A 70,381-nucleotide genomic window follows, 5' to 3' on the forward strand; every position below is an offset into this window, starting at 1 on the left:
GCAGGACCTGGGTTTTGTCCTCTTTTGTCCCCTAGTCTGAGATCCCCAAAGGCAGAGTCTGACTCCCTTTTTTAGCCCTTCAAACTAAGGAACCCTGAAGCCAGACCAGGATCCTGTCTCCCTGAGACTGGGCACCCCTTCTGGCAGGGCCTGAATCCCTTCCTCAGCTCCTCTCTCTCACAGATTAGCCACCCCCCAGGGCTGTGCCCACTCCTCTTTCTCCTCTGTCCTAAGCCTGGGGCAATGCATGGCCCTGGAAACCAGAGAAACTGGGCGGAGATTATTCTGGCCCCTAGCCTTGTGTGGTCTTGTGGGGAGGGGGTCTCAAAACCTCACAGTCAAGTCTCCCCTTCCCCTGGAAGCCCCAAATTCCTCTTGGTCACTTCCCCTTAGGACAACTGAGGTCACAGATGAGAGTCGGACCAAAACTGGAGTGAGGAAGTGAATGGATCTTCTCCTTTTCATATCCAGAGAGGACCCCAGACCTCCCTGGGGTTACCCAGCTCTACTGGCAGGGACCTTTGGTAGGAGAAGGGGCTTTCAGTCATTTTGCCCCAAATGCTCAGGCTGGGTTCAGTTTAAGCAGCATTTCCCGGCCTCTGTAGATCTGTCCAGAACCCTGGCCCAGTGAGCTCCTTCCCCGGCCTGCAGCAACTCCCCCAAAATAAGACCAGCAGGGAGGCTGGTGTGTGAACTGGGGTGGGGGTTTCCTTCAAGGGATAGGGCAGGCAGGCCCCGCGCAGGGAGAGAGGGGGTTGGGGCAGTACTGCCCTGCTTGGAAGCCTCCAGAGGCCATGTGTCGCCCAGGCCAGTCTTTGGCTTTCGAACCTCAGGGACGTCGGGGATCTGGGTCTTGGATGGTCCGCGAGGACAGGGTCTCAGATCGAAGACCTCCCCGCCGCCCCGTGGCCGCCGGACTCACCCGCGAGATGGTGAGGGGTGCGCTGAAGTCCCGGCCGCCTACTAGGCGGAAGCCCCAAGGCGAAGGGCCGCGCAGGGTCACGGAATGGGGCATCACGGGCCGGAGCCGCAGCCGGAGCCTGAGCCGGACACTGAGGAGCCGCCGCCACCGCCACCGCCGCCGCCGCCTGGACGCCGCGCCCCGCCCCCGGCCCGCCCGCCACCGAACCCCGCTCCACCCGGCCCCCGCCCCCGCTCCCCTCGCGCCCGGATTGGCCCCGCGGCCGGCCGGACCCGCCCACTTCGGGGGGCTCTGAGGACCCGCCCCTTGGCTCCAGCGCCTAGAGCCCCGCACCCCCGGCGCAGTCGTGGAGACCCCGGGACTAGCACAGCCCCGACGACGGGGATCCTGCCCTGGCCTCCCTCTGAGGGCCACGGACCCGACATCGGCCGCGGAAGCTCAGGCACAGGCCCTTTGAAGTCGCATCTACCGGGCGGCGCCCCAGCCTGATGAGGGACTGGGGGGGCAGGTGGGGGGGGGCGGCCCAGATGGGGGATGGGGCCGTGCCTTGCTCCGAAAACTCCTTAAGGTCCTGGCAGACAAACACGCCTCTCTACCCCACTGTGTGGTGCGAGTTCTATGAACAGCAAGCCCTGAGGAGGAGCCTCCTGCCTGAGGAAGCCTGGGCCTGGGACACGGCCCCAGGATGACAGCAGGCAGTGCCAAGTATAGGGTGAGAACAGAAAGGTCCCCAGCCTCATTCTGGGATGTCAGGAGGTCTTTCTGGAAGCAGTGGCCCCCAACTTGAGTCTAGAAGCAAGGTGGTGTCTTGTCCTTCCAGGTGTCACTCACTCCTTCCCCTCTGGGGCCATGTCCCTGGCTGCACTGCCTCTTCCCGTCCTCCTTTGAAAGGTTTTTTGTTTTCCCCAGGCTTCCAAGAAAAGGAGCTGCTTAGGTGGTTTGGGGGTAGTAACTGCATCACTGGAGGGGAGTGATGTGTTTGAGGGGCATGGAATTGTGGGCAGGCTTTCTCTTGAGGCCCTTCCTGGTGCTGTCTTCGCTCTCAGCCATTGTCCTCCAGGGACATCCTTGAACGGCCCTTGTAGGCGCCATGACTGGGCTCCCCTAAACACTCTGTGTCTGGCTATGTCAGGGAGCACTGTTTGTTTCGGGTCCCCCCCCAGGTTCTGAGGAGGCCCCTAATTTAGCCATTTTTGACAACCCTGTGTGCTGTCTTGGCCAACTTTAGGTAAGGGCTCTGCCCTTGGGAGGCTAACGGGCGATGGGGTGAGATATGTCCATGGGGTCTCTAGCAGCCCCAAGAAGGAAAGCTGCTTAAGAGGCACAAAGTTGGGCGCCTGGGTGGCTCAGTTGGTTAAGCATTTGCCTTCGGTTCAGGTCATGATCCCAGGGTCCTCGGGTTGAGCCCCACATCTTCTGCTTGCTCAGAGGGGAGCCTGTTTCTCCCTCTCCGTCTAACTGCGGGAGCTGCAGTTAAACGCAGAGGGAGAAACAGGCTCCCCTCTGAGCAAGCTGAACAAGCTCTCTGCTCGTGCTCTCTCTGTCAAATAAATAAATAAAATCTTAAAAAAAAAGAGAGAGAGAGAGAGAGAGAGAGAAACTTACAGTAGTCCAAAGAAGGGGGGGTGCCTTCACCGTAGAACATGGATTCCTCTCTGGGAGGTGAGGTGCTGCTGTCTATTCAGCTGGCAGAGAGAGGTGAGTGGTATGCATGGCGGGGAAGTGTGTCAGCCACATATTGGGCTCTCAGCCCTGTGAGGTGGAGGTTTCTGCTCAGCCCCATACAGACCTGGAGAGGAGTGGACTTGGACAGAGTGGAGGGGCCAGCAGGAAAGCTGGTCTCTGGATGGTCTCTCAGAGGTCCTTAGGCCAGAGACTCTGCGGACCTTGGATCCCACTAAAGGACAGGGACATGGGGGCAACCATCACCTATCACAGACTGTCCAAGGGTTAGATGCACAGAAAGGCTGGGTAGCCAGAGACACTGTATCTGGATTCCAAGAACTATAGTGAATGTAAGTGGCACAAGTCATGCTGGTACAAAGGGTCCTTAAGAGTCTGTGGAAGCTCCTACCTGAGACATCCTATAGTCTTGAAACTTGAAACATATTCTTTTTTTTTTTTTAAGATTTTATTTATTTATTTGACAGAGAGAGAAATCACAAGTAGGCAGAGAGGCAGGCAGAGAGAGAAGGGGAAGCAGGCTCGCCGCTGAGCAGAGAGCCGGATGCAGGGCTCGATCCCAGGACACCGGGATCATGACCTGAGCCGAAGGCAGAGGTTTTAACCCACTGAGCCACCCAGGCACCCCTTGAAACGTATTCTTGAAACTCCTCCTTAATCCTGCTTCCATCACCCAACTTACACACCTCCAGAGACTGTCAACTGCCCCCATCCCCCCCAGCCCATCCTGAAATCACTTCACTGTCTTCCTGTTTACGTCCTTTTTGGGGGAAGCATATCACTCCCTCCCAGAAGTCCTCCTGAATATGACTTTCCTAGCCCTTTATCATCTCATCAGTGTAATCCGTCTGTGGGGGCTTCTATCACAGGGTTGAAGATGGGGCGGGGGTAGGGCTCTTCTCGAATCTGTACATAAACTTATCCTTTTCAGTGTGCAGCTTCTGGGTCTGTTTCAGGGTCCATGTCAGTTATCCTGCACAGTGGGTCATTGAAGACATTCTTGAGAGGACATCAGAGGCCCATTTCTGACAGTGCCCTTCCATAGGACACAGCCTGGGCAGCTGTGCTCCCGAGACTGGGAACAGACCTTAGGAGCCACACTATGGGCTTGCTTCTGAGGTAACCTGTGTCTTGAATAACAGGCCAGGGGAGTGCTTCCAAACCATCCCTGATACTTCCTCCAGGAAGCCTTCAGGATTTCCTTTCACTCTTAACAGCTTTATTCGTCAGGGTTGCTATGTTGTTGGATCTCTGTCATGCCAGGGCACCACAATACAGGGTAATTACAGGGTCTGGGAGTCCTCTCCAAGGTGGGGGATGCGTGGCAGCTGGGTCATGCCTCACCTCTGTCCTAGTAGACTTCATTTGTTCACTGCACACCGCTAGACATCTGTGCTGTTGGGTATAGCCAATGCATTTCATGCGTTCTCTATTCATTCAACAAAGATGTACAGAGTGGTTTTCCCATGCCATGGCCTGTGGCTGCCCAGGGCTGGGGTCAAGGCATCTATGGGGGCAGGGGCTGCATCTATCTTATTTATTTCTGTTTTCCTGGTACCCAACAGAGAGTCTGGCACACAGAGGGTGTTAAAAAACGTTGGCTTTAAATAGCATTATCACTATTATGGGAAATATCATCTCTGTGCACTCCTTGGCCATCACCCAGACAGAGGCAAGGAGGGCACGAGGGGCCAGGAAGGGGGAAGACTTCTGCTCCTGCTGCCTTGGAGGTCACTCTCAAGGGCCCCAAGTGGCTCAGGGCACTATGTCCAGGCTCTCTGTGAGCAGCCAAGGTCAGGAGAAACCACAGTGCTTTTTCCTCAATGGGTTGGCAAGCTCCAGCAGGAGCAGAAGTGTTTGGAAGATGCCCTTGGGGCTGAGGGTACAGTGAAGGAGAGGGAAACACTAGGGCAAGAAGAACCTCAGGCCAACCTGAGGCCAACCTGAGCCAGCCAAGGGGCCTGCCCAGCACAGGAAGCAGACCTGGGTTTGGGGGTGGGGGTGGGATGAAGCTAATGGAGCTGACCATGAGGATACCCTTCTGTGAGGTGCTGGAGGTTAGCTGGAGAGCTCAGACCTGGACCTGCCCCATCCTGGCCCAGTGGCCACAGGTCTCTGGGTGGATCCTGCCCCATTCAGGCTCAACTCCTCAGGCCAATACCTCCCTTTCTGCAGGCCCAGCTTCCTTCCCCAGTCAATAGCCTGGATTCCAAGGGGATTTAAATCCTTGATGGGGCATCCCTTCTTCTTCATGAGAAGTCAGTCCACAGTACTGACTACTGCAGGGCCCCAGAGGACAGCCAAAGAAGAACTTGAGAAGCTCCCATTTTAGGATGGCCTGTTTGGCCTGGCTCCCAGTTCTGTAGCTTCTGGTCCCCCAGGGGTCTGCTCTCCACAAGGCTTGCAGGTGAAGGTTAGGAGTCTCGGAGTCTGCAGGATGGAAAGAACAGCAATCTGTGGCAAGCCTGGAGGTGGAGGGGCTGTGAGGGCCTTCTGTAGAGCTAGGACTTGGCCCCCCAGTAATAGGGAGCCAAGGTGGGTCCTAGGCAGGGTTTGAGGGGATCTGAAAGGAACAGAGGCATCCAGGAGCATGGGCACCAGGCAATATCTAAAAGGAAACCTGGAGTCTTGTGGCCTATGGGGCCCATGGAGACTGATGCACCACACATCCTGGGTGGACAGGACTTTGTCAGAGAGGTAACAAAGCTGGCCTTTGAGCTGTGTTTGGTGCCACAGAACACACAGGGGAGGGCGTGCCTGCAACCAAGGGAGTTTCCCAGCTCCAGTTTTGTGCCATTCGATCCCTCAACAAACACAGAGTACCTGCTGTGTGTGTGTAGTCTAGACCTGATTAACAGGACTTGGAGGTGTGGTGGGGACTTCCCACCCTGCCGCATCTCCCCCGGGGCCCGAGAGGCTAGGGGCTCCCAGGGTGGGGCGGGTCGGGGGGGCAGTCTCTGTGGGCCCAAGGGAGACAAAGCTGATTTTGACAATTGAAGCCTAGTTCCTGGCTCTGAGCCAGGTTCCAGGACAGGCGCAAAAGCAGAACCAGTTCCTGTCAGGAGGGCGTGTGACCGACCCAAGCTCATCTATCTTCTAAGCAGTTGATGTGGGGCTTTGACCCTACCCTGGTGGCTTTAGGCCATGCCCCTTGCAGCAGGGACAGGACATGTCTTTGTCAGACCTGCAACCCCCAGCAGCACCCCTGTCAGATTTGCTCTGTGTCCACTTTCACGGAGAAAACCTGTCTGCTCTGGGTCCCAACAAAGGGGCTGCCAGGCAGCAGGGCGGGGGCCGGTTTACCCAGCTGGGCCCAGGGAGGCCTGGGCCCTAAGGCTTGGGAGCGAGTGTTGGGAGGAGTGCCCTCGCACACAAGGGGGAGGCAGCAGACAATGGGAGAACCAGAGGTAGCTCCACTAGCTTAGGCAGGGAAGTGACAGAAGAGGCTGGCAGCAACGGTGGTGGTGAGATTGAGTAGGACTGAGTGTTGTGCCCCTGGGGCCTCACGAAGACAGCTTCTAAAGGCACCATGGTCTTGCCCAGACACAAGGATTCCCCCGTCCTTACCTTCCATCCTACTTCTTATTCAGGCCAGGGGGTGCAGGCAGACTGCCTAGATCACCCAGCCTTCCGTGGCACCAGATGTCTCAATTCTACTTGTATCCTCCAAATAGAAGCCCAACCCAGGGGTTTTCAGGTTTCCAGCTTCTCCTGACACATGGGGGCTGCTATCAGCCAGCCAGGCTGGGCCTTGTGCGGGAAGGTACCTCCTTGTATAAATCAGCTCGTCCGGAGCAGCAGAAGAATCGGGGAGCAACTGGACTCTGTGCTCATTCTGCCCCTTGGACACTCTTGCCCTTGGCCTGATCATCACCATGCTTTGGCACAAGCAGGGGTGCAGGCCCTTCCCCTCCTCAGCCCAGGGAGGGAGACATGGCTCTCAGATTGGGGTAAGCTTCCACCAAAAGCAAAGGAACAACAAAGAGGAAACAAGCATGGGCCTCATGGAATCCAGTTACCGGGGCTCCTCAGACACACACTGCTTAACCATCAGCGTGGGACTCACTGCCTGGGCCTGGACTGCAGCCCTGTCCTGGTCTGCCCATCCACAGACACATTCAGCAGGGCTAGGCTGGGGCACTCTGTTCTCTTGGATGAGGACCGTCCTCCCCTTCCTTACCTCTAGAGCTGAGATCCAGGGCCCCTCAGAGAGCTAGAGAGGTGCAGGCCACTTCCATAGTTCTAGGCTACCAGAAAAATAAAAATGGAAATAATGTAAAAATAGTGTTTTTTATTTGTTTTGTTTTGTTTTTTTTTTTAGATTTTATTTATTTATTTGTTAGAGAGAGAGAAAACAAGCAGGGGGAGAGGCAGGACTCCCCACTGAGTCCTGAGCAGGGAGCTCAGTGTGGGACTCAATCCCAGGACCCTGGGATCATGACCTGAGCCGAAGGCAGATGCTTAACTGACTGAGCCACCCAGGCAGCCCATAAAAATTGTGTTTTAAGAATTATGTTGTTTATGCTTTGCTCATTTATTCCACAAAGTATTATATTCAGTTTTACTCCATAAAATATTCAAATAGCTTTGAGAGTCTTTTGTGTGTCAGGCACTGTTTTACTGTCTCAACAATTCAGTGTCTGTAACCCACATATATAATGTAGAACATCATTTGGAGATAATTTCAAAGATTTAAATTCTAGGTTTCCTGGCTCTTCCTTTCTCAGGCTGGACCTCCACAGTCCCCACCCCCTCACGATTTTCTTTTTTTCTTTCTTTACTTAAGGAATCTCTACACCCAACATAGGGCTTGAACTCATGATCCCAAGATCAAGAGTCACAGGCTCTACCAACTAAGGCAGGCAGACACTCCCCATGATTTTTTCATTGGTATGGGTTAGGCTCTGTCCCCTGCTCCAAGGAGTCCTGTGGCCCACAGGGAGATTTGTGGAGGCAGCAGAGGCTTCACTGGGAGTCCAGCCACCCTAGACCTGTCTCTAGCCTGTCCTCCCAGCCCTGTCCTTTCTATACTTTCTGCCTTCTCCTATGCAGCACCAGCTCCTTTAGTCACTGATTGGTCTTGGTGAAGGGTCCTGCCCAGTGGTGCACAGCACTGCCAAGTGGTGCCCATGGTTCCCCTTGTGGCTGAGTCACAGGCTGGAATGTTCGGACTGACCTCACCTCCGGGCCTGGCTTTGGGACACCCCAGCTGTGGCCACCTGGTATGAGCCTGGCTGCCTGTGTTGCTGGGAGAGTGGGGCAGAGCTGTGCCACCAGCGTGCAGCAGCTGCTGGCTGGCCCTGGAGTCTGGGAATCCAGGTGCAGGGAGCCACGGGGATTAGAGCAGGAAGAGCCAGATCCGGGCCAGCAAGGGTGAAACTGGGCTGAGGCTGCTTTAGGCCCATGGTGAGAATGGACTGGAGTAGGACCCATGAGGCAGTCTCATGTCCTGGGTGGCTGTTTTCTTGGCTCCCAAGAATCTTCAAAATCCTTTTCCACTTATTTTCCCTTCCAAGTTTAGGTGGATAGCTGTGCAGAGCCAGGCTCAGCAGTGGGGAATGAGCGGCGGAGCCTACAGGGCTGGGGGCCACACTCACGCCCCACATCTCTCATACCAACCCACAAGGGTAGGAGCAAACATCTGACTTGAGCCCCCACTGAGAGGACTCCTGATCAGGTTGTTTGCTGCCTGTGAGATCAGCAAATCTGTGGGAATGCAGACTTGCCTAAGCATCAGGGAGGGGACATGCCTCTCCCAAGTGAGAAGCCAGAAGTTTCAAAAGAATGTGTAATGACAACTTCTATGGGCTGAGAATTAAACAAGAGCTGTCTCATCTCAGGGAAGAGAGAGAGAAAATGGCAGGTCTGGACTAGAGATGCACTGAGTGTTGGAATGGGTGCTGCCCAAAACCCTGGGACCAGTAGGCCCTGAGAAGTAGCTGTGTCCAGGATTAAGACCAGCTGGCCACAAAGAGCTGTGACATTGGGCATTCAAGCATGAAGCATTGTTGGCCCAGAGAAGGAGCACAAACATTCTCCCTCACAGAACTGCGATGTTCTAGAGCCAGGGACAGATGAAGAGCTTCCATAATCCTTGTGAGATCTATTTATTATTCTAACACCAAGATCGCCCCTGCAAGAAAATGACAGATCCATCAAGTTTGTGAATATAACAAATTCGCTTCCATAGTATGTTAAAATAGTTACCAACTTGGAGATTTTCTTGGATTAAAAGGTTAATTTAATATTAGAAAATCCACTGACTAATAGAAAATGAAAAAAAGAAACCCTGTGATCATCTCGAAAGGCATTTGATAAAATTTACCAGTCATTCACAGTAAAAAGTTGGAAGACCATGAAGAGAAAGAAATGTTCTTCGCAGTTTATTTTATTATTTTTTAAAAGAATTTTTTCTCCTATTTATTTGAGAGAGTGCATGGGCAGGGAGGGGGGCAGGGGTGGGGCAAAGGGAGAAGTAGACTCCTGGCTGAGCAGCCAGAGATCCTGACTTGAACTACAGAACACTCATGAAAGAAATTGAAGAAGACAAAAAGATGGAAGACCATTCCGTGCTCTTGGATCGGAAGAATAAACATTGTTAAAATGTCTATACTGCCTAGAGCAATCTATACTTTTAATGCCATTCCGATCAAAATTCCACCGGTATTTTTCAAAGAGCTGGAGCAAATAATCCTAAAATTTGTATGGAATCAGAAGAGACCCCGAATTGCTAAGGAAATGTTGAAAAACAAAAGTAAAACTGGCGGCATCACGTTACCTGATTTCAAGCTTTACTACAAAGCTGTGATCACCAAGACAGCATGGTACTGGCATAAAAACAGACACATAGACCAGTGGAACAGAGTAGAGAGCCCAGATATGGACCCTCAACTCTATGGTCAAATAATCTTCGACAAAGCAGGAAAAAATATACAGTGGAAAAAAGACAGTCTCTTCAATAAATGGTGCTGGGAAAACTGGACAGCTATATGTAGAAGAATGAAACTCGAAATGGAAAAAAGACCTCAACATGAGACAGGAATCTATCAGAATTCTAGAGAAGAACATAGGCAGTAACCTCTTCGATATCAGCCACAGCAACTTCTTTCAAGATATGTCTCCAAAGGCAAAGGAAACAAAAAGCAAAAATGAACTTTTGGGACTTCACCAAAATCAAAAGCTTCTGCACAGCAAAGGAAACAGTCAACAAAACAAAGAGGCAACCCACGGAATGGAAGAAGATATTTGCAAATAACAGTACAGACAAAAGGTTGATATCCAGGATCTATAAAGAACTCCTCAAACTCAACACACACAAAACAGATAATCATATCAAAAAATGGGCAGAAGATATGAACAGACACTTCTCCAATGAAGACATACAAATGGCTATCAGACACATGAAAAAATGTTCATCATCACTAGCCATCAGGGAGATTCAAATTAAAACCACATTGAGATACCATCTTACACCAGTTAGAATGGCCAAAATTAACAAGACAGGAAACAACATGTGTTGGAGAAGATGTGGAGAAAGGGGAACCCTCGTACACTGTTGGTGGGAATGCAAGTTGGTGCAGCCACTTTGGAGAACAGTATGGAGATTCCTCAAGAAACTAAAAATAGAGCTTCTCTATGACCCTGCAATTGCACTACTGGGTATTTACCCCAAAGATACAGATGTAGCGAAAAGAAGGGCCACCTGTACCCCAATGTTTATAGCAGCAATGGCCACGGTCGCCAAACTGTGGAAAGAACCAAGATGCCATTCAACGGACGAATGGATAAGGAAGATGTGGTCCATATACACTATGGAGTATTATGCCTCCATCAGAAAGGATGAATACCCAACTTTTGTAGCAACGTGGACAGGACTGGAAGAGATTATGCTGAGTGAAATAAGTCAAGCAGAGAGAGTCAAGTATCATATGGTTTCACTTATTTGTGGAGCATAACAAATAACATGGAGGACATGGGGAGATGGAGAGGAGAAGGGAGTTGAGGGAAATTGGAAGGGGAGGTGAACCATGAGAGACTATGGACTCTGAAAAACAACCTGAAGGTCTTTAAGGGGCAGGGGGTGGGAGGTTGGGGGAACCAGGTGGTGGGTATTGGAGAGGGCGCGTATTGCATGGAGCACTGGGTGTGGTGCAAAAACAATAAATACTGTTAGACTGAAAAGAAAAAAAAAAAACCCTTGAAATGTCCTGTGATAAAGGCAGTAAGTGTGTCTTTTGTTATGTTAATGAAGGTGACTTTTGATCTTTGCCCAAGGATTGAGGGGGGGCAGGCTGCCTGGGCAACCAGCCAGGTGATTAGAAAATTGGAACCTTCTATCCCACCCCCTCTCCTCCAACTTTGGTAGCAGGGAATGACAGGTTTAAGTTGCCAATATTCAATAACTTATTTAATCATGACTATGCAATGAAGCCTCCATATAAAGCCAAAAGGATGGGGCTGCCTGGGTGGCTCAGTGGGTTAAGCCTCTGCCTTCAGCTCAGGTCATGATCTCAGGGTCCTGGGATCGAGTCCCGCATCGGGCTCTCTGCTAGGCAGGGAGCCTGCTTCCTCTTCCCTCTCTCTCTCTCTCTGCTTGCCTCTCTGCCTACTTGTGATCTCTCTCTGTCAAATAAATAAAATAAAATAAAAAAAAGCCAAAAGGATGTGTGGTTCTGAGAGCTTCTGGGCTGGTAGGGAACACAGGGAGGTGGGTGACAGTTGAGTGCCTGCAGAGGGCCCAAAGGCTCTGAGCGCTTTCCCATACCTTGCCCTATTTATCTCTGCATCTGGCTGCCAATTCATATCATTTATCATATCCTTTAATAAACTGATAAATGTTAAGTAAGTGTTTCCCTGAGTTCTATGAACTACTCTAGGAAATTAAAAGTACTGAAGGAGGAGGTTGATAGAACTGCCACAATCTATAGCCAGTAGGTCAGAAACACAGGTAACAGTCTGGGCTTACCACTCGGTATCTGAAGTATGGGGTGGAGTGCCTGAAGTAGGACGGAGCCCTTAACCTGTGGAATCTCGTGCAATCTCTGGGTAGGTAATGTCAGAATCAAGTTAAATTCTTGGACACCCTGCTGGTGTCTGAGAATCACTTGGTGTTGTGTTGGGGGATCCTTCCACGTTGGAATTGGGTTTGGCAACACAAAAGATGAAAAACCGGAAATTGGGTGAAAAGACTGATAAGGTAGGATTTGCCCTTATAGGCATCCAGCGTGTGATAAAGCTAAAGTAAATAATTGAAGAATGTGGTGGCTCCACAGCAGGGGAAAAAATATATCAGTGGAACAAAAGAGAGTTCACAGTAAGTGATATAGGAAGCATCTTAATTTAGAGGATAAAGAGTAGTTTATTAAATCAGGTTGAGGCCATTTATTATCCACACACACATAAAACAGTTAAAATCCTACATGCTATGTACTTCTCCACACTATAAAATGAATCACAAATTGGTTCACTGTGGGTGTCTGGGTGGCTCAGTTGGTTAAGTGTCTGCCTTTGACTCAGGTCATGATCCCAGAATCTTGGATGGAGACCCACATTGGGCTCCCTACTCAGCAGGGAGTCTGCTTCTCTGCCCCTCCCCTGGCTGTCCTTTCTCTCTCTCTCTTTTGCTTGCTCACTCTGGGTCTCTCTCAAATAAACAAATAACATCTTAAAAAAATTTCTGATTCGCCATCTTTCCAACATGTATATTTTCACAAACTATTTATATACTTAAACACAAGGGCTGGTAGAAAATACAGATAAATATTTTTATAATGAACATCTTTTTCATCAAGGTAAACATTTTTCTTTTTTGTTTTTAAAAAAGATTTTCTTTATTCATTTGAAATAGAGAGAACAAGTCGGGGTGGGGTGGGGAAAGGGAGAAGCAGACTCCCCACTGAGCAGGGAGCCCAATCCCACAACCTCAGGATCATGACCTGAGCTGAAGGCAGATGCTTAACCAACTGAGCCACCCAGGAACCCCAAGGTAAACATTTTAAATGTTTTTCTATTACATAGAGATAAAAAGTATCAGAAATACAGTGTACACTACTGATAGTTGTTATTGTTGACAATAGCACTTTGGGACATTTACATTTTCTAGGTTATATATTAGTCTAGTTTTAATTTTACATAAATTTGTTATAGTTTTAACTAGAAAAACAATAATGACATGGAAAATAAAGGCAAAGAATAAAGGATAAATACTGCTTCTTATATAATGTAAGAATCTTGCCTTAACATACTTGCCATTACTCCCTCTATGTTAGCATCCTTGTACATTTACTTCTACAAATGTCATCAACTATTACATAGTACATAGTTACTGTTTTTGCTTTCAACAGTCAGTTGTCTTAAATAATTTAAGAAACAAGAAAACATTTTGTATTTACTTATTATATTTACTGACAGTCTTTGTTCTTTTTCTAGAGCCCAATTTCTATCAGATATCGCTTCTTTTCAGCCTTAAAATTTTCCTTTCACGTTTCTGGTAGTGCAGGTACAGTGGGGATGAATTCTCTTAACTTTTATTTTTTTTTTAATTAATCCCAAAATATCTTTATTTCTCATCCCCCTTTTAAAGATAATTCCTCTGGATATAGAATTCTATGTTGTTTTTCTTTTCTTCATAGTATAATATATCATTCTATGTTTCCATGTTTTTCGGCTTGCTTAACTTCTGACAAGAGGTAAATAGTAATTCTTATCATTGTTCCTCTTAATGTCATCGGTTTGTGTTTTTTCATTGTTTTTAAGGTGTTATCTTTGGTTTTAAGATATTTGACTATGATGCAGCTAGGTGTGGTTTCCTCTGCTTTTATCCCATTTTATCCTACACTTCTGACGGTGGTAAGTTAATAATTTTAACAACCATATTTAGGAATTTAGTCACTTCTTTTTTCTTTTAGTTTTTGCTTCAATCTCTTTCTCCTCTCTTTTTCTGGGACTCCAATTTTATGTACATTAGATGGCTTGATACTGTCATTTCACTGAGGTTCTGTTCTTTTTTGTTTTTGTTTCATTTCTTTTTCTTTCTTTTTTTTTTTCTTTTTTTCTTTTTCTTTCTATTGTACATGTTTCTATGTTTCCACTTAGATCATTTCTATTGGCTTGATGTCAGTTTCACTGTACTTGTTTTCTTCAGTGTCCCCTCATCTCTTAAGCCTACCTAGTAAAATTTAATTTTGATGTTATATTTTCCAATTCTAGAATTTCCATTTAGTTCCTTTTTAGTTTCCTTTTTTCTGCTGAGATGACTCATCTGTTTATTATATCCATCTTACCATTTAAAATTCTTGGATATATTACAATAGCTGTTTTAAAGTCTTTATCTGCTAATTCCAATATCTCTATTATCTCTGGATCTATTTCTATGCATTATTTTTTTCCCTGGTTATGGAATTATATTGCTCTACTTCTTCACGTGCCTGGTAATATTTGATCCCATGCTGGGAACTGTAGATGGTACATTGTTGAGAGTCTGGATTATGCTGTCTTCTTTACAGAGTGCTAAGTTTGTTATGGTAGGCAGTAAATTTACCTGAGGCTCGATACGATCCTGTCAAGGCTTGATTTTAGGCTTGATTGTTCAGCTGAGTCTAAAGCAGTGCATATAAAATAACTAGAGTAGTTCCTATTCCTAAGGCATGGACTTTCTGTGATTTTAATTAAATGCTCAGCATGTCCAGCAAGGTCTTTCCACTCTGGTTGGCCTTAACAGGTCTCAGCACTGTGTGACCTCTGGAATCCCCATTTAGTTCACAGACCCAGAAGTTGTGGTTTTGTTTTGATTTGTTTTGTTTAAGTAGTCTCCATACCCAACATCAGGCTGGAACTCAGGACGCCGAGATCAAGAGTAGCATGGTCCACTGACAGCCAGGCACCCCACAGAGCCAGAGTTTTTAAACCACCAGTCCTCAAAGGTCCTTTCTGTGCTCACATGCAACTTAGACGAAATCTCAAGACAACCTCTGTGCATAGTTCTAGAGCTCCTTGTACACGTGGTTCCCTCTTCTTTGATGCCCTGCTCCTCAAATTCAGCCAACTCTTCATCTTTTATCTCTGATATCTGTACCTTCACCTAATGAGACCATTGCACTATTTGGGTTCCCCTTCCCTCTGCCATGGTTTGGAAAATGCCCCAGGCAAAACTTTGGTGAATGTGGAATTCACCTTTTGTTTCCCTTCTCGAGGATGAAAGCTGTTTGATGTCCAATGCCTGTAATCAGTTGCTATAAATGTTTTATCTAGTTTTATAGTTGTTTACAGTAGGGAAGTAAGTTTATTACCAATTACTCAGTCATGTTTGGAATCCAATAAAAGTTTAAAAGAAGAAAGGAAAGGAAAGGAAAATAGGGAGCCCTAATTCAGGATGTGGATGTGATGTCACACATGTCTAGGAATCTAATTTAGCTGAAAGCAGCTGGGCTAGTAGGGGCTACTCATCTCCAGTTCTTTCTAATCTGGCATCAGAATGGTGCTGAATAACACCTTATTTCTGGCGATGATGGTAAGTTGTATCAGACTAATCCCCCTGCCAAAAAAAAAAAACTATAAAAATTGAATAAAATATATATATAAAGAACAATTTGAGGACATTGGAGAACAACCAATACAGGTAAGAACTGAAGGATTGTGGTCCTTGAGAAAATGAAATAATATGTGCTGAGTTCCACATTTACCCTGGCTTTTCCCCTGGGGGCATTTCCTACATTGTTGCATGGGAGAGAGGAGGGAGAGACCTAGCAGAAAGCATTAGTCTTACCAGACAGGAGATGGGGTGGTGGATGGGTTTGGAGTTCAGGAACGCCAAAGAGGCTAGAACTTAGGGGCAGAAGACTGTGGAAAGGAGGAATTATCAGAGAAGGAGCCCAGTGAACAAATTTCTCCGAATTTATGGGTGAGTGAGGGTGTAGTGTGCTTCTGAGGCCTCAGGCTGAGTGACCTAGTGTGGAAGCCCTTCTAGAACAGATGGGTCTGGCTGTTCCTTAGTATGGCCAGGGCATCTCAAAGACAATCCTGAGGCTACACAGGTCACTGAGCCAGGCCCACAAGTGTAGGTTGCAGGCAACCTCCCCCAAATCCATTTCCTCCCTCTGACTGATGTTTCTTTGTTATTCCCTATTGGTTGGACGTAATTAGACGTCGCAGAGCGGGAGAACTGGTTGATGTCATCCACACAGGTCAGCAGCCAGGGTCACAGAGCCGGGGCAAAGGTGGGAGAGGAGGACAGATCTAAAGAGACTAGCAGAGATTGTCCAAGTCCGTCAAGTGTTAGCTACATCTGGTACAGGGAAGTGCTCCATATGTTAACTGCCTAATCACAGAAACAGCTTAGAGTATTGGAAGAACCCACATAAGGACTGCCTGTTCCTGCTCCTCTGGCCCCTCTCTTCCAGGGGCTCATTTCAACAGGAGCCAGAATATTCTAGATATGTCCAGAATCCTGTCAGTTGCCTCCCGTATCTCCTTTCCTAACTTCAGTGTGCTACTGTTTTTTTCCTTAGGCCTACTGGCTCCTATGCCCTGAGCCTCCTGTAAAGCTGTAATGTAAGTTAGCTTAACTGGCTGTGAAAGACCCTGGTCACCCATGGCTGAGTAAGGGCTTTGGGATCCTCCCCATATCTTTCCTGCCTTCCCCACCACTAGAGGTCGCAGCATTGATCATTGTCTATGAAAACATCTCCATCGTCCCCAGTTGCTCAAGCTTAGGTAGCTCTGAGCAAGGGTTCTGGCTAAACATTGTCAGGTGGGAAAGATAGGGCATTGGATCAGGCCCTGGGGGGCTTTTTGAAAGAGACAGGGACTGCTTCTTTAACTGGGTGTCCCATGGTGGGCTCCAGGCACCCTCTGCTGGTGGTCCTCATTTTTGCAGATGCAGCTCTCTAGGCAGGACCAGAATTCCCCCAAGGGTTCTCAGGCCCCTGTGTCTTTGCCTGGGGACACAGATAACTGCTGGTGTCCCAGGATAGAACAAGAGAAAATCCCAGGTCTTGCTGAGGGTAGGGGAACATCCTGGCCTGGAGCTTTTGGGGTGGGAGAGCATGGCTTGCCTCTAGGACTACTGAAACCCCGGAGTGTCTCATGGCCCAGCCGTTGTGGGAAAGCCGTCTCTCCACCTTCACCGGCTGGATTACTTACTCTTCAGCCAGGGAGAATCCTTGTCCTAGGCATTCCTACTCGCCTTTGGGCTCTGATTCTTGTAGATGATGGAGGTGGACATCTTCCTGATCCCAAGTCTTATCTGGCTGGCTCAGGATCAGGGATCAGGTCAGATTCTGGTTCAAAGTCAACATCAAGCTCTGAATACGAGTCAAGTTTAAGGGCAGAGCCAGAGTACAGAGCAGAGGGCTTCTTCCTCCTCACAGGGGAGGCCAAGTTCCACAAGCGTGTGCATGCTTGGACCTTCCTATGTGCATGTGTTTGCGTGTGTCTATATGTCTAGTGGTAAAGGACCCTTCCACCAAAAGCTGGGGCCAAGTTGTTGTATCTTTCAGGCGCCAGAGGCACAGGGATCATCAGGCATCTCATAGGTTCACACAGGTGCTGGGGATAGGAAAAAATGTGCAAAACTATGAAAAGAAAGTATAAATACTAAATGCTAGCAAATGTAGCATTATGTCATGGAGACTAGTCCCTCCTGGCTCAGCCATGTTCTTGTTGGACAAGAATAAAATGTACTTCTATGGGATATCGGTACATTAGAATATGTTTGATGTGGTGTCAGGTGGTCAGGGCCTCTAGAGGAGTGAGCACTCTGGCCTTCCTGTGGTGGATATGTTGGAGTCCCAGGCAGTGTCCCACAGGGGCAGAGGACAGGGCTCACCAGGTTTGGATGACAGTGTCTACACCAGGGACTGGGGGAGGGTCCAAGCCACAACCAGACCAGATACAGGCCAGAGAGTGGAGTGCAGTAGAGAGCCCACAGGAGAGATTGGAGTCTTTGAGGCAGGTGTAAGCGGGCCTCAGTCACATGGGTGACACAGGCTCCTTGGACGTGGATCTACATAAGCATATGGTGATTTTGTACCAATTAGTAGAGGATACCCACTTTTCAACTCACTTTCTTTTTGATCTGCTGGAAAGCTGTTGTAATGAATATGTAAATCTATAATATCTGTGATAGGAATGGAGCTTCCCCACTTACACAGTACAGAATTTGCACAAATGAGACTGGGCTAGGGATACTCACAGATGGCCTGACACCCATCTCACTCCAAAAGGGATATGAGGTAACTTACAAACATGTATCACTATAGCAAGATGACATGTATTCATTGAAAAATAGGAGGGGATATGAGCACAGGGAGAGGAAGGGTAACATTAGTGAGTTAGTGTTGAAACCATCATTAAATGGGTGGTTACCTCCTGGAGGAAGGAGTCTGGTGATTAAGGAGATCAGACATTGCGATTAAGATTCCTTGTCAGTCTGAAACCTCGAAGGCTGCTGGTGTGTTCTCTGTGGGTAGTCAACTAGCCCCTCATTCTTGTGCTGTCTGGGGGCTGCCACTGATTGCTTTCAGCAGGACCTGCTCTGGGAGCAGAGCAGAAGGAGCCAAGGGTGAAAAACCCTCATTGTGGATGAGAAGTAGGTTCTCATCCCCGAAAATGAGCTCAGAATAGGGTGAAGGAACATTTAATAAATGTGTGTGGGTTTTTTTGGTAAGATTTTATTTATTCACTTATTTGAGAGAGAGAGACAGAATGAGAGGGAGAGGGAGACAGAATCTGAAGTAGACTGCACTAAGCGTAGAGCCTGGTGTGGGGCTCAGTCCCATGAAATCCAGAGTCGGGCGTTCAACTGACTGAGTCATCCAGGCGCCCCTACATGTTTGTTGAATAAACCAATGAGTGAATGAACACAGCCCTTCCTATTTTAATTCTTTGTAATTGTCAAGTCTACCCACTTTTCCCTCTATGCATTGCCATTTCTCAGTTCGGGTTACCATCACCTGTCATGTAGACTCTGTTCCCTCCCTATCACCTCCAGGCTCTGCTCCTCCTCCTCCTCCTCTCTCCTTGGGGTGCTTTTCCTAAACTCCTCCCATGTCATCTGCCCCTGGGACCTCTGCAGCCTTACCTCTCATTTCTCCCCTACCTTCTTCTCTGTTGGCTGCCTGACATTTTGACAAGGCCTTAAAAAAACCAAAATATAGTAAAGCCACTGCACTTTCAGCCTTTTAGAAAGTAGCTAAGTCAGATGTCCAATAGCTATCCCAACTCTCCCTTCATCCTTGCTCATACGTAATCCCTACCCAATCTTAATTTGGGCACAAGGATCTGGGAGGATGAATGAAGGGCTTCTGTGTTACGATAATAATGACTTTTTAAATTGTGATTTATCTGTATATATCAAAATATCAGGATTTGTAAGCATCATACCCAGCTAACTTCAGGTCCTCTGGGCATTTGCACCAGCTGATGCTTCTTGCCAAGGATGGAAGGAAGTCGTGAGCAGTGAGGAGGGAAGCTAAAATCTAAGCCTACTATCTTTATCACGAGGGCTTGCCCTGGACCTGCTGGGTAATTACAGCTCCAAAGGCCCTGGGACTCCTCTCTCCACCCTTTAATGACAGCCCAGCTTGTGGTGATTCCGCTGTTTTGGGCTGCAGAGGTCCAGCGGGGAGGCAGCTGGGAAGGGACATTCCATGGGGCCTGTCTTATTTTTTGTATGAACCACATGGGCTCGGGATTTGGGGAGCACTTTCTGGGGACCTACTTGTCTCTGTCCAGGGCTGGCCCCACAGAGACCTGGAAATTCTGCCAGATTCTCTTTCCTTTCTCTGGGGTCACGCACCAAGCTGGTCCTGGATCAGAGTACCTGGGAGGCCCTCTTTTGCCAGACTGGAGTCAAAGTACTGGTCAACTGGGACACGCAGTCTTTTTCCTCAATGCCTCAAGTGAAGAAACTAGAGTGGTGGGGTGGTGGTCCCAGAGTCCAGTGGACAGCTGTATGTTGAATGTGCTGCAAATGTACAGATGTGTGTCAGCGTATACAAGGTCTTCTGTGCAGCACTGATTGACCCTGGGGACCTGGCTCTAGGGAATTTCATGGTGGGACCAGGTGCTCATAAATTCTGGCCAGGCCACCACTGCTGCTGTGTGGTTGCCCAGGTCTGCAAGAGTCATTAGCAGCCAGGGAGGCCTCAGGGCCAAGCAGTGCAGCCTGCCCCCCTCCCCTTCCCCAGAGATCACAGGTAAGCCGGGGGAATCAGGGGCAGCCTGAGGAGGCCTCTGTTTGGAGGGAAGTACTGCACCCACACATCTCATCCCATTACCTATCTACCAAGTAGGAGGTATCCAAGTATTTTTGCCATATTTTCTGGAGAGACACCAGGTCCTTCCCTTGGGATAGTGGTGGTGGGCAGACAAGTCTAGTCCACTAGGTAACATCTATAATGGGCGAATGCAGTGGGGAAGAAAACAGAAATGACTGGGAGATGTTCATTTCATTTCCTGAGACACAGAAAATGCTGGAGCAGAAACAGTCCCGGGGTGTGGATAGGGTTTGGGGAAATAATTAATTCACTGACCAAGCAGCTGTAAATAAAAAGCTATGTGGGTCTGGAATGGGCCTGGGCTAGAGCTTCAGACTTGAGTGTCATGGATTTACCCAGGCCCAGTAGTCCCTGGAGGGCATGACAGAATGTCAGGGGTAGTGGGGTGAATGGTGGCCTCTAAAAAGATACGACCATGTCCTAATACCTGGGCCCTGTTTGCGTGAACTTATTTGGAAAGAGACTTTACAGATGTAATTAATTTTCGGATAATCTGATGAGATCATCTTGATTATGGAGGTGGCCCTCAATTCAATGGCAAGTATCCTTATGAGACAGAAGATTCAGGCACTAAGGAATGACTGCAGTACAGGACTCTGAGGGCCTGTGGAAGACTTAGCCAGGCCTTTGAATACTGGTGTGTGGTGGAGTAAGGGATTAAAGAGACACCCATCTCTTCATGTAGTCAGCAAGTATTTATTGAGCCCAGTTCTGTGATCAGAGCAGCGGATATGATCATGGGCAAAAATATACAGTTAATGTACTCTTGGAGGTCCCAGGCAGGTGGAGGAGGCAGACATTAATCAAATAATCATTCAACTGTATCAACTATGGCAAGTGTTACAAAGCACATAGGCTCTGAGAGGTTGTTAAAGAAGGTTTTGACCCGGCCGGGGACATAAGAAAAATCCCTCTAAGGGGACATGAAGGATTTAATTGGGGAGGAGGGAAGATTTTCTAGGCAAAAACAGAAGCATGTGCAAGGGCCTGGGAGTGTGATGGGGAGGGAGAATCGTCCGTTAGAGGGATGGGAAGAAGGTCAAGCGTGACCAAAGAAGTGAGCAGGGCCCAAATCATGTAGGGCCTTACAGGTCACCTTTAGGATTTTTCCTAAGAACAGTGCTGTTTACTAAGCTTGGAGTGTTGGGTTCAGACTTGAACTTTGAGAAGAGGACTGAACTTTACTGCATAAGGAGGAGAAGGAGAGGGGAGGATGTACTGGGAGGGAAGAAGCTGGGGCAAGTGGTGAGAGGGCGATGGAAACCAAGGAAAATGAGAGTTCCAGGGTGTAAAATGCTGTTTGGGGCCTTTAGCAGAGGAGAACTGAAGAGAGGCTATTGGGTTTTTGAGGCTCCGAAGTTATAGAGAGTTAATAGAGCTGGTTTCGTGTTGTGAGCACACCAGAAAGCCCACTGTAGGAGCCTGAGGGGTGGGAGAAGTGAGGACAAGGATTGACAGACTGTTCTGTCTTGGGCTTTTGCTGGGGTGGAAAAGGAGAGAGACATTGCAGTAGTTGGTGGAGTCGAATGAGGGTTTTGTTTCCACACTAGAGGCTTAAATATATTTCTAGATCAAGGGAAGGATCCATTTGAGAACGGCAGGTTGAAACTTCAGGAGAGAGAAGGTTTGATCCACAGGGCAAGCTCCTGAGAAGGGGGAGAGGACAGGGAAATCTGGGCAGACAGAGGGAGGCTTCTGTGTCCTAACAGGATATAGCAGATGCAGGAAGGTTTGTTTGGTTTTAGTGGAGCTCTGGCTGGTGGCTGACGCAGGTCAGAACAGTGGCTTGTTCCTTATTTTATGTGTGCAGTGTGTAGTTCTTTCTATGTGTGTGCTCCTGCCTTCCCGACGGCTGGGCCGCCAGCCTGGACAGAGTGCCACAGGGAATATCCCCACAGAGCCCGGGCAGAGGCGGGGCACCTCCCACTCTGGGCTAGCTCCCTGATGAGATTCTCAGACCGTGTTTCCCCTCATTCATGACCAGGAAGGTTCACAGAGCAGGCGTGGGAAACTGCTTGGCCGCCAGGGCCTCCTTCAAATCGGGCTGAGATTTTTGCTACCTCCCAGCCTTCACTCCCTCACACACCGGCCTAGGCAAATGAGGTGTCCACTGCTTTTGGCCCCTGTTGAATGAAAAGGTTTGGGCAAACCAAGAGTTGGTCCCAATATGCCACCTTCCTGCTCAGTCTTTGATTGGTCCCCTTCTCATCAACCCATCACCCACACATTCGTCACCAGGACGAGTGCCTGATACAGGAGCTGGGGACAGGCAGAATCCCTTCGGGATCTTGGTCCTGTGGGTGGACCCCGGGTCTCTCGTCGCCTTCAAGGTCTTCTCCACGGGTCTATCCACTTAGCTGATACCCGGGCCCCTGGCCCGGATGGCCCCCACCCCACCCCCGCGCCCCTGTAATCCAGAGGTGATGATGATGCTGAGGGTCAGCAGGAGCGCGTGTGCCCAGCAGGACCCCTGAAGAGATGCGCAGGAGCGGAGGCCAGGGGAGTCCGCATGCGGACAGGGGCGCTCCCCACCGCACCCGCGCCAGGATCCGGTGGCGGGCCCTTTAGCAGCAGCCGGGGGTGCTGAGAAGGAGGGAGGGCCGAGTCCCGCAGGTGGAGCAGGGCTGGGGAGGCGGGCGCGGCGTACGTGCGGCAAGCAGCCGGCGGCATGAAGGGCGTGGATAGCGGCCCCCGCCCGCTCCCAGCGCCCGGCGCCGGACTCCGGCGCGCAGTGCAGCCGGGACGTTCCCTGGGGTCGCAGGCGGGGACGACCCCCGGCCGAGGCTGTCAGGGCGCGGAGCCAGGGCGAAGGCCGGCCAGCAGGGGCGCAGGAGGTGGGGACGTGGCAACGGCTCAAGCGGGCGGGGTCCGGCCGCGGCGGGAGGCGGAGCCGCCCGGGGAGGAGGCGCTGAGCCGGCCGGGCGCCGCCGCGGGAGGTTCTGGAAGCGCCGGGAGCCGCGCGTGTTCAGGTGAGCGCCCCTCCCGCTCGGCGGACGGGGCCGCCGCTGGGCTCGTGCAGGGTCCTGGGGCTGCGGGCGGTGCGTGCTGCCCGCGCGGAGCCAGGAGTTGGGGGCCGGGGGTCGCGCAGTCCGGGCCGCAGCTCCAAGCCCTCCGCCCTGTTTCTCCTCCCGTCTGGGTTCCTGTCCCGCCGCTTGCGAGCCCTCCCCGAGCTCGGGGTGGTGAGGTCAGCGGCGCCCTTCCTGCCGGTCCCTAGGCATCCGCTCCCGGCCGGGCGGGGCGGGGAACTTGGCCGCCCAGCCTCGTCAGGCTCCCCGGGAACAGGAACGGGCGGCCTGGCCCCGAGCACGGCCAGAGGTTAGAGGCGGAGGCGGGGCGTTCTGCCGGGCCCCGGGGGGCCGCTTAATGTTAGCGAGGTCCGCCTTCCTTCCTCCAAAAGGCTGGGAGTCTCTGGCCTTGGCCCGGCGGGGTCCTGCTTGGTGCTTGTGAAACGGGCTGGTGGTTGAGAAAGTTTTTAACCCCTCTAGACATCTCTTTCCAAAGTGCTTGTTTTTCCTCAGCAGCTGCGCAGACCTGCGGTAACTAGTTAACTAATTCGCCAGACGGACCCTTCTCTGTGTCAGAAACTGCAAGGAGTTGTAGCCCAGTGAGGCAGACGGATTGAAGAGGAAAGTCCAGGTCCAGAACAGTGTGGTGAGTGCTGCGCTCGGAGGGAGTACCAGGCTGTGGCTTCTTGGTAGGAAACACAGGAGACACTTGGTAGGACAGGATGCTTCAGGCCAGAGGGCTTCCTGGAGGAGGTGTTCTGTGAACTGGAATGGTCAGAGGAAAGCTGAGTAAGACAGAGGAATAGCGTGTGTGAGTGGGAGCCACCTGGGTGCTCTAGTTGAGGCAAGGTGATGAGAAAGGAACATTTAATGGGATAGCTGCCCATGGACCCAATCCACAAGAGTTTCAAGTGAGAGGGCAGTGCCTCGTACTGTGTCCAGCATGTGGATGCTGCTCAGCCTGAGCATGGATCAGGGCACTTACTACATCAGGACACTTGGGCCCTTGGCCTTTTATTCTAATGTGGCATCTTTAAGATGGTGTAGAATTTTTGTGTGCCTCCCAAGTCTGAGGCTGGTGTCTTCCGCTGTGGAGGAACACCTAAAGCTTGTGCTTCTTAATGTGAACTGTATGAGGCCTGACAGCCTCAGCCCCCTTGCAGCAGATCCTGGTTCTGTGAACAAGGGTTGGGGGACACGATTTTGTAGTGGAGGGCATTCTCACATGTCTCAGATTTTGCCGAGGTCTGCTGTCCACCTAAAAATTTGTAGAATGTTTTTGCAAGCTGCTTCTTCTCACCCTGTATCACATCCGGAACAACAGGTTCTGTGATTTAGTTCTCTGTTAAATGAACCGAGATTTCCTTTGGCTTGTGCTTAAATTGTCCCTGAAGTGTCTAGGGTACAGTCTCTCACTGTGGTTCCGGGGCTCAGAGCCCAGGTTCTTCTGTTCACTTCAACACACTCACAGGAGTCTGCTTTGAATCCTTTTTTTCTAGGGCTTTCTTATTCTCAGATGGCCAAGTATGTCCACTGTGCGGCCCAGCCAAGGAGGCCACGTAGCAAGGATGGAGTGGGTTGGCTGGGGGCCTCATCCCAGAGAGGCTGTCATGTTGGGCCACCCTCATTCTCTGAGAGCTCAGCAGTCAGACATGATGACAACTAGGCATTGCCTGGGACTTGTGATAGGCACTTTTACCTAGAAGGAGGGAGGAGGAAGGAGGCTCTGAAACAGGGTGCCTGGGAGAGTGCTTACTTAGCCACTGCTATAGCCTGTGCATAGCTGATCTCTGTTCATTCCCTGAGTACCTCCCCAGTGCCTGCCTTCTGCTTGGAGTGTGCCTCAGGGTGGAATTAGGAGGGAGAGGAAGAGGGGAAGGAGGGGGTGGTGACACCCTCCTTGCCCGTAGGTAGCTCATAATCTCCCCGAGATTGCTGCTTCAGCCTGGCAGCTGGCCGTGTGGCAGAGGAGAAGCTCAGAGTGTGACTACTCCTCAGAAAGAGATGGTGTGGGTGCAGCCCTGTGGAATGACTTGGGTGAGGGAATCTGGGTTGTACTCATTTCCTGACAGAGCCTGACTTTTTACTCTGCCCTCCCACGTCCATGGGAGGTTCTGAGGCTGGATGCAAGACCTTGGCCGATTTGTGGCCACGCTGGCTGATAGTGTACATTGGGCTGGTGGGTGTGTCCCTGGCTCTTGGGATCTGTCAAGAATTTAATTTTATGCAGATGGTCATTGGCAGGAAATGCTCTGATGCAGGCACGTGCAAGCCTAGACAGAATGCTAGAGCGAGAGTTAAACCGAGATTGCTTGAATCTAGCAGTTTGGATGTGCCCCAAAGTGGAACATCAGCCTGTTTTAGAGTGAAAGGGCTGGTGGCTCCTGTGGTCTCTGGGGTTTTTGCTGGGGATGTGGACTGAAGGATATGGTTTTTATTCTCAGAAGGGGTGGAGGAGAATGAAAAGTATGGACTAGACTTCTTGGACCCCAGAAGAGAGTTTTTGTTCAAGTGGTGTCATTGCCAGGCAGAGGATTAACTATTTGGGTAGTGAGTTCTCCACTCAGATTGGATCAGTCTGAGCCTGTTCACAGACCAGTACGTGTTCTAGACCTTTCAGGAAGTGCTTGCTAGAGTATTGCCCGCTCTGTACCTGGTACTCCCAAGGACCATTGTGTGGCCACAATCCTGAGACTTGGTACTTGTAGGAGCTCAGAACCAGTAGGTCAGAGGTAAGGAAATATAAGATATCTGAGAGTATTAGTCCAGTCCCATGCCTTTTGCCAGAGAGCTTTCTTTCCTTGATGAGCTACTGTTTGACCTGTTCCAGGGTTATTCCCTGATGGTCAGTGTGCTACATTATTTCTGATTCTGCTCTCTCAAGTATGTTTCATTTCTTTTGGCCCTTGTGGGATGTGGAGATTGCCTGGTATCTGCTTTGTTTTCATCTTGTCTGTCCCTTAGACTGGACTCTTCTTCTTTGCCAGGCGTTAGCCCGGCAGCTGGCGTCTTAAGGTCTACTGATGTTCTTCCAATACCATGGATGCTGATGTCTGGTATACGCTGTGCAGGATGGTAGGCTGCCCACTGATAATCGCCATCTCCTTCAGTCTTCGCAACAACCCTGTGAGATACAGGTCCTCATCACCATGATATAGATGGGAAACAGGTTCAGAGAGATCTGGAACTCATGTGAAGTCACAAAGCCAGGTAGTGATAGTGGAGTTGAGATTGAAGTTGGGGTTGTCTGACTCCTGACTAGACGGTGCTGCCTTGCCTGGAGCTGGGTGGTCATTGCTGAGTGCCATGATGTCTGAGGTGGGAGTGACTGCTCACCTGAACTTGAGGCCCCATGGTGCTGTCCACCTTTTGGTGGAATCCAGCCCGGAATGTCATGCCGCTGTTTGGTGAACCTTGATAAAGTCCTTCACCTGGGCAGGCCTGCTCTGCTAGGTCAGAGTGCCTCCTCCTTGCGGGAGACCCTCGGGCTGTAAGGCAGTAGATGTTACTGAGTGGGACTGAGTGGTTGCAGTATCTGATGGAAAGTGTGCTCTGGGTTTGAGTCTCAGCTCTGCCCCTGATGTGTGGTAGCAGGTTAGGTATGCGGGAAACTCTTGCTCAGCCTCACTTTTCTAGCTTCTGTATCTGAAATGGAGATGATTGTCTAGTTTACATGTTTTCATGAGGATTAGATTGTAGAAATGAGAGATTTTTGGAGATACAAATTGTGGTTCCCAAAAAGCAGAGCCTGAGGCAGTGCTTCATGCCTTATTGGAAGGTGTAGAGCAGCAAGGGTAAGGGAAAAGAAACCTGAGAGAGAGAAGGCTGGAAGGCACAGGGTGGTGCTTTAGTCAGCTGGCCAGTAGCTGCCATGCAGGATATCTCTGGGGGAGCTCTGCAGAAACTCCATGCCTGCAGAACAGTTTGTCAGCGGAGGCCTCGTGAGGGAATTTATCTGCTGACCTCCTCCTGTCTTCTGTCTTCATTGCTCAGTTGCTTCATGGGAGTTAGCTCCCTCTTGCTCCTTGGTTGCATTACCCGAGTTCCCCAGCAGCCACAGAGGAGGCCAGTACAGTATTTCTGTGGAGTTTGGAAGTACAGGAAGAGCCAGAGATCGGGGACCTGCACACACTTCCCCACTGACTCTGAGGCCTGGCAAGAGACCCAGGGCCCGGGAGACTGGTGAGGCCAAGAGGCTGTGAAGTGGGACATCGGAGGCATCCTATATATTGCTTTGTGGATTGTGTTCTCATTTGTAGTCCCTTCTTAAGAGTTAGTCACACTTAGATTGCCAAGCCTCTGCCAAGCCCCTGACTGAAAGTCCAGTTTGGACTTTGCATGTTGATTTTTACAGGCTTCTCTGCTCCTTCATTGCTTAGCTATGGAAGCAGGAGACGCTGTGGTTTTGATGGTACCCAATGGGAGGTACAAATCAACATGTTCGTATACCTGATAGAGAAGTATAAGGATGGATGCAGGTGAACATTGAGGTTTCAGTGAAGAAAGCCCTCAGTGAAGAATATTTTTCCATGTGAGGTAGTATCCGAAGCTGGAAACCTAGAGTCATGAGATGGGGCTGGGGAGGGCCATCAGGCCATGTCATGCAGAGTCAAAAAGGCCCTGGAGCTAAGGAGTTTGGACTTGATCCCGAGGACAGTGGAGAGAGAGACCAAATGAGGAGCTGCGGTAGCCATGCTGGCTGCTTTGTAGAGCAGAGGTTGGCCGTGGGGACGCCAGATGAGAGGAGAGACCGGTAGGAGAAGGGGCCAGAATTGCTGTTGGAAGGAATTGGGGGTGGCTCAGAGCAGGTTGATGATTGAGGCCTGATGTCAGGTAAGGAGAGTAGGGTGCCTTCCGTCCTTCCCGGGGCCCAGCTTCTGGGCCTGAATGGACCTCCATGTGCCTAAGTTCTGGGACCTTCTCTCCACAACTCACAGGTCCTCATGGCTTTGGTGTTCCAGAGTTGGCCACACCACTGGGAATCAGGGCCACTGGGGGGCGCCCTTTTCAGACAGGTTTTTGCTCCTTCACAGAAGGCAGGCGGCTTCTTGATTAGTGCCAGGCAAGACCTGGTTGTACTCTGCAAATCCATGTTCAGTCTCTAGGCTGTTAAATACATTGTTAAAATTCAAGCTGTTGCATTTGGGTTGCAGCTGGGAGCTTGGCAGAGGTTCGTGCCTGATGAGGTAAGGGGAGAAGCTAAGGACGCTGCTGGTTTGCAGCTGGAAACCTCTTTTCATGGCCATTTGGCCAGATTGTAAATGTCCTTTCCAAAGAGCAGGCTTGTTGGGGCCTCTGATTGTATGTCTTGGAATTTGTCTGTGCTTAGAAACAGTGCTGGTCACCTGGTGAGTGAATCATTGTCACTGGGGTGTTGGTGGTCTTTGGAGAACCTCCCTGTGGGTGTCCAAACTTGGGACTTACTATGCATACAGTGTCCATTCTTAACAATGCATAACAGTCCATTATGTGGAAAAAAATGTAACATTTTCTGTTGTTGTTTCTAACTTGAACAAGTCTGTGGTGAAGCCTTATTTGTTGGATGCCTGATATGGGTCAGACATTGTTCTAAACTTGAGATGCAGAGCAGATAAAATTCAATATTGGTTTTCTTCTTAGGCTTGATGCCACTTTGTGTTTTGTTTTTCATAAAAAGAGGTTTGATGTTGCCTATTTCCAGGTCTATTCAGCATGGATTTATGAGGGTTCCTGGAAGGGCTTTTGGCAGCACTGGACACTTGGGGTAGGGGAGGGGTACCGGGCATGCATACACATTCCCACCTACTCTGTCCCAAGCAAGGTATGAGATAGGATTGGGGCCAAGGCAAGTAGGGGCTTGGCCTTTCCCACACTGTGGGACAGTTGCTCTTGGATGCTACCTCTTCCCATCCTGGCCCTAATTAGAAAACTTTTCATACAAAGCCTGTAGCATTCAGGGTCAGGACGAGGGAAATGCTGGGACTCTAGGGCATCCCTGCCTGAGGCGACAAGTCTAGGGGCTGCTTGGGGGTACCTTGCTCTCTGACCATTGGAGTAATCTTCCCCTCCTCCATCAGAGCAGGACTTCACAGGCTCTTGGCAAGCCATTTTCCAAAACCCCATCTGTGATTCTTTGGGGGCTCTGCCTCTGGGCTGTATTCATGGATGGGCTTAGTCTAAGCCAGAGAGTACATTCCAGAGAAATGACAGCTGGTATTCATGTAATGAAGGAACCTGGCTGCTTTTCCCTGAGTGCTGTACGGCATGAACCCTGGACATTATCACCAGGAGGATTTGAGAGGAACACAAAGATGTCTCCCTCCCTTGAACTTGTCACCCCATCTCTGAAGAGGTATGCCACTGCAGCTGGAGACACAGCAGGGGAGAAATGCTGGGCTCCCCTCCTTCCAACTGTGTCTGTCTGGTCTCCTTCCGGGGCCCTGCTCTCCTACCATCCCAGACAGGCAGTTGGCTGGTCCCTCATGTCCACAGATCCAACCTCTTGGCCCTGGACTTTACTGTTCCTTCTTTTAAAAAAAATTTTTTTTAATTTGTATTTTTTAAAATATTTCATTTATTTAGGGGCGCCTGGGTGGCTCAGTGGGTTAAGCCGCTACCTTCGGCTCAGGTCATGATCCCAGGTCCTGGGTTCAAGCCCCACATCGGGCTTTCTGCTCAGCAGGGAGCCTGCTTCCTCCTCTCTCTCTGCCTGCCTCTCTGCCTACTTGTGATTTCTCTCTGTCAAATAAATAAATAAAATCTTAAAAAAAAATTTATTTATTTATTTGATAGAGCAAGAAAGGGAACACAAGCAGGGGGAGTGGGAGAGGGAGAAGCAGGCTTCCTGCTGAGAAGGGAGCCCGATGTGGGACTCAATCCAAGAACCCTGGGATCTTGACCTGAGCCGAAGGCAGATGCTTAACAACTGAGCCACCCAGGCACCCTTTACCATTCCTTCTGTTTACCTATAGAAGGTGCTTTCCTGAGTTAGTTAAGCCTCTTGAGGTAAAAGGAACATATAGTACTCTAGTATATAACATATAGTACTCCTGTAAAGGGGCTTCTGTAAGCACAACGAGAGGCTTTCAGGAATCCTGGGCTGGAGATACAGAGGATGTGAAACCTGGAAGCAGACCTGTGGCTGGAACACGGAGGACCTGCACTCCACCTCGGGGCTGATGGCCTGCTCACCTTCTCTCAGTGACTTGCTTTTCTCTGTTGCCCTAACTGTATAATCCATTGCTTAGCCTGATATTCTGTGCCCTGCAGCAGGTTCTGGCCCAAAAGACGTGGCTCTGTGCATCTCGGCCCCCAACACCTAGGCCACTGACGGGCCATGCTCATGGCTCTGCAGACATCTGGCAGGGACATGAACAAATGCAGCCATTCATTCATCCTCTCCTCTTTCTGATAGAGGAACCCGTTTGGGGTTGGGCCTTGTGGTTGGGCTGAGCCTAACCTGGAACCACAGTGGGTTGGAATTTCTTCCAAGGCGAGAAGTGGTCGGCATGACTGTGTGTCTCTTAACCAGAGCAGGCAAAAAATGAACTGGCATTAGCTCAGACTTGGAATTCTGTCAGGTAAGGCTTCCATTTTGGGGAAAAGCATTTGTATTTTCTTCATTTTCCCCTGTTTTCTCTTAGTATATTTCCATGGGGCTTGGCTGACATTGAGCAGGAAGAGAAGGGACTGGTAGAGGTGGGGCTCAGGTGTGTGCTGGGTTGCTTGGCTGAGCTGGGAGACCATGTTCAAAGCTTCTATTATGTACTCAGGTCCCCTGCCAGTGGAGCTTGCCCCAGGTTGTGCCCTCACAGCTGAATCTGGCTATTTCTAGGCTAACGAGAAACCAGAAGCCGGTCTTGAATCCATGTCAGCAGTCCATCCCATCCCAGGGTTTTGGCCTTGCATGGCTGATTGCTTTTTATATCCCAGATGCCTAACTCGGTAAATAGCCTATGTGGATCTTCAGCAGATATTTGTGAGTGGTGACTTGCTAGCGAGGATGGTGTCTGGTGAGGTGGCAGACAGGAAGAGTAGTGTCTGCCCAGAGTGCCTGCTCCCCACGCTGCCTTTTCTGTGGCCGGGTGCAGACTGGCAGGGGGCGGTTTTATTCCCCTCTGGCCAGCCCTCTGCTATACACCTCATTTTGGGTGTGGGTCCTCTGGAGCCTATTGTGGCACATTCTCTTTCCGTCATTGTTTCTCCTGTCCTTTCAGTCTCCTCACATGCAGAAGCTGCATGTTACCTGTGGGTCCCCAGCAGGGGACCTGGCACTGTCCTGACACATGGGTTGGAAAGAAAGACCGAAATAAGACAAGCAATCTGTGAAATGAGAAGGGGTGGGCTAGAATCTTGGACTAATATTGGAAGCAGAGGGGACTGACTCCCACACCATTCAGCCTTTCCATGTTGCTGGCAGTTACCGGGAATCGGGTGCACAGGGGCTCTCCCAAGGGGACATGGCCTCCCAGAGCAGGGGCCAGAATTGAGCACACATCACTGGTTGCACACCCGGGCCTCTTTCCACTGCTGGTGCAGAATATCCTTAGTTTCTGTGTCCTAGGTCAGGATTTTAGCACGTTTGGTGTATCTATGTGCACATGTATATGTATGTCTTCACCTACATTGCTTTTTTCACCTGTTGATCCAGTGGCTGTCACTGAATGCCTTTCAGACACTGCTCTCTGTGACCATGAAAGGCTGGGTGCCCACATTGCTGGTGGCCTGGTTTGGTGTCCTGGGCTGTGTGCAGGCTGAATTCTTCACTTCTATTGGTATGTGCCAACAAGACTATCTTCTTGAGCCATCCTTGGCTCAAGTGCCAGGGAATGTCACCACCTGAAGCCCGTTCTCACTCAAGGTGGGATGGCTCACCCACTGGTTTTGACAAGTTCTGGGGAAAGTAGGGTTTGTGGAGCTGCCGTTTCCCCTTCTGAGGCCCTGATGACCTGAATGTCCTTGCTGGGAGCCAGCTGTCTCAACTCCTCTCCTCCCTGAGAAGCACAGGCGGCTCCTGGGCTCCCTGGCCTTCTGACTGTCTTTGTCCAGGCCAGAGAGTGGTTCTGAGCAAAGAAGCCCTTAGGATGTCCAGGCCCTGGTGACATGACCAAGCCAGGTGCTGGTAGGAGAATGAGATTTGGGGCTTCTTCCTTAAGGCTCTCCCAGTGTGCTCATCTAACCCTCCCCTGGGAGCCTCCACCCCTGTATTACTGAAGCTGGGGGCCAAGACCATGTGAGTGCCTTGCCCCCCTTTAACTCCCAAGTCCCTTTGATCCCAAGAGAGTTGCTATGCTAGTGATCCAGAGGACTTGCCTCTGTGCTGGTGTTCTGTGCCTCGGGAAGGGGGATGGATGTCCCTGATCTGTTTCTTACTGGCCCTTTTCTCTTTCCTTGCAGGGCATATGACTGACTTAATTTATGCAGAGAAGGACCTGGTGCAGTCTCTGAAGCAGTATATCCTTGTGGAGGAAGCCAAGCTCTCCAAGATTAAGAGGTATCTGATGTCCTAAGCACCCCCTGCCCCAGAACCCATCCAGGGTGCTCATAAGAGGAAGCGCTTGAGAGAGCCATGAGGGGCTGGCCTGGAGGTTACTTCATGCCAGTTCTCCAGAATGGCTCAGTGTACCGGCTAAGGACTCCCTGCTTTTCCCTTCCCTATTTAAGAGCCTTTTTGCATACATGAGGATTCCCACCTCTTCTCTAGATTAAGGGGCTACAAATGTCAGTGGGAAGTTGCTGTATTCATTTTATATTGCCTCTCCATAGAAAAAGGGGTTTCACCAGGGAAATTACCATAGGTCAAGACCTGTGTGAGTGGGCATGTTAAGTCTTCCTTTTCCTCTCTTTCCACAGCTGGGCCAACAAAATGGAAGCCTTGACCAGCAAGTCAGCTGCTGACCCTGAAGGTTACCTGGCCCACCCCGTGAATGCCTATAAACTGGTGAAGCGACTGAACACAGACTGGCCTGCACTGGAGGACCTTGTCCTTCAGGACTCGGCTGCAGGTGAGGAATGGTGAGCAGGTGCTTTGGGGGCCAGTGGTCTGTGTGCCCGTGTATGGGGAGTGTCCGTCTGAGCCTGTCCTGGCTCTGCCATTGTTGGTGGGCATGTGCGGTGTGTCGATAATGCACCCTGCCAGGCCTGTGGCCATCTCCCTTTTCTGTGGGCCCCTAGCAGTTGGCTGTCCTTGTTTTTATTATGTAGCAATAATCAGTTCTTGCCTTGTCCTAGTGTGTTCATTCCCCCCCCCTTTTTTTTATACTTTTTAAATACTTTTTTAAAACGTGCTTTACTTGTGTGTTTTTGTAGAAAAGTTAGGAAATAAAATGATGTAAGTAAATTAGAGTTCTTAACCCAGTTGTCTCGTGATAAGCACTATTAAAATTCCTGTCTTCCTAAACTCGCATTTACATTAAAAGAAGAAATGGACCCATTCATATAGTCCAGGGAGTGCAAACTCACTTGCTTTGCGGGACGAAACGAAAAAACAAAAGTGAGTCAAGTGGGCTGGGTGATGGGGCCAGCATAAGCTGGGGATTATGGGCCTCATCTAACTTCATTCCCATTCATACCTTTTAGAAATAAAACATATCTGTAGGCAGATTTGTGCCATAAGCATACAGTGATTTCCTGAATTTTCCAGCTTCTTTAAATGTCTATTATATGTTATAGGGCATGGTTTTAATGGCTACATAGTAATAACTCAAACTGATATAGTGTGAAATTGGTCAAGTTAGTGGATGTGGGATTGTTTCCAAATTATCAGCAATTGTGCATATACATCTTTGTGCCTACCTCTGATTATTTTCTTTTATTAAATTCTTTTTGAAGTTTATTATTATTTTTTTAAGATTTTATTTATTTGAGAGAGAGAGAAAGAGAGTGACTGAATGAACAATGAGGGGTGGGGAGGGCAGAGGGAGAGGGCAGAAGCAGGCTGCCAACTGGATCCCAGGACCCCGGGATCATGATCTGAGTGGAAGGCCAATGCTTAATTGACTGAGCCACCCAGACGCCCTCTCTGATTATTTTCTTAGTTTAAATTCTTAGAAGTGGTATTTAGGTCAAAGTATGAACTTTTTAAAGCTTTAAAGCTTTGACCGTGCTTGGTATCTTTTACTCTGCTGGTATTTTTTATGCTCTAACATTTTCCTCTCAGCAGGAGGTGGTGGGGCAGGCGTGGAAGTTGGCCCTCCTGACTCCAGCCAGCCCTGGGCTCAGCCTCCTGGACTGAGTGCCTCTGCTCCCACAGTCGGGAGTGCTGATTAACTTCAGACTGGTTGTCTCTGGCTGAGCAGTTCAGTCCATGAGGCCAGACTGGGCTGGGCTTGGCTGGGGGCAGGGTGGCCTCTGGGGAGGGGTTGGTGAGTTGAGCCCGGCTGGAGCTGTGCCCAGTGAGCTCACTGCCTCCAGAAGCGGTGGCTGCCTTTCCCAGCCCCTGTCTTCCATCCTGGGGCTGTAGCTCAGAACTGGCTGTTCTGCCGGCACTCCACGGCCCAACGGGTAGAATAAGCCTGCCTGGATGACCTTCCGCTCCCTAGTCTTGCTCTCCACACCCCGCCCCCACCGTCAACATCTGGTTCTTGTAGAAAACCTTATAATTACCAGAAGGCAGACAGGACAGGCCCTGAGAGCAATAGGTTGTTTTCACCTCTGACTTGAGAGTTCTTGCCTCTGAAATGAGGGGGATGTGCTGACGGTGTGGCTTTTTCTGGGGGCATGTTTTCTTTTTCCTGAATTCCAGACTCTTAGAATCCCTGATTGGGCAGCCACCAAGAAAGGCAGGATTACAACTTCTTGATCCCTGGGTCCCCAGGCATGGTTAGAAGTGGGTGTTTGAACCTGAGGTCCTGAGAGTAGGTGACCGTGGGTACTGCTGCCCTGAGGAAGAGGCCAGGGAAGAAAGGACCTTGGGGTTCCCCTCCCAATTCTTAGCTCATAGGTAGCATTGAAACTCCTGAATCAGTTTGGGAAGGCCTGGCCTCCACCTGGAGTCCTGAGATACAAAAGGTGCATATCCTGTTTAAGAGCTAGGGCTTGGAGTCCCAGAACAGCGTCCTTGGGCACGTCTCTGGCAGGGGCTGGCCTAAGTTCCAAACTGTGGCCTTGTGCACTATATCCGGGGAGCTCATGCCTTTGAGTTCATGGCAGGTCTGAGTTGTGGGAGTCCTCGAGAGAGCAATAGGAAGAGCCAGTGTGGTCTCTCAGTGTACTCCACTGGGCTTGGGCAGGCCCACCTCAATGCTTGTTCTGGCCAGATGGTCCCCCAGTCCCTAATCTGAAGGATGGAGACAGCACTAAATCCCTCCAAGACTGTCATCATCACTTTTCTAGATGATAAGGGCCAATAGTCAGTAATCAGTGGCTAGCTAGGTTCCCTGAGTTGACTACCTCTGTTCCTTAGACTCCTTGACCTGGAATGTGGGCTGGAGGTCTGTTTATCTGGTCCCCCCAGTGATCCTGGATCGAGGTTTTCCATGTGATTCATTTTCCATTAAGTGATCAATAGGTCCTCCGTGAGTCTTCTCCTGTGTCCTTCTCAATTACTGTTTCTGTCCTCTGTCCCTTCTGTCTCCACCAGATTTGACTGAGTGCTTTGGAGCCAAGACTCTCAGACTCCCACATGTTAACCGGTTTGTGGGCCATCTTTGTTCAATTCCAAATGAGCAGTACAGGCAGTCCGTACAGTGAGGAGGAAGAAAAGAGAGATCTTCATGGACTGGAGCCATCAGGGAGGGCTTCCTGGAGGAAGGGGGAACCGCCTTTGAGGGAGGGGGCAGGGAGATTGCACTAGCCAGAAACCCTCCACTGGGTACCTTTCTGGTCCCAGGTGGAATTGCGCCCCTGGATCAAAGGTAACCTCTTGTTCTCACTCTCATTTGGAAGGTTTTATTGCCAACCTCTCTGTGCAGCGGCAGTTCTTCCCTACTGATGAGGATGAAATGGGAGCTGCCAAGGCCCTGATGAGACTTCAGGACACGTACAAGCTGGACCCAGACACGATTTCCAAAGGACAACTTCCAGGTACCTTACCACTCTAGGCTTTGCCCATGCACTGGGTGTGTGTCTACTGTGGCCTCTGGACAGAGTTGGAGCCACCACCATCTTGTGGTCTTTACCCTCAAGCACACCATCAGCTGCTGGTGGTGATGCTCTCTTGGGTTTCCAGTTGGTGCCAGTCCCCTCCCATTCCCATGGCAGCCACCTCCCCTCAGCTCCTCCCCTTCTCTCCCTCTCCTCTCTCTTTTCTTCTCTCCACTCAGAGAGAGCCAAGGCTGCTGCTCAGAACCCCTCGGCCTCTGCCCTCTGAACACTGCTCAAATCTTCTTCCAGACCTGCTTCTGTCCCCACACCCTCTGATTTCTTTTTGACAAAGACTGATCTCTGGACTCACTGTCCGGTGTCCTGTGTGTCCTCAGTTACAGTCTCTGCCTTGTTCCTTCTTGGCCCACCCCACTTGGCTCTTCCCCTTGAGCTCACACACTGTGGGTTCTTACTAATCTTACAAACCCCTCCCTCAGGATCCAAGGCCTTTTGAGTCTCTGGTGCTGATGGATCTGTTGGTTAGCCTAACCTGGCTAGGCTGCTGGACAGTCATCCACATGCTCTGTGTTTCTTTGCTTCCCAGGTCCTCCTGAACACGCAGTCTGGCCTCTTTGCTCAGCATCCACTGATCCTGTCCCTGCCAGGTCTCTAGTGGCCACTCAGCTGCTAAAGCCAGTGGCTGAGTTTCAGGCAGAATGTCCTTTAATTTTTCAGCAGTGTTTGGCACGTTGATTGTCTCAGTCTTCCTGATACTCCCTGAATTCTAGGGTACTGATCTCTACTGCTTCTCTTTTTGGCTTTCTGCTCTCTCTCTCTCTCTTTTTTTTCAAAAACATGCCCCTTTCTCCTGATTACCTCAGTATGATTAGAAGAAGGTATATTTGGTTTGGGGGACTGTTAGAGGCCAATAAAACATGGGGTTCAGTTAGACCCCATTATACTTTGGATGTCACTCACCCTTGAGGACCCGGGAAGAGGCACAAGCCCAGGGAATCACAGTATGTAGGACAAAGAGACACTCTGCTGGCGGCTGGTTAAGGTCCAGAGTTGTAGCACTGAGGAGTCTGGTGAACCAATGTGATGGAGTGTAGACTTCTTATTCCTGACTCTGTCAAATCTTAGATCAAGCCAGGCCACGAAGCCAGTGAGAGAAGGTCCCTTAGGGCACCTGCAAGATGTGTTCCAGCGTAGCTATGAGAATGGTTGGTAGAAGGAGAGAGCCACACCCAAGCATTGACCTTGCACATTCATTTAACAGATCTTTGCTTGTTCTAGAGGGGCAGGGAAGGTGGATTTCCTTAGGTAGAGTTTTCCCTGAGCACCTTCTGCAGGTGAGCCCAGCCATTTCCATCAAATGTACATAGATGATGTTCACTTCTGTGTTTCCTATCAAGGCTTATCACCAAAGATTCCAGCTACTGAAGACAAATGCCTTTGGGGTATCTCCACTTGGGTGTTCTCTGTGCTCCTCCAAAGTCACGTGTTCCAAAGAGAAGTCCTCATTGCCTTGTGAAATGTTTACCTTCCTCTCTTGCTCCTTGCCTGAGCAAACAGCAGCTCTGGCCACTGGCAGCCCAAGTCAGAATCCTAAGGCCCATGGATTCTGCCTCTCTTGTGTCGTCTTTACTTGGAGGCCCTGACTCCAGCCTCATCACATATTTCTCAACTGGATTATTGAAATAACTTTCTGACTTTTCTTCTATCTCTAGTTCACTCCTTAAAATCATTCTCCATGTGGTCTTAAGTGCATCTCTGTTTATATCAGTTCCTGATCACAAAGCTTAACTTTAAGTGCTAAACCCAAATTCCTCCTGTGTGTGGTTTTTGAGGTCTTGTATGGTCCTCTTTCCTGGGCCTACTTGCCTATCTATATTAAGTTTGTACTAAACTACCCACCACCTAGCTTCCTTGCCTATCCTACCCGATCAGCTAGATCTCATGTCTGATTGCCCTTTGGCATTCAGTTCTCTGAATAAAGAGCACTCTCTAGGGAGTGCTCTCCAAAGGCATAGACTTTTGATGGGCTTCTGGGGAGGATGCTGAATATCTGGGAGCTCTTCTTCCTTTTTTTTTTTTTTTTTTTCTGGGAGCTGTTCTTTACCTTCTTGGCCTCTGTAGGATATGTGGATTATAGCTACTGATTATTAGCATCCTGGAGATCATAGAAGACATCTTTATGTGTCATCTCATTGACTTCTTGCCACCAGTTCTCTAAAATTGATGGTATTAACTCTAGACCTAAGGGGACTGAGAGTTAGAGAGGCTCAGTAATTTATCCATTGTGACACAGCTGGTGGGATCCCTAGCGAGGCCCACACGGAGCCAGCTTTGTGCAGCTGGCTCAGCTGCTGTGTTATATTGTGCCTCATTGTGTGTTCCGGAAAACTGCATAGCTAAAGGAGATCTGTAGAGGCCCAAGGATAATGACCAGGGGCTCAAGGAACCCCTTGATCACTAGCCCGTCTACTAACTCCATCTCGTGTTTACTCTCTTCATCTTCCTATCCCACATTGCCTAATGCTGAGGCATCATGGTGAGCAGACCTCTGTCTTTGAAGTAGCCAACCCATTGCAGTAGGGGTTTCATTGTGGACAGAGCCCCACCTTGGACATTAGGCAGAAAGAAGCTCCTCTAAGGCAGCTCTTACATGTCACCCATGTGTAGGTCTGTTAATGGGGTTAACAGAGACTCCCCTGCCTTCCAGGGAGGGTCACAGCCCTTCCTTCTTCTGCATGGGGCCTGCTTTTTCATTGTTCCCTGAGAAGTATACTCATGTCCCTCCCACCTTACCCCTACCCTACATCCTACATTTTCCCATAGTTAGCATACTGTATCTCATCCTTCTTGACCTGAGACTATTTTCACAGTCACTTTCCAGTATGGAGCCTGTAGCAAACAACCTGTGGTCTCAGGACCTGCAGTGCTGATGCTCACCAAGTTCCCCGCCACCTAACGGTCAAAGCTGGTGCTGCAGTCTTGGCTCTGACCTCCCTTGGCATCTGTCCCATTGCTCCTGCTCTGTTCCTACTACCTCTCCAGTCCTGCTCAGTGTCATTCATTGTCCTTTCTCTGTAGGGTTCTGGCCTTAGCCACTTTCTCTACTCTCTTCTTACAGTCTTGCTGGAAGTGGAAGTCTTGCTCGAAGCTGCCATCGAAGTTCTGTTTTTTATATTAACTAATTTTTCTACCTTCCAGACTCATAAGGCGAGCTGCCCAGTAGATATCTCCTCTGTGGCTCACAGGACCATCATACTCTCCTGAATACTGCTTCTTGGGCTTCTTCACAACAGAGGCCCCTTCCCACATGGCAGAACAGGAGTCTGTGGCCAGGAGATTGGCTGTGAATCCTGGTCCCAGGCAGGCCCAGCCTGCTTGTGCTTACTTAGAAGTCTGGGTGGGACTCTGCTGGGATGATGCCCCCCTTCCACTGGCCCAGGCTTCCTTGTGGGAATCTCTCTCCCCAGCCCAGCGGCTCTTTAGAGCCTGACTGTTTGCATTTCCTGCTGCAGGAACCAAGTACCAGGCCATGCTGAGTGTGGATGACTGCTTTGGGATGGGCCGCTCGGCCTACAATGAAGGCGACTATTACCACACAGTCCTGTGGATGGAACAGGTGCTGAAGCAGCTCGATGCTGGCGAGGAGGCCACCACAGCCAAGGCCGATGTGCTGGACTACCTGAGCTATGCTGTCTTCCAGCTGGGTGACCTGCACCGTGCCCTGGAGCTCACCCGCCGCCTGCTTTCTCTTGGTGAGGAAGTTCTAGGGGAAGGTCAGAGCTGAGGGGGTGCTGGCAGGAGAACTGGTTCCTCCACCAGCCACTACCTGACCACTCTCCTGAGACTGAGCCACTTTGACATGTTGCCTGGCCAGTGACCCGAGCCGTACTGCTTTCAGGCTCATTCTGGCTGCTGGTTAGCTCTTTACCCACCTCATTTCTGGCCTTAGCCCTTGCCTGGTTGCTTATGGATATAGTCAGACCCGTGGCTCTCTACAGTCCCTTTGAAAATAGGAATCCCATGGTGCAGTGCAACGGCTGCTCTGCAGGGTGAGCCTTCACGTGGTCAGGAGTGGCTGGGGAGGCAAGCCATACTTCGCAATTGCTGCAGTGATTGTGGCCTGACCCGTTCATTCAGGGTCCGAGGTCTTACTGGTGGGACTTGCTATGGCATTGGTGGTATAAGTGTCTTGAAGTGTTGGACTGAAGGAAGTTAAAAGCACTGTGTTTTTAAATCCTGTATCTTCTACCTTTTACTGATAGATGGGATAATCATAATCTGGAATTCCACAGATCAGCAAAGACTTCTTTTGCTGCTGCTTTTCATGGGCCTTGAGTCTGATGCCAGCAACCATATGAGTGTTCTGCAAGACTGATGTGGGGGAAGAGAGCTTTGTAGATGCTATCATATTAGTAAGAGCCTTGGCCTGGGAGTCAGGATACCTGGTTTCCTGTTCGGTCTAACCTTTGCCTAAATCTGTTAGTATCTTTGGGCCTTGGTTTCCTCACCTATGGAGTGACACAGTAATCCTGCCAAGCTTGCTCCTTTGTGTTGTGAGGCCCACAAGATGAGGCTATGGCATTGTCATGTGGCTGTTCTTTTTGCCAGGATTTCAGCCTGCCTTCTCACTGTGGCCAGCATGTGATCTGGTCACCAGTAATGGATGTACTCTAGGAGACGGATGTAAGTGACTCACAGCCAAGTTGGGAGGAGGTGGCAGGAGTTTGGACTGCTTCTCTAGACCTGTGCTGTTGGGCCCTCCAGGGCGGCCTGAGAGGAGAGCCCCCTATGTGGCTAGCTAGGTGGCCTCCTTGGTGTCTCCTTTCCCATCTCTGGCCAAGCCGGAGAGTCCATGTTGGCTTTTCTGCTCTGACCAGCGAGCCCTGGTAAGATGCTGTGGAAAGCAGAATGCTGCGTGCAGATGAGCTGCTGGGAGAGAAAACTGCTTACAGAATAATTTCTCTAAATGACCTAACAGATGTTTGTGGTTTCCTTTTCCTTCTTGTTCTTTGCTCTTTCTAGACCCGAGCCACGAACGAGCTGGAGGAAATCTGCGGTACTTTGAACGGTTGTTGGAGGAAGAAAGAGAAAAAATGTTATTGAATCAGACAGAAGCTGGGCTAGCCACGCAGGAAAGCATCTATGAGAGGCCTGTGGACTACCTGCCTGAGAGGGACATCTATGAGAGCCTCTGTCGTGGGGAGGGTGTCAAACTGGTGAGATGCATGGCTAGGTCCCACATGTGGACCTAGACTTTGGCTCTGGATGGGGAGATTTGGGAATGATGTTCCTCTGTGTGTAGGCTGTTTCCTCAGTATCTTGCCCAATTCTTTGTAGCATCTGCTGAGGCTGATGGGTGGGTGTTCTCTGAGGTATAGGACAGGAGACTGTCTCCCCCAATGTCCCTGGCAGAGTTTGAATCCTCTCAGTTATTGCTCAGCTCCCTTCCCTACCCCAGCATGCCCAGCTTCTGCTTGACTCACACTGTGAGGAAAACCATGGGTGTGGATGTGCCGCATGGGAAGCTGTGGTCTCTGTAGTGAAGACGTGGCCATAGCTAACAGCTCAGCCTCCAGTGTCACTGATTTTTGAGGGCCCTGGGATCCCAGTGCTTCCTCAGTAGGCTCAGGTATGAGGCAGTCTCTGGGCCTTGTCCATGTCTATATCTTCATGCCTCCCACTGGTTTTTTCACCTAGAATGGCCTCTCCCCTGCCTCAGTCCTTCTGACTTACTCATATCTCTGTGAGAAGGCTCAGGGATTAACCTTGTGCCGCAGGACCTATAGACATGAGGAATTTTTGCAAGAGAGGAAACATTGCATGATTTGTGGGGGTATCATTTCTCTCAGTCAAGCTGTGGGACTTTTGTTTCTTCTGTGGTGGGGCAGGAGGGAGCAGCTGCTGGACACAGGGTATGAGACACGTCTGCAGCCAGCCAGTCTGGGGCTGAGGATTAGAACTCATTATGCCCAGAGCCTGTTGCTTTGTTGCTCTCCAGACTCCCCGGAGGCAGAAGAGGCTTTTCTGTAGGTACCACCATGGCAACAGGACACCACAGCTCCTCATCGCCCCCTTCAAAGAGGAGGATGAGTGGGACAGTCCACACATCGTCAGGTACTACGATGTCATGTCTGACGAGGAAATCGAGAGGATTAAGGAGATCGCGAAACCCAAAGTACGTGTGTCTGCAGTTCCTTCCTGGGCACCTTATCCCCGTTATCATGGGGTGGTTTGTTTGCTTACTCCACTGGCCTTTGCCAGTGTCTAGCGTAAGTCTGCTATCTGGGTCCTGAGGTACTAAAGACTCAGTTTGATCTTGTGGGTTCACGGTCCAATGGCAAAGAAAACTGAAGGAAGCAATGTGGACAGCCAAGTGCTATGACAGAAGGACTCCTGGGGAGCAGGGCAGGTCCACAGTGGGAAGTGTCAGCTCACCTGCTGGGGGGCTGGTGTGTGGGTGAGTTTTGGGGAATTGCCATAGGGTCCTGCCATCCTGGGTCACGTGGAGCTCCTAGTTAGTGCTGTGAAGAAGTGACTGACATGGACAATGAACATCTTTACAGTGTTCAGTCTTCTCATCCACACTCTGGTCTCTCCATTTATTCATATCTTATAAAATTTATTCATATATGCTCAGTACATTTCTTGTTAGGTTTATTCCTAGGTAGATTTTTTTGTTGTTTTTTAATCATATTTTTACTGCTTACATCATTTTGTTAGTTTACTATTTTATATGCTGAAGTATTGATTATAAAAATACATTTCATAGTAACAGCAAATGTTTACTGAGTTCTTTTCTTTTTTGGAGATTAATTTATATGAGAGAAAGGGAGCAGTGTGAGTGAGAGAGAACACAGGTCAGGGAGAGGGGCTGAGGGAGAGGAAGTAGCAAGCTCCCTGCTAACATGGGGCTTGATCCCAGGACCCTGGACTCATGCCTGAGCCGAAGGCAGATGCTTAACCAACTGAGCCATCCAGGTGCCCCTGAGGTGGTTTTTTGTTTGTTTGTTTGTTTGTTTTTAAGATTTATTTGAGAGAGAGAATGCATGAGTGAGGGTGAGCGGGGGAGGTGGGCAGAGGGAAAGGATCTCAAGCAGACTGCCACTGAGCCTGGTGCCTTCTCAGGGCTCGATCTCACAACCCTGAGATCGTGACCCTAGCTGAAATCAAGAGTTGGGTTCTTAACCAGCTGAGCCACCCAAGTGCCCCTGTTTTCTGAGTTCTTAAGTGTGATACAGGCCCTGTTTTAAGTGCTTAAACATACGTTAACTCTCACGTCTGGTAAGCACACTGTCACTGTCTTCATTTTACCCACAGGGAAACAGACCCCTGCAGCGTGCAGCTAGTTATTCAGCTTACTACTCTTTTGATTTTTAGCTGATTCTCTTCATTGTTCAGACACTGTCATCAGCTGCAAATAAAGATTGTTTTCTCTTTCCTAATAATTATATTTCCTTTGTTTTTATCATCTCATTGAACTGCCCAGAACTCCTTGAGCATTGTTAACATTTGGCATCCTGGTCTTTTTCCTGAATTTCCTGGAGATCACTCTGGTATTTCGGTGCTAAGTATGCAGCTGGCCATTGGTTTTGTACATGCGTCATTAGGCTGTAAAATTATTCTTGTATTTCTAGTTCATACAAGATTTGTTCCCATTTGACGTCATTCAGAGAACCACTTCCTACCATGTCCCCACCCTTTTCCTATCACTGGTGATTACAAGGGGGACATTTAGCTGGAGCCTCTGTTGCTTTGTGCCCGATAGACTTGTAGTGGCCAAGAGACCCTACACTTGTGGAGAGACGGAAAATAGGTTCCCATCCTGGCCCCCCTGCACCTCATCTTGAAGCGACCTTGGCTTGAGGTACAAGGACATCTAGCCCCCAGAATCGGCCATTGAGGTTGCTGAGGGATGGTCTAGCAAGTGTGTGTGGAGAATGGGGACCAGTACCCACCCTTTCTACTCCCTGGGTCAGCTGCAAAGTCCTCTAAGGAAGAAGACTGTTTCCCTGGTTGCCAGGTGAGAGAGGCTTTGTTATGGTAGGACCTCCTGAGATTGCTCAGTTGTCCCTCAGGCGAAGGCACTAAAACATTTCTGTGTGTGTTTTCATGCTGGGTGTGTATGTGCATGTGTGTGGCAGGGGTGGTGTGGGGGGAGTGTTGGGAAAACTTGTCTTTGAATAGAAGCTATGACATGGGCTGTCACAAGCTGACCTCTCCTTTCTGGAGCCTGTGAGGGACAGATGCTATTCTGACTTTGAAGTAGAGCCCATGAGTTTAACTTGGCCTGTGGAGAATGCCGGGCAGCTGCTTTTTTTGGGTCCATGGCCTGCTTTCAAAATAGCCCTGCCTATCTCTGGGAGGAGAACACAGCTGCTCACAGCCTCCGTGTGGATGTCAGGCCAGCAGTGAGGCTTAGATGTTTGGATGGGGCTTAGCTGCAGCTGCACTTGTCATTGGGAGGAATCATAGATAGGAGCTCAGGGAAGCCATCTGTCCCGGGTACACTGCCACGTTGCCAGAACTGGGTGCAGCAGCACAGTGTCCTGGCAAGGTGGTCTCCTGGCCAGTCTTCTGGTGCATCCACACCTCTCTATCCCTTCTGCCATTGACTCTTGCCTTGCCCTCTGCCTGGAGCTCCTCTCTGGCCACCTTGTTACCACCCCAGCCCTTCGTTAGTTAGCTCTCCCTGAGGTGTCCACATTGTGATTGTGAGTGTCTGTTACCTGCCTTCCCTGTTTCTTGTTCACTGCAGACTTGCTTCTAGGCCTGGTCTCCACTTGCCTCTTTGGCCTCTTCTCATCTTAACCTCTAATGTCTAATCCACGGTGATGGTGTCACACCCATTTTTGTGCCTGAACCTCTGCATTGCTGTTCTGTAGTGCTCCCCTACCTGGCTAACTCCTGCTTACCCATTAATTCTCAGCTAGGTGGTCTCCCCTGACCATTCTTGACTGTGTAGACTGAGCTTCCACAGACATGAAGCTTACCTGCTTCCAGCTCCTCCCGTATTGTGCTGCAGGGTTAAGCAGCTAGTTTTCTGCCTTTCCCACAGACTGAGCTGTGTGAGGGCACGGGCCATGTCTCGGTCACCCAGTGTAGCACCAGCCACATAGCAGGTGCTCATTAACTATTTATTGAAATCGGGGGGAAGTGCTGTTGGGGTGGGAGTATCTGGGTCTATGGTCCCACCCGTGTGAGATCATTAGGACCGTGCAGAGCTGAAGCATAGTGAGCTGCCTTTGGGCAGCATGTGCTTCCTTGGAGCACCACTGTAGCTGTCTGTGGAGTGAGAGGATAGGAGATAGGTCAGGGGTGTTTGTGGATGTGTGTGTGTGTTAGCATACATATGGAGAGGTAGGTGGCTTTCAGGCAGCAGATCACGTATTTCAACTTGTACAGTCCTTTCCAGATGCTGTCATCTGACCTTGTAAGGCTCCTAAGTGAGTAGAAGGTGTGCCTCCTATCTTTGCTCTTCACAGCAGTGGGAGCCCAGTGGGAGCTGCTGCAGCAGAAGGGCGTTTGAGTAGGTTTCTTGGCAGAGGAGGCTGCTGTGGTTGAGAAGGACCAGGTCAAGAGGAGTGTACAAGGTTGAGGCTCAGGGACAGAGACACAGTCTGAATGTGGTGGGAGTAGCCACACACAGGTGGCGCTCAGGCAGGGGTGGTATGTGTGCCTGGTGAGAACGGGTGAATGAGATGGGTGAATGGTCAAAGGGGACTCCAGAGACACAGTTCTGCAGATAGCACAGACCTGGGTGAGAGCAGGGCAGTGGCCCGGGGGTGACCGCCAAGCAGGAATGTGGGGGCCTTAGACTCCTGCCCTCGCGTGGCTTGCAGGATCACAGTGCCTTGTCTAGGGCCAACCACCTGAAAAACTTCTTTCCCCCACTGGTCTGAATGGCAGATCTGGTCCCAGTCTCTCTAGAAAAACACTCAAGGCAAAGAAGGATAAGTCTGCCCTCTCTTCCTGCCTTCCAGCTTGCACGAGCCACTGTACGTGATCCCAAGACAGGCGTCCTCACTGTTGCCAGCTACAGGGTTTCCAAAAGGTTAGCAGAGGTGGTGGTGGTGGGGGTGGCGGGGGTGGCTGCTCCAGCCCTATCTCCAGCCTATCTCCAGGGCTTCCTAGTTTATACTCCAGGGAGCTTGGCGTGGCTTGTCCTTCCTGCCAGCACCTTCCCTACTTAGAACACTCACCCTGTACTGCCTGTTAGTACTGGCCCTGACTGTGGGGAGAGTGTGAGACCTCCTGTAAGGTGCCTTCCCCACCTTCCTTTCTCTCCCTCCTTTGGCTTAGCTCATGGCTGGAGGAGGATGATGACCCTGTCGTGGCTCGAGTGAATCTCCGGATGCAGCACATCACGGGGCTCACCGTAAAGACTGCAGAACTGCTGCAGGTATGACCGGCCCCCGGGATCCTGGGGTTGGGAAGCGGCTGTTTCTGGCTAGAAGGTCTTGCAGGGTGCCCAGAGCGAGGCTCCCGGAGGCTTGCCCAGTGAACCATGTGGCTGCACAGTGCTTTGGGTGTGGAGTGACCTCGCACAGGGAAGCCAGAAGTAAGCATGCCTCCTGTCATTCTGACAGTTCATCATGCAACAGGTAGTGATCATCTTCTATGTGCCCAAGTATCATATGAGGAGCTAGGGACTGGTGGTGGGCGTGGCAGACCCATTTGTATTTCTTGACTATGGAAGCTGAAATCCTACGTTGTGTTAGGAACACTTCTAAGAGAAATGTGAATATCTTTAGGGGTCATAGTTCGGATGCACGTGGTTCACACGCAACTGGAGGTAAGGTATTTTGTGATGTGTTGGTCAGAAAAGTGAGAGGTTGGGAGATGCCGATGAGAATGGAGACCTTTTTTCAAAGTAGCCCCTGTGGAACCCTGGCTTTCTGCCTTTATTTCGAAGGTGATTGTGAAGACACATGGCAGTTGGGTAGGGCTCCTAATAATATATTCTCTGTTGTATATTGAGTTCAAATCTGTTTTGTCCACGCTGCCTTCTGAACATTGGAATTTCTGGGTTTTTTTGTAAAGTAATGACCTGAGACACTGCCAGAGAAGTTTTGCTGGCATTTTTAAAAAATATTTTATTTATTTATTGAGAGAGAGAGCACGTGCATACACACTAGCAGGGGGAGGGGCAGGGGCAGAGGGAGAGAGAGAATCTCAAGCTGACTGTAAGCTGAGCGCAGAGTCTTACTTGGGGCTTGATCCCATGACCCTGGGATCATGATCTGAGCTGAAATTGAGTCAGATGCTTAATCGACTGAGCCACCCAGGTACCCCTCACTGGCATTTTTTAAGAGTCCTTTGGGTCTGTCTGGCCAGAGTTTCTGTATATTTAAGGATTGCACCTTTGATCTTTAGGCTTGGCAACTATAGATTTCATTAGAATATTGAACTGGAGAGCATTTAGAAGATTCTCTAATCAAGCAAATGACTGAGGTTGTTTTTTTTTTTTCTTTTTTTTTTTTCTGTAGCTCTGTCAGCAATCAGAAAACCAATTTTGAAGATCCTCTTTGTGGATTTGTGTGAAATCCACCAGTTTTTAAATACATGCTGATTACCATTTAGTGTTGTGAAAATTTTATATAATCTTCAGTTCAATCCAACTTAATGTTGAGTTTATAAACTTAATTTTTTTTGAAGATTTTATTTATTTGAGGTAGTACATGTGTACATGAGCTGGGGAGACAGGCAGAAGGAGAGGGAGAAGCAGATTCCACACTGAGTGGGGAGCCTGACACAGGGCTTAATCCCAGGACCCTGGGATCATGACCTGAGCCAAAGGCAGCCACTTAATGACTGAGTCACCCAGTAGCCCAATTTAATTTTTTTTTTAAGATTTTATTTATTGGGGCACCTGGGTGGCTCAGTCATTAAGCATCTGCCTTTGGCTCAGGTCATGATCCCAGGGTCCTGCAGTCCAGCCCCACCCCTGTCATGCTCCCTGGGCGGGGGGGGGGGGGGGGGGGTTTCCCCCTCTTCCGCATCTCCTGCTTCTGTTCTCTCTCTCTGCTGTCTCTCTCTCTGTAAAATAAATAAATGAAATCTTAAAAAAAAAAAAAGATTTTATTTATTTGAGAGTGTGTGTGAGCAGGGAGAGGGGAAGAGAGGGAATGTCAAGCAGAGTCCACGCCGAGGCTCGATCTCACCAGCCTGAGATCATGACCTGAGTGGAAATCAAGATTCAGATCCTTAGCCAACTGAGCCACACATGCACCCCAAGCTTAATTTAATTTTAAGGTAGTTCCATAAACAAGCACATTAATAGAGGACTTCTGCCACATCTCCTACTTCCACCATTTCAGGAGCAGTAGGGACTCTCAGTGCACTAGGTGCGTCTCTATTGGCATTGTTGGGTTTCCTGTCTCTGTGGAGCTGGTCTGTTGTTATAAAGCATCTGTCACGGTCAGAGCCAGTGTTAGGACTCTCATGGCCCCCATCGAGGACAGCATTCTGTTTGGCTGATCCCATACCCTGGACCAGTGGGCTGAGGAGACTGGATGGGACCTGTGCCACTGTTGGCCTCCCAGCTGACTCCCTGGCTACACGCTCTGTCCACTATCTCACATGCAGCCGAGAAGGCAGCAGCTTCGTACTGGGACTGGCTTCTCTGCCACAACCCTGGTTCCATCAAGTTTGGCCTATCATCCTTTTGTAGGTCAGTGATGAGTGGGATCCAAATGCCAGGACTCCGTGTAGAGGGTCTCTTACAGTCAAGGCTCTTCTGGAAGATCCAGACCACAGCTGCCCAGGTACTGAGGCCCCATTTTTGTTTGTCTTCTAGGAACTATATTGGCATTAACTTTGCCTGCTGGCAGTGTTGAAAGCTTTGACCCTCTGTGGTCTGGGGGACAGGGACCTGGGTTTCAGCACCTCCCTCTAGGTGCTCATTCAGCACGGACTGTTTGTGGTATAACCAGTGCCTAGGCACGAGCAAGAGCCTGTACTCCCTGGCCCCTCAAAATGTTACAGGCTTCTGGAAAGGAGCTGGTTCTTCTGCTCCCTGTTGACACTCTTTCACCTGTGGCCAGTGTGTTTGCAATCGATCATTTGGAAGAAAAAGCAATTGAGGCTTTCTTATGAATTGGATGAAGGCTTGTCTGATAGTGGAGGAGATGACAGAATTCTCTAAGATTGAACGCACTTCTGACTTGATGTCTCAGCTTTACTAAAAAAGTAATTTCTGACCATTTTTTTTTTGTCTTCACTCTGACTTCAGTATAATAAATACTCATGGTTTTCAAATGATTGGCTCTTCTATTTTTGTAACAACACATCTAATGAGTCAAATGAATGCTATCACAGGAATCAGGGTGTTTTTTGGCTGGGGGGGCGGTATTTATTTATTTTTAAATTTAAATTCAATTAATTAACATAGTGTATTATTAGTTTCAGAGGCATAGTGATTCATCAGTTGCATATAACACCTAGGATTCATTATGTCACATGCCCTCCTAATGCCCATTACCCAGTTATCCCATCCCCCCCCAGCAACCCTTGTTTCCTGTGATTAAGAGTCTCTTATGATTTGTCTCCCTTTCCAATTTCATCTTATTTTATTTTCCCTCCCTTCACATATGCTCCTCTGTTTTGCTTCTTAAATTCCACATATGATTAAAATCACATGATGAATGTCTTTCTCTGATTCAGTTATCTTGTTTAGCATTATATACTCTAGTTCCATCTGCGTTGTTGCAAATGGCAAGATTCCATTTTTGATGGCTGAGTAATATTCCATTGCATGTATATATACACCACATCTTTTTTATCCATTCATCTGTTGATGGACATCTAGGTTCTTTCCATAGTTTGGCTATTGTGGACATTGCTGCTGTAAACATTGGAGTACACGTGCCCCTTCGGGTCACTACATTTGTATCTTTAGGGTAAATACCCGGTAGTATGATTGCTGGGTTGTAGGGTAGCTCTATTTTCAACTTTCTGAGGAACCTCCATGCTGTTTTCCAGAGTGGCTGCACCAGCTTGCATTCCTACCAACAGTGTAGGAGGGTTCCCCTTTCTCTGCATCCTTGCCAACATATCATTTCCTGACTTGTTAATTTTAGCCAAGGAATCGGTTTTGATGTATAGTTGCTTGTTATTAAAGTTGTGAGTCTGGGCTTGGAGTTTGCCCACATCCACAATTGCACATCCACAAGCTTCCATGACACTTGCAGTCTTTGGGGACAGTGTTAAATAGTGTAGACACAATAGCATCGGTGCATGATTCAATGGGATTCCCAAAACTTAAAAGATGAGCCTGCTGTGGTGATGTGGCTTCTTTCATTCCATGACATCTGCAAGTTTAAGCATCCCATCCCGCAAATGGGAGTATTGGAAAATATAGTCATTTTCTGCAGTTCCCGCATCAAGCGGTGATCAAATTTTGCAGAGTGCATTCGCACCCTAATCCCAGTCATGTTGAAAATTTTCTTCCAAGTTCCCTATGAAAGTGTTTGTAATGTGACTTTATCAATGGCTGTAGCACTTCCCTTCTTAGATGCACCTCCAGGCTTAGGGTCATCTGCTGAATCTGGCCTCCTCGCACTGTTGACAGGATTTCCAGGTATTTCTGGTGCAGGCATCTTGAAGGCTGAAGCAGCTTGTGATAGCATATTTTCTTCATATCAAAATTTTTAATTTTGCAGACCCTGAAAATCATGCTGTCCTAATTCACTACGTCACATTTGATAGATCCTGCTTTCTTTTCCAATAAGAGGATTTCTTTTTTTTTGTAAAGTATCCCCCCTCCTACTCTCTCCCTCATGTCTATAGGTCTTAATTATTGCCACTTTTGCAGACTCTCACATCTGACTGTTGGAATCGCCAAAAAGGATATGCAAAAAATACCAACTTCCTGAATACCGATAGCTGAGCCCCAGAGGTTTTTAGGGTTTCAGTACGATACAGTAGCCAAGTGTTCCCAGGTGGACATCGGTGGTACCACCTGATCTATCATCTTCCTTATTAGACTCTGCACTTTGTCTTGAACTTTGTTTCTCATTCTGTCCACTGTGGCTAGAATAACCATGTTTGACTTAAGACTTACGTTGTGCTGGTAAACTGTTCAGTTGGGCATTTACAGCTTATAGTCCAATTAATGATGTCTGGTAGTTGTGGAAGCTAAGATGGCTCAGGTCCTACTCCAGGCACAGGCTCCTTCTGGGGACGCTGAGGGCGTAGCAGTCGTCAGCTGCCCGGGGCCTGCTGTTTCACTTGGATGCACAGCTACTCCCTGCAGGGAAGCACTGTGAGAGGGAGTAGGGTATGTTCTCCCGGCTCCCTTTGACCTGGGACAGCAACCAGGGTGAAGTGACCTGGGGTAGGGGCAGTGTCAGGTCCTCAGGAGCTACCGAGCTAGCATAAAAGCAAAGTTCCTGTCTTGGGTTTCTCATTGGATTTCCTTGGATTATCTTTCTATTATCCTGCAAACAAATAGGGCCCCAGCCAGGGCCTGTCTCAAGGAAAGCACTCCCTTCTGCCCTCTGAGGGTCCCTGAAGGGCTGGAGCTTCTCCACAGGGGCTGCCTGCAGGTTGCCCAGTTTGCTGTGTTTGGGAAACCCCATTTATGCTGTGGCCTGACTCTGCGACAGAGCCATGAATACATTGGATGCATGTGGGCTTCCTGTGCTGGCAGGGCATACTTACCATCTACTTTCGAGGGGATGCACTTGGGGGTTCTGGTTATTAAGGATGCAGGTTATTTTGGTTCATGTGGGGACACGGTGTCCCTGCGGAGATGGGCTGTTTCAGGACTGTTCATGCTGCTGACAAGGTCCATTGCTGTTATTTCCCACCAGGTTGCTAATTATGGAATGGGAGGACAATACGAGCCACATTTTGACTTCTCTAGGGTAAGGTCCAAACCATGGGTGTTGTAGAGGGCCCTGCTCCTTCTGACTTGAGAAAGCTGAAGCTTCTTAGAACATTTCAGACTTGACATCAGTGCCCCCCAACCCCCACCCCATGCCTTACCAGGGCCAAGTCTTTGTTCCTGGAAAAGTCCAAATCAGGAACATGGGGCCTTTGGAGCCCAGTGCAGCCTAGCTGTTTCACTGTGCCATGACTATAAAGCATGGGCCCTGACTAGGTCTTTGTGAAAGCTGTTCCTGCCCCCGTCCCCCTGTGCCCTGGCCAGGGTTTTCTTTGCTGAAAGGAAAAACCATGGTCCAGGCTGATGTATGGAACACATGCTTAGTGTTGTCCCTTGACCCTTTTGGCCCCAGTCCTGTAAGTGGGGGTGGAATCATCTGCAAACGTGGGTGAAAGTTGTTGTTTGTTGCAGCGACCTTTTGACAGCGGCCTCAAAACGGAGGGGAATAGGTTAGCGACGTTTCTTAACTATGTAAGTATTGGGGCCAGGTCCACCTGTTCATTCTCACTTAATTTTATAGAAAAATGAGCAAGATGCTTTCAAGCGTTTAGGGACGGGGAATCGTGTGGCCACGTTCTTAAACTACGTGAGTATGATGCATGCAGCAAATGGGCCCTCGGGGAATCTGGGTCCAGAGTGCTATCTCATATCCACTCTTGTCAGGGCTGATATCACCAGCTGCCGCTCAGTGGCTGGGCCCTTTTGGCCCTCAGCACTCTTCTTGGCTGGAGGAGAGATTTGGTCTGTGTTCCCATCTCTGTGCTCACCCACATCCCTGACGTTCATATCTCTGGCTCTTTTTGATGGGCCCAGTGCTAGTCAGGACTTTTGGGGTGAGTGCTCTGGAGAGTTCCATCCTTGGCAGCAGAGTGAGGAGGCTGCCATGAGGCCCTCCTAAATGAAAGCTGCCTTTGTTTCTCCAGAGCTCAGTGGCCTGCCTCCCATCTGTTGCCTTTGCTCCAGCCACAGGCCGTCAGGTTTACCTCTCACACGAGGAGCAGTTTGCTTTCCCCTCTGCTTAGAGAGCCTGCTCTAAAGAGGCATACAGACTGTCAAGTAACTTAGAGATGGAATCCTGTGGCCATCTTTTCCTTTGATGTCTCATTTATGTTTTTGTGTATAGTTATTATGTTCTGGGGCTGGCCATGAACGTGCTAGTGAGCAGGACAAGTGGAGTCTCTTGTGGGCTTTATGGTCTAACATGAGAGACTTGCTTTAACCACAGGAGAGGTAATTTATTTAGTTACTGTGGGGACAAGTACCTTGAAAAAGTGGCTCAGGGTTGAGGTTCAGAGAAGGCCTCCCTGTGGAGTAATGTGTCAGTGGAGACTTGCAGGTTGAGTGGAAATTAGTTGGTGGAACATGGTTTCTGGCGGAGGGGAGAATGTGTGGAGACCTGGAAAAGGGAAGGGGCTGGGGATGGTGGAAAAAGGGAAGAAGACTGGTGTGACTCAGAGGCAGCGCTTGAGGCGAGAGTGGCTGGGGCGAGAGAATGGCTGCTGAGACAGACAGGGCCTTTGGGTTCTAGAAAAGAGCCTGGATTTGATCCCTAAGCCTGTGGGAAGCCATCAAAGGTTTTCTTCTTACTCATTTACCATATGTCTGTTGAGTGCTTTTTAGTCTGTCTGGCATGCATCCTGTGGAAATATTTTTAAAACTCCATGTTTTATTACATCGTAGACAAAAAACTTGAAGTGAGACAGCCAGATGAGAGCGAAGTGGTGCCTTGGGCAGGAGTTGAGGCCCGTTTTGTGGTCCTAAGTGTAGCCTCCCTACCGTGGTGCTTGTGTTCCATGTAGTTGGAAGCCTCCCTGGGAGAAAGCAGGGCCTGTGGAACCATACCCTGTGTGCTCACCGCGCTGGCCCTGGGGGAGGGCTGCCGTTCTGGGAAGGTGAGGGTGGTGCTAGAACTGAGAAACAGAGCCCGCACAGGGGGCTAGATAGATGGTGTTGGGAGCAGCAGGGAGCTTTGAGTTAGGGCAGTTCCCAGAGCACAGTGCCCAAGGTGTGGCCCAGGCTGGATGGTGATGCGAGAGCGGGGGGTCCGTCAGGCATTTTCCATGTACAGACTTGGATTGTTCCCATCCGAGGACAGCCAGGGTTTGGGTCTCCTACAGGGCTACCACTCTCAAGTGCCCCTGGCATAGGACTATCCTGATGAACCACACAGATGAAGCAGGGTTTAGGGAGGGGTAATGCATTGGATGAGCTTCTCTTGGTGGAAGGGCCGGCTGTGGAGCAGAGCCTTCAAGCAGTGCCACTCTGGCTCAGGAAAGGTAATCTGCATACTAGTGTCCTTGGTGGCTCAGTTGTTCTGAGAGCTTTGAGTACAGGGGCCAAGCTCTATGCTTTGTATTCCCAGATGAGTGATGTAGAAGCTGGTGGTGCCACTGTTTTTCCTGATCTGGGGGCTGCGATTTGGCCGAAGAAGGTAAGTTCTGGTTTTTGTGGGTCACAGGTTGAAGCTCCCAGTTCCCACTCCCTGGCTGCTTGACTCTTACTGTGAGCGGCCTTAGCCCCTCCCTGCCTGAACTCTGACATTGTAGCCTCAGCTTCTATCTGGGGAGATGGGCTGGGAAGGGAAGGCCCTTTGGGGGAAGGTGGGTTATTAAACACCTGCCCCACCATGAAGGGTGGATACTTCTATATTGCTGGAATGCCAGAGCCCTGTCCCTTTGTACACAGGAAGGTGAGGGTGTTTCTGCCTAGGGAGGTGTTGTCCTTGAGCCCCGTATCTAAGAGTGTTGTCTGATGGGCTGTCTCTTTTTCCTAGGGCACTGCTGTATTCTGGTATAACCTCCTGCGGAGTGGGGAAGGTGACTACCGTACGAGACACGCTGCCTGTCCTGTGCTTGTGGGCTGCAAGTGGGGTGAGTGACCTTAACCTGGGCTCTGTGGTCAGCCTTAGACTCTGAGTTGGGAGGTGCCTGCTGCCCTATTTTCACAGTGCCAAGACTGTTTTCCTTTTTGAGTTTTTCCTTTTCCCCCTACTAACTGGTTGTCTCATCCAGCCATGTAGCTGTCCTCAAAGCTAATTATGGGCCAGGACAGCTGGTTGGGAACACGTTCAGGGATGCCCACATTGCTGAGGGAGCTCCAAGGAAGAATAGCTACACAACCACTGTAGGTTCAGGATGGCTCCCAGAGGAGTGGCTTCAGGCAGGGGTTCTGAGGGAGCAGTGGGAGAGAACTGGAATCAGAATGGGGAAGGGGTGACCCAGAAAAGCAAGGCTCACATGGAACAAGGCCCACACTAAAACTGGCATCATGGGTGTGGAGTCCAGCTGTTTTGTCCCTTAAATAAGGGGAGGCCTGTGGCACAGGGACCAGAACATGAGGCTCAAGTCTGGGACCAAATTACAGAGACTGAAGCCAGAGCTTTGAGCTTTGTTCTGGAAGCAGCTATGGTGAACCAGAGAGAGGCTTGGGTGAGGATGATAGGAAGTGATTGCAAACAGAGGTGTTTATACCTCTTGGAGAGTTTTGGGGGTAAGAGTGGTAGGTTCACAGAAAGTTAGGCAATTAGAAACAAAATAAACAATTGCTGACTTCAGGGAAAAGAAAACGTTGTACTAGAAATGTCAGCATACACTGCTGGGTGGCTCAGGTATGAGCAACATTTACGTGACATGATAATGAAAGCACTGTATGTTGATTTAATTAAAATTTGTGATTTAACACTATTGGGAAGATAGGATGTGATAAGTATGTGTTTTAGAGGTAGAATAAAAGAATTAAAAAATTAAAAGTCAAGAGATAGCAGTATAAGGATGTTATTTAGAAATATGTGGTTAGGGACGCCTGGGTGGCTCAGTTGGTTAAGCAGCTGCCTTCGGCTCAGATCATGATCCCAGCGTCCTGGGATCGAGTCCCACATCGGGCTCCTTGCTCATCAGGGAGCCTGCTTCTTCCTCTGCCTCTGCCTGCCATTCTGTCTGCCTGTGCTTGCTCTCTCTCCCTCTCTCTCTCTGACAAATAAATAAATAAAATCTTTAAAAAAAAAAAAAGAAAGAAAGAAATATGTGGTTAAATAGAAGAAACAATAAAAGATATTGAGTGTCCTCTTGAAGTGGGGTTTCGTAGTGGAAGGGTTGGGTAGAAAATCGCTGTTTATTCATTTTAAGCTTTGTAGACAATTTAATTTTTTTCAACTAAGTGCATTTCTACTTTAAACGCTCTATGGCTTGGGGCACCTGGGTCGCTCAGTGGGTTAAGCCTCTGCCTTCGGCTCAGGTCATGATCTCAGGGTCCTGGGATCAAGTCCCGAATTGGGTTCTCGGCTCAGCGGAGAGCCTGCTTCCTCCTCTCTCTCTCTCTGCCTGCCTCTCTGCCTACTTGTGATCTCTGTCTGTCAAATAAATAAATAAAAATCTTTAAAAAAAAAAATAAAAGCTCTATGGCTTTAGTAGTGCATTGGGATAAATTTGTTTTATCATTCTAAGAGTCTGTGTTAAGGAATGAACTGGCGTGTCACATGGATTGGGGGCACGGCTTCAGGTGACAGACAGTGCTAGCACCGGCTCTGCTCCTCTGCTGCCTTAAGTATATACACCGGGTCAGCTGGTCCCCAGGTCTTGAGGTTGATGGTCCAGGCCCTCCACAGTCCTGACAGGCTTCCTCACCCTTGGCTTCTATATCTCATTTCCTTCCCAGTAATATCAAGCTGCTTGAGGTCCCTCATACATGCCAGGGTGGTTCATGCCTTGATGTCTTTCTTATCCTGTTCCTACTTCTTGGACCACCTTGATAAAGGAGTCATCTGGTATATCCATCTTCTTCCCTGGATAACTCCTGTTCATTATCATGTCCCAGCCTGGAGTCTCCTCTTCATGGTTAGATGCCCTTTGGTTCAGTTTCCATGGCAATGTACACGTATGTATCTTTTATCACCTTTGAACAGTTATCTATTTATACAGAGCTCTTCCTTACCAGCTCATGAGCAGCTTGAGGTGTGAGACCATATCTTACTCATGTTTGAGTTCCAGGGCCCAGTGTGGGGTTCATCATGAAGGAGTCATTCATTCTGGCTGCTAAACTAACCAACAGGATTGTAACATACTTTCCTTTTGTTCACAGTCTCCAATAAGTGGTTCCATGAACGAGGACAGGAGTTCTTGAGGCCATGTGGATCAACAGAAGTTGACTGACTTCGTTTTCTGCCCCTCCCTTTCCTGGCCCTACAGCCCATGTCATCCTCAAGTTCAACATGACAGACACCTTTGTATGTTCCAGGCCCTATCACTTGGGACTTTGTTGGAATAAATGTTTGTCTGGAGCAAAGGGAGAACCGACTGGGGAGGGTCCTGGGTGACCTGGGTCCTGACCTCTCTGGTCAGCCTGTGCCACCTCTGGCCACAAAAGTTGGGTCAGGGTGGCTGCAGCAAAATCAGGCTATCTAGCACCTAGCAAGGTGCCTTTGTACCTCAGATGTTTTAGGTGTGAGGTGTTCTCAGTGAACCAAAGTTCTGATACCTTGTTTACATGTTTGTTTTTATGGCATTTCAATCAATGTGGCTTTAACCAAAAAATAAAGTGTCCCTGCCGGAAGCCTTAAAGAGCCTTATTCGGAGTCTTTTTTGAGATGGGGCAGCTTATACCACATTTACGATTTCTTTCCTATGCATCTCCTCTGTGCTGGGAGAATCTGGGTAGTGAATACTTGATTGGCGAAACCTTGACCTTGGGTTCTAGATCTGGTTTCAACACTTACAGTTCCATACTTTGGTATCCTTTCTGGAAAGTGAGAGAAACAGTCACTCCTTGCTTTCCAGAGAACAGAGTGATCATGTATGTTCATGACTGTTTTGCTGTTAAAATCTGAAAATTTTTTTTGAAATTTCTTATTTAAAAATTTGGAGATACATAGAACTGTGAAACATAGATGTACAATTTAAAGAATATGAAGGTGAACACGAGCACTCATGTGACCACCACCCAGGTTAGAGAAGGGATCATTTTAAAATTTGCTCCTCAGGAGTCCATTGTAACCCTCTTCTGGATCCTATCTCTTGTCCTGCTTCCAGTACCTTAGTGGTAACCATTGTCTAGTGATTTGTGGCAGTTACTCCTTTGTGCTTATAATTTTACTACCTGTCTACTTCCCTAAATAAGTAGTTATTTTGTTTTCGCTGATTTTGAATGTTTTGTAGATGGAATCGTGTATTTTTAAGGGTGTTGGGCTTCTTTTGTTTGACACATCTTTTTAAGATTCATTCCTGTTGTGTAGCTCTGGTTTGTTTTAATTTGTAAAGCTGCTTCAGTTTTGTTATGTGACAGTACATAATATAGCCAATGTACTATTAATAGATAATTTGAACTGGTTTCAATCTTTGTATATTATAAAAACTACTATTTACATTTTATACATGATTCCTGGTACACATAAACACATTTCTATAGAATATATACCTAGCAGTGGATATGTGGAATTTTAGTAGTTAGTCTTCAACTTTAACATATAATGTATTCCAGAGTGGTTATCCATACTCTCATCAGAAGTGAATGAGAATTCTTGTTATTCCAACCTTCTCCAGTATCTGGTATTGTCAAACTTCTGCATTTTAGCTAGCATTTTTTAAAAAAGATTTTATTTATTTATTTTGAGAGACAGAGAATGAGCAAGTGAGGGAGAGAAAGTACAAGCTGGAGGAGGGGCAAAGGGAGAGGGAGAAACAGGGTCCCCACTGAGCAGAGAGCCCAATAAGAGGCTCAGTCCCAGGATCCTGGGGATCATGACCTGAGCCAAAGGTAGATGCTTAACTGACTGAGCCAACCAGGCGCCACAGCTAGCTTATTATATGCATATTATTATCTATTTTAACATCATTATTGATGACATTGAATACCTTTTTATTAGTCCCTAGGTTTTATCTTTAACTGTCTTTTCAAGTCTTTATCTTACTGATTGACTAGAACTTTTAGCATATTATAGATATAAGCTCTTTGATGGCTATAGCTTTTCAAGTATCTTCCTTTTTCTAGTTTGTCTTTTCAGTCTAAGTTTTGTCTTCTGATGAACAGAAGTTCTTAATTTTTATGTCAGATTTATCAAGCTTTCCCTTTTTGATTTAATGCTTTTTATATTTTGTTTAAGAAATTGTTCTATTCTCCAAAATGATGAAGGTATTCCCTATATTCTTTGCCAAAAGCATTATAGTCTTGTCTTTTACGTTAATGTCTTTCACATACCTGGGTTTTATTTTTCTTGTTGCAAGGGTCTACTTAAAACCTTCTTGCGTATTTTGTTAGGATAGAATAGGATTATGCTACAGTAGTAATCAAACCTCTAAATCTCAGTGGCTTTTAATATATAAAATGATAACTCTTCTAAAAAAAATTGCTGAGATTGGACACCTGTCACTTATCTAATGCCATGTAATCTTCTAGACCTTCTATTGGCAGATCCTAACAGGATATCAGCTGGTGAAGGAATATGGGAAACACAATTTATAGAGTTGCAACTCCAGTATAGCAGCAAGAGTATGGAAAGATTTGCTTAGAGCTGAGAAACAATGGAAAAATTATTGGCATGCTAGGTGGGTCATCTCCACTCCCTCCACTTGACAGTCTTCAAGCTTCTCGAAGGTATATAGTAGTCTCTTTAATCAGTTTTGGAAAACTATTAAGCCATTTTCTCTCTCTCTCTCTTTTTTTTTAAGGATTTATTTATTTATTTGACAGAGAGATAGAGAGCAAAAGTAGGCAGAGCAGCAGGCAGAGGGAGAGGGAGAAGCAGGCTCTCCACTGAGCAGGGAGCCCCACAGGACCCTGGGATCATGACCCAAGCCAAAGGCAGCTGCTTAGGTGACTGAGCCACCCAGGTATCCCCATTTTCTCTTTTAATATTTTCTATGTTCCTTCTGGAACTCTGATTATATGTAAATTAGACTATATCATACTATTCTTAACTCTTAACCTGCTTTCATTTTTTTTTATAACTATACTATATTTGGGGTAATTTTTACAATTGTTTTCTAGTTTATTCTCTTATCTTTTTTTTTTTTTTAAGATTTTAAAATTTCTTTATTTGAAGAGAGATCACAAGTAGGCAGAGAGGCAGGCAGAGAGAGAGGAGAAAGCAGGCTCCCTGCTGAGCAGAGAGCCCTGTGTGGGGCTTGATCCCAGGACCCTGAGATCATGACCTGAGTGGAAGGCAGAGGCTAAACCTACCCAGGCGCCCAGTTTATTCTCTTTTCTATTAAATTCATCTACATGTTTTTCTTTAGCCAGCTTAAAGATGAAATTCCACCATTTCTAGGCTTACACCATTCCTGTTGAAAATTCAGCTCTTTTGTCCTTTTGTTACTCCTTTGAAAGTAATTCCCACCCCATATCCCCTCCCTGCTGTCTGCTTTTTAAGACTTTTGTTACGGTTTTTGGTGGTTTTACTATGATGTGCTTATGGTGGGTTTCTTGTTATTTTCTGCTTGAGGTGTACAGGGTTTCTGAATTTGTAGGTTGTCTTTAATCAGTTTTGGAAATTTCTCAGACATTATTCAAATATTGTTATGGTCTCATTTTTTCGTGTCTCCTCTGAGACTCCAATAATCTGGATGTTAGACCTTTTCAGTTTCAGGTTTGATACTCTTTTCTTGTTTCTCATCCTTTTTTCCCCACTTGTGTTTTACTAAATATTTTCTATTCATCTGTCTTCCAGTTAATTTATCACTTCTCCTAAACCCATCTACTGAGTTCCTAATTTCAGTTCTTATATTTTTCAGTTCTAGAATATCTACCCATTCAATTTCTAATAGATTCTAATTCTCCAGGGAACTAATCTTTGTGTTTTATCCATGTGTTTCTCCAAGTAATGAATCAGCTATTTAAAAGCTCCTGTCTAGGTGCCTGGGTGGCTTAGTTAGTTAAGCATCTGCCTCCGGCTCAGGTCATGATCCTGGGTGTTTGGATTGAGTCCTGCACTTAGCTCCCTGCTCAGCAGTGAGTCTGCTTCTCCCTCTGCCTTTCCCCCCAGCTCGTGATCTCTCTTTCGCTCTCTCTCTCAAATAAATAAAATCTTTAAAAAAAATAATAAGTTCTTGTCTGATAACTCCATGATAAAAATTTTCTGTAGATCTTTTTTTTTTTCTCTCTCTCTCTTGGCTGCTGATCATTTAGTCCTTTCTATTGGTACGGCTGATAAATTTTGACTTTCTATTGGTACGGCTCGACATTGTGTATGACAAATTATAGAGTCTCTGGATGGTGACAATGTCCTACACAATGGGTTCATCCTTTCCCTCTGCTAGGCAGAGTGGAGACTGATCAGCTTAATCTAATCAGAGTCTCAGCCAACTTAATTAAGGCTGGGTTTCAGTTTTCTTGACTCTACTTCTGGTTTATCCTCATCCCCCCCGCCCACCCCCCCCACTTAAGAGAATTAGTCCTCTAGGGGTTTTTCAGTTGAGAGCCCAGAGTGCTAAGTGGATCTGTCCCTCTGTCAGTTGTACAGCTCTAATTTTTGTATCCTTCGTATCTAGATACTGCCTGAAAAATTCATTTTTCTTTTTAGGTTTTCCTCCTTAACTTTACATTCTGCATAGCTTCAGAATTCAGAAAATGTCTTAATGGGTGAACAGGCTGAGTGGTTGACTAAGCTCTCCACCCTTCCCTTCTATTCAATATTTAACAAATTAGTCTAATTTTTGCCTTTTATTACCCCTTGAGACTGCCACTATGTCTGATGGTTTCTCTGCCTCTTAGCAACTGCCCATTTCTTGGGTCCTTTATCTGCATTCTCAGTTTTTATGCCATGCCTATAATCAGAACATGATCTAAGGATAAAAGAAACTAAGGACTTTTCGCTCACCAACTTGAGAATCATTCTTTCCTGGGATTTTGATGCTCAAGTCTTATTTGTTTTAGCAGTTCTTTGATGCCTTAAAACTGATTTTTAAAAGGTTTTATGCAGCTGTCATGGTTCTGTTTGACCACCAGCGACTTGGTTCTGTTGGCCCACCAGAATCTACTCCTTCTTAGCTGGGAGTGGATGTCTCTTATTCTTTTGAGTTTAAAATCCATTTCATGTGAAATAAAATAGAGATACAGAAAAACTTACTTTGGTATCTTCCTTTGTTATATGGCTTAACAAGATGTTTCACATTAATTTTGAACATTTCCTGCTTTAAGCATGAAGTCAACCATTAAGGAATCTGTTATTTCTTGGTGCTTACCTACCAATCTCATTGTGGTCCTGGAAACAAAGGACAAAATTAGAGACAGGAAACTATTTTCAGTAATCTTTATTAACTTAGCTTAGCATTAACATGTTCAATATGGCACTAAAGAGTTGAGCATTTCACTATGCATTTGGGAATTTGCTAGGCAAATTCACTTTAGAATAGCAGGTTTTTAGGCAAACCTTTAGAATAACAAGCTGGAGCTCAGAAAGGTTAGGTAATGTACCTGAGGTCACATGAGATTTCAATGCTGGTCAGTGAAAAGCCTGGGAATCAAATCCTGATCTGGAAGCTGCCCAAAGCCTTTGCTCAAAATAATTTGTATTTTTGGGGCACCTGGGTGGCACAGTTGGCTGAGCATCTGACTCTTAGTTTCAGCTCAGGTTGTGATCTCAGGGTGGTGAGAGTGAGCCCCATATTGGGCTCTGCACTCAGCATGGAGTCTGCTTAGGACTCTCAGCCCCTTCCCGTGCACATACTCTCTCTCAAATAAGTAAATCTTTATTTTTATATTTAATCCATGTAACAGTTATAAAATGATATGGAAACAAAGATAAAATACTGCTTTTACCTTTAAATAATTTGGAGTAATGTAAAAGATTCCTAAATAGATAAGTAAAATAGAAGTCTGACAACAGAGAACCAAGTGCTTGAGTAACAGGAAAGTATCTAATTTAACCAGGAAGTTGGCACTACAATAGGCAACATTAGATCTGGGGCTTGAAGCTTATGTAAAAATTTGCTTTCTTTGCTATCCCAGTTAAAAATACATGCATATGGCTTTGAAATTAAAGAACAAGAGCTAACCATGAATAATTTTCCCCACCCTACTGCTTTCTCTGCTACCTCTTTCCATTGTCTGTTTTCATTTTTCCGACTATAAATCATATGCTTGCAAAGCGCTATCTCTTGATTTTAACACTTTGGAAATTTGAGAGATGATCATCTAGCTATTTTCACTATTCTTCATTACATCTCACCCACCCTTTGCTACTTTTTGATAGTTCTACTATTTATAGTCCTCTCTTGGTTGCCTAGTAACATAAACGTCCTTTTTGTTCTACACGTAGGCTTAAGGTTGTTTTGTACAATAGTCCAATTTGTGAGATGAAGATCCAGACTACTGTTTGACCAAACAACTGGTCACAACAGTCTAGGCAAGTTGACATATAAAATTCACCATTACATGCCCATTTACTTCACAACTTGTCAGTTTAGACATTGTTTTCATTTCCAGGATAAGTAGATTAGTACTAAAAGTTGAAAAACCAATTACTATGTTTATTTAATTGAACTTGCTATAATATTGATATAGCTATCATAAAAAGGAATCTGTGCTGTATTTGTCTAATAAAATTCAAAACAGGGGCGCCTGGGTGGCTCAGTGGGTTAAGCCGCTGCCTTCGGCTCAGGTCATGATCCCAGGTCCTGGGTTCGAGCCCCACATCGGGCTTTCTGCTCAGCAGGGAGCCTGCTTCCTCCTCTCTCTCTGCCTGCTTCTCTGCCTACTTGTGATTTCTCTCTGTCAAATAAATAAATAAAATCTTAAAAAAAAAAATTTTTTTTCAAAACAAATTTATAAATTTTATGTTTGCTAGGGCTGTCATAATAAAATACCACAGACAAAGTGGCTTAAACAGACATTTATTTTCTCACAGTTATAGAAGCCAGAAGTCCAAGATCAAGGTGTGGAAATTTTGGTTATTTTTTAGGTCTCTCTCTGGCTTACAGATGGCCACATGCTTACTAAGTCCTCGCTCTGGACACCCCTTGGTCTGTGTGTTGTGTATGACCTTAACTCCTCTTAAAATGATACCAGTCATATTATTTAGAGCCCAGCAATAATGACCTCATTTTATCTTAACTACCTCTTTAAGACCCTAGGTCCAAATACAGTCATATTGCATTCCAAGGTACTGGGGGTTAGAACTTAAACATATCAATTTTAGGAGAAACATACAATGCTATTTGAAAACTGTGTCAGATTGAAACACTACTGGGAATAAAGGAAGTAACATACTTTTCCTTATTCTTTGTAAACCAGATGTAGCCCATCTTGAACAAATGTGTCAGATGATTATGTGTGCATTAAGACTGTCTTAAGGGATGAAAGTTTTACTGGTTTTATTGAAAACATAGAAGGACATGGGCTAGCTAACAAAATTTTTAAATTGGGGGCGCCTGGGTGGCTCAGTCGGTTGGGTATCTGTCTTTGGCTCAGGTAATGGTCCTGAGGTCCCGAGATCGAGTCCTCCATCAGGTTCCCTGCTCAGTGGGGAAATCTGCTTCTCTCTGTCCCTCTATCCCTCCCCCTTGCTCATGCTCTCTCTCTCACACATGCACTTTCTCAAATGAATAAATAAAATATTTTAAAAATTATAATAAAAATAATAAAATTCTTAAATTGGAAAGAGCATTGACAAAAAGTCTTAGAGGCCAGGATCATGATAATAGAACAAATATAGCAGAGTATACAAACCATTATTTTCCCCCAAAATGTTTATGCCAAATTTGCACCTTGTTCAGCTCATAATCTAATGTGTAAAAATCCTGTTTTCAAGGAATTCAAATATAACCCTTTTTTGTATTAGACAAAGGATATTGATGTATTTTGTGAATTCAGTGAGGAGGAAGGATATTAACTCTGTTCTAAAAACTACACTAAAACACATACATGAATCTTAAGGTGAATCAAGATCAAATGCCATCAAAGTACTTCACACAAATTGAAGATGTCTGTTAAATACTAAAGTAACATCAAATGACAAAAATATATGCTGAATAGCAAGTATCTCAGTGCAAAGAGATTACAAATTTTTATGCATCTTATCTATATGGGATGATATTGTGAACTAAGTAGAAAAAGTTAAAGGTTGTTACAATAAAAAATCCCTATGACCATATACAAAGTATGTTACCTGTGTAATAGAAGACCTAGTCCTTTGCTTTTAAGAAACAAGAGCAAGTACTCTGAAAGTATGTTTGATTAATGTAAAACATTAGCAAGAGATATGAATATATGTCTTGAACTTGAAAAGAGACTGGAAATGAACAATCACTGATGAGTGTATCAACTATTATAGGAAATATGTTTACCAAATAGAAGTTAAAGAAGATTACAGATGTTCTAGAAATGGAGATGTCTTCAAATATTTTAAATTGGAGAACTTATTTTCTATGGAGAAAGGCTATTTTCTATGAATACATCTGATTAACAAAAAGCAGTCAAAGAGTAGCCTGATGATTTAAATCCTGTGGAAATTCCATCTGAGGAGGTTTTAGGCAGCAAACAGTTTTGTAATTAAAAAACCAGCATTGTGCTTGGATCCCGTAAAACAGATGCACAAATTTTTCTTAGTGGAATCCTATCCAAATATATAAGTGGTCTTGGGAAAAAAATTTTTTGGCGGGGGGGGGGAATTTTTTTAAAACACTACCAGTCACAGTGGCGGTATCCTACAAAACAAGTCTCAATAAACCTATGTTAATTAAAAATTACTTAGGATTAAAAAATTATTTAAGATTGTACTTGGTCAAGAGAAGTAAGTCTTGAAAATTTTGTGAGCTTCCATTAAATCCAGGAAAATTAATTGATAGTATTTCTTTTTTGGTCTAAATATTTAAATTTTAAAATGTGAATTTCAATACACCAGCTTTTGAATTTTTCACTATTTAAAACTATTTTGGGAACATTAACCACTAAACACACACACACAAGAACATGTATGTAAGAGGCACATGTTTCTTTTGCCTCAGGCTCCAATAAGGCTTGGCACAGCACTGTTTCTCTTTCCAAACTTGGCGTCTGAACTCTAGCATTATGGTTGCCAGATTTAACAAATAAAAAATACAGGACACCCAGTTAAACTTCAATTTCAGGCAAAAAACGAGTTGCATAAGCTATACCAAAAAGTCAGTCGTTGCCTTTCAAAACTTCCAATTTAAGTGGGTATCCTGCATATTACCTGGCAACCCTAAACATAATTATGTTACATCGTTGAGAAAGCTGTCTCCTTCTTGGTCCAATTTTACTGTCGCGCCAAAAACTCGTCACTCCTGCCGCTGGTTTTGCAGGGGTGACTCGGGCTCACAAGAGGACAGTGTCCTGCTGAGCGGCCTGTGGGCACCTCGGATCCCTACCAGGTCTGAGAGGCCCGGAGTCGGCACCCATCACCCTTCCTGCTGCCTCTGCCAGGGCCACACTCGCTTCCTCGGGGCCCTTGTGCTTGCTGGTCCCTCTTCCCTGGAAAGTTCTTCTTCTAGAGAGTCACTGAGTTATCGCCCTCATTCCCTTCGGGCCGATCAAATACCATGTTACCAGGAAGGCATATCAGGTGACCCAGATGACTACTACGAAGGAACTGCGTCCTCATCCCCCCTCCCTGATTTGTTTTCCTTTATAGCACTTACCACCTCTCGTTAAATAATATATTTACTTGCGCGTTAGCTTATGGTAGGTATCCCTCAATTGGAATAGAAGCTCCTTGAGGGAAGCAGCTTTGTTTTTCCACGCGTTTGTCATGCTACAACCGGCTTCCTGCTCGCTGAACTGGACCAGGATGAGGACTGGCGCTGGGTGGGAGAAGTGCTAGGAAGGGGCGGGGTTTTTGTGGTTGCCTCCGGAAGGAACCGTGCCAAAGGCTTCTGGAAAAGTTTTGGGGGGTGACAGTCTTCCCAGAGGTGAAGGTGAGAGATGGTATGCGGTGGTGAAACCTGGGTGATACAGTACCTGCAGGTGCTCTGACTTGAGGATTGTGACCGCTTCTCCTTTCAGCCTGTCCATCTGGAGCAGCTGGTCAGGACCCGCTTGGCGAGGCTGCGGAGGGCCCGTGTGGACTCTGTTCCTGTGAGGGCCTTGCTCGACAGGGAGCAGTGTGTGATCCCCGAGGAGGGGTGTATAGGTTCCCAGCGGTATCTTGGAAATCGTTTTTAAGACTGAGGCTACTTCTTGGAGGTTTTTGTTTTTTAAGATTTTATTTATTTATTTGACAGACAGAGAGAGATCACAAGCAGGCAGAGAGGCAGAGAGAGAGGAGGAAGCAGGCTCCCCGCTGAGCAGAGAGCCCAATGTGGGGCTCGATGCCAGGACCCCAGGATCACGACCTGAGCCGAAGGCAGAGGATTTAACCCACTGAGCCACCCAGGCGCCCCTCCTTGAGTTTTATTTAGCTTTTGTGCAGATTCATTATTCTTTTGAAGTGAGGGAAAATATATTATTTTATGTATATATGTTTTTAAGTAAGCTTCCTGCCCAGCGTGGGGCTTGAACTCAGGACCCTAAGATCAAGCTCTGAACTGAGGTCAAGAGTTGTATGTTCAACTGACTGAGCCACCCAGCACCCCAAAGATAACTTTTTTGGTAAATCGTTTGAGGGTAAAGAGAAGTATGCGGTTGGAAAAAGCCATAGGCCTTAGACAAAGCCAAAATCTTGTGTTTTGAGGGACTCTCTTAGTGCCTTTCTGAAAGTGCTTTTGTAATATGGAGGATCAGTGGCCTCCCCCCACCCCCACCACAGAGGTCTACCTTGTCTGATGTTACTGTCTCCTCTGAAAAGTCTTTCCTTACCTCGTGAATTTGCGTACCTCTACCTCACTAAAGTAATAACCAAACCCCTCCCTTGTACATTATGGGTTCTTGGCTGTCATCTTTTCTATCTACTTGATTTCATTGTCAAGCTGCTTAAAGTTATATTACTGTGTTTATTGCCCTCCCACTTACTGTCTTCATTTTCTGACACAGTAAGTCTATCCCAGCTAATTTCCTGAAATTTTCTGGTCAGGTGGTCAGGGTCCTCCTAGTGGCCAAATTCAGTAGGTATTTTTGACTTTTTTTTTCTTCTGGTTAGTTGAAGCACACTTAGTGATTCTTGGTTCTCCCTTTTTCTCCAGCCTCCCTTCCTGGCTCTTCTTCATCAGCTCACCTTTCTCCTGCATGTGTTCCCCAGGCTAATTCCCTAGTATGTGTTCCATAATCTAATTCCATTTTCCTTTTCACAATGCTATCCTGTAGGAGGAAGGATCTTTTTTTTTTTTTTTAAAGATTTTATTTATTTATTTGACACAGAGAGAGAACACAAGTAAACAGAGCGGCAGGCAGAGGGAGAGAGAGAAGCAGGCTCTCTGCTGAGCAGGGAGCCAGATTCGGAGCTTGATCCCAGGACCCTGGGATCATGACCTGAGTTGAAGGCAACCACTTAACTAACTGAGCCACCCAGGCGCCCCTAGGAGGAAGGATCTTATCCTCTCCTATTACTTTAACAACTGGGTATATGCTTATGATTTGTTAAACTGGTTTTTGGTTTTGGTTTTTTTTTTTTGCAGTCAAATCTTTCTCTTAAATTATATTCTAGTTGCTTATATCCAAGTTCCTAGTTGATGTATCTACCTGTTCTTCCCATGTGAATCTAAAGAATGAATACAAATTATTAAATGAATGATCTTAAATAGGACCCTAGGTAGGAAAATATGCACTTACAGTGCCTTTAACCCTTGGGGTGACAGACCATCTTGAGAATCTTAGGAAAATCAAGGACTTTCTCCCTAAAGTGGTGTACACTAATTTTTGCCTCTAGTTTTGAAGGCGTCCCAGACCTGGTGTAGTTTAAGAACACAGATCTGGATTAGGGCTTTCTGAAATAATGAGAAAATGCAGAAGTGTGTTTTCATAGATATACATTAGCTTTAGAAGCTTATAATGAGTATACATTGTATTCTAACCTCCATGGACCCTTTACCCAAATTGTAATATTGTAAGATATCCATCAGACATATTTATGGAAGCTTGATCTTTAGAAGCAGAATCTAAAATGGAGCCCGAGCATGATAGTTTCTGATTAACTGTGGATGGAGTGTGTGTCATAGTCCAAATGGGATCTACCTTACTTTGGTCAGAGGCCAGAGCACTGCAGACCTTTCAGAAAGTATTTGCTACTTAGAGTGTAGCCTGCTTCTCTCCTGAGGACCAGAGTACACCTCAGGTTGAGGCCTGCTGCTGTCTGAGTAGGCAAGAATAATAGAGGTACAAGAGATTTGAGGGATTTTATTTTAACAGAACCTTCCTTCTGTGATGACTTGTAGGGCCAGTGATTTCCAAGCTCTAGAGTTACTCTTTTAATGGTGACTGCTACTTTGAGATTCACCTCATTTTTTCCTGAGTTGAATTTCTTTCAACTTCTCGACTCTCCCCTGGTCCTTCTTTCTCACTCCTAAGTTATGGTCAGTTTCTTTGTGACTATTTTGCTTTCTCTGAGGGCTCATGATTGCAAATACTACCTATGTATTGATAACTCTTGAATCTTTAATTCTTATTTTTATTGTTTTCCAGCTAGCAGTGCCAACTCTATTTAAATGGCCCTCAGGTTCTTCCATTGTAATATATCCCAAACCAGGGTAATTTTATTTCCCTTAAATGATTTTTATTTTTGTTTTACCTGTCTTTGTAAATGGCAGTCACAGATTTTTGTGTTGATCCAGATTCCATCTTCTCTTACCACTGCTTCTAATGACATGTGAAATAACTTTCTTTCATTTTTTTAAACTGTGACAAGAAGTTGATTTGTTTCTATTTTGTTTTAAATATTTAGAGTTTAGCAGTTTAGGTATATACTTCCCATTTTATCCATGAGGAAATAGGCTTTCTTTGTAAATTATTAATTACATAAGAACATCTATATACATGCTCCCTCTAAACAATTTAGACAAAACAGAAACAGAGCAAGATGTTAAAATGCCTTCTTCCTCCTGTCTCTAGACCAGTGGTTTTCAGCTGGGCATGATTTGCAGCACGCCCCCCCCCCCCAATATTTAGCAAGGTTTGAAGATAATTTTGACTGACTGAGGACAAATTGGTTATGACTGAGAGGATGCTACTGGCATCCAAAAGGTGGGGGCTAGGGATATTGCTAAATGTCTACAGTATACAAAACAGCCCCTAAAATTAGTGGTCTTGTGAAATAATTCAATTTCATAATTTAGCAATTTTAATTTTACTTTTTAGAAGTTTATGAGCATGAATATCATGTATTCTTTTTTATCTAGTTTGTTTTACTCAGTGTTATGTGGTTTTTTTTTCCCACACTTCAATTTTTAATTTTTAAATGTGCCACTTTTAACATCATCAGTTACAAACTACTTTTTGAACTTAGTGCTATGTTCTTAAGATATACCCGTGTTGTTTTTGTGTATCTGTAGTTCATTCTTTTTAAGTACTTTGTGGTATTCCATTTGAATGGCTGTATACCTTATTTATCCATTTTCCTATTGGTGGATGTATGAGTTTCTTCCACTTTGGGGATATAATGAACTCTGATGTGAATATTCTTGTACTTGTTTCCTGTACACACATTTCTATTCATTTCATACACAAGAATGGAATGTTTGGGTCATGGAATTTACTAGATTATGGCACTTTGTTA

The 70,381-nt window shown here is 47.4% G+C and overlaps 2 protein-coding genes across 4 annotated transcripts in view; one reads left to right on the forward strand and one right to left on the reverse strand.

The window, feature by feature from the left end:
* Window positions 1-1,089, reverse strand: part of LOC111140981 (PDZ and LIM domain 4) — a 14,788-nt gene extending 13,699 nt beyond the window's left edge. For both annotated transcript variants that reach the window (XM_022493272.1, XM_022493271.1), the window contains exon 1: window positions 923-1,089. In XM_022493272.1, coding sequence (XP_022348980.1) covers window positions 923-1,015 — 93 coding nt within the window. In that variant the 5' untranslated portion in view covers window positions 1,016-1,089. The remainder of the gene's footprint in view (window positions 1-922) is intronic.
* Window positions 1,090-8,456: 7,367 nt separating this feature from the next.
* On the forward strand, window positions 8,457-57,348 carry LOC111141223 (prolyl 4-hydroxylase subunit alpha 2). 2 transcript variants are annotated; one of them, XM_022493636.1, is made up of 16 exons: window positions 8,457-8,468; window positions 23,403-23,532; window positions 31,540-31,639; window positions 32,262-32,358; window positions 32,718-32,869; window positions 35,751-35,888; window positions 39,419-39,658; window positions 40,929-41,122; window positions 41,905-42,081; window positions 45,887-45,957; window positions 46,206-46,305; window positions 51,719-51,772; window positions 52,313-52,378; window positions 54,155-54,223; window positions 54,566-54,662; window positions 56,869-57,348. In XM_022493636.1, exons 3-16 carry the CDS (start codon window positions 31,558-31,560, stop codon window positions 56,937-56,939), a joined length of 1,608 nt encoding a protein of 535 aa, XP_022349344.1. In that variant the 5' UTR covers window positions 8,457-8,468; window positions 23,403-23,532; window positions 31,540-31,557; the 3' UTR covers window positions 56,940-57,348. The 2 variants fall into 2 exon arrangements, with proteins under 2 accessions (XP_022349344.1, XP_022349343.1); XM_022493635.1 differs by lacking the exons at window positions 8,457-8,468; window positions 54,155-54,223; window positions 54,566-54,662; window positions 56,869-57,348 and adding an exon at window positions 22,800-22,850 and having other exon boundaries at window positions 52,313-53,999.
* The last annotated feature ends 13,033 nt before the right edge of the window (window positions 57,349-70,381 follow it).

The sequence above is a fragment of the Enhydra lutris genome, unplaced genomic scaffold, assembly GCF_002288905.1.
Source record: "Enhydra lutris kenyoni isolate GAN:26980312 unplaced genomic scaffold, ASM228890v2 scaffoldscaffold5, whole genome shotgun sequence".
NCBI classification, from domain to species: domain Eukaryota; kingdom Metazoa; phylum Chordata; class Mammalia; order Carnivora; family Mustelidae; genus Enhydra; species Enhydra lutris.

Coding starts and splice junctions, on each gene's coding strand:
- LOC111141223 (XM_022493635.1), top strand. CDS start 31,558: ATGAAAGGCTGGGTGCCCACATTGCTGGTGGCCTGGTTTGGTGTCCTG. Junction 41,123..41,904: donor GTGGGGAGGGTGTCAAACTG/GTGAGATGCATG, acceptor GTTGCTCTCCAG/ACTCCCCGGAGGCAGAAGAG. Junction 45,958..46,205: donor AGCTACAGGGTTTCCAAAAG/GTTAGCAGAGGT, acceptor CCTTTGGCTTAG/CTCATGGCTGGAGGAGGATG.